The following is a 72089-nucleotide window of genomic DNA, read 5'->3' as shown; positions in this document are numbered from 1 at the left end:
TTTTTAAGAATGCCAGATGCAAGGGAATAGCACCAGGATGCAGGTCTCTTGTTGTCTTGGGTGCCCCCAGAGGCATCTAGTGGGCCACTGTGAGATACAGGAAGCTGGACTAGATGGGCCTTTGACCTGATTCAGCAGGGCCCTTCTTAAATACATTTTGGATTTCAAACTTTTTGAATTTGTGTATTCACTTATATCTTGTATATCTTGTATTTTATATCAATTTTATTGTGTATTGTAAGCCTTGAGCTTTTGGAAAGGAGGAGAACAAATAAATAAATAAAATAAGAATATAAAAAGGTTTCTGTTTTATCATTTTTTTTTACTGTGCAGTTCAGCTCAGGCCTATAGTGCTGTCAATAGCTCTGTCATCAAAATAAAATAGCTTTTATATGACAGACAAGATGATCTCTTCAGATGAGGAGGAAGACAAAGGATGCGGGATTTCAAATCTCTAAGACGGAGTACTGGTTTTTCAAAATTGCTGTGTGGCGCCATTATAAAAACAGGGGCTTGGTGTTTGGAAACAGGATGTTGGTTAATCTCAGCTCTGGGAAAGCACACAGCTGACTTTCTCAGTCTCAAGAAGCAGGTGTTGACTTTGCTGCAAGAATACACAGAACACTATGCAGTCAAAGAATTCAGGAGGATATCATCTGATGAGTTCAATATGCCTCAGGAACAATAACAGGAACAGCGGCAGGAGCGACATGCAAATGTGACAAAAATATGCTTTTGTGTATAACAGAGGGAAATAGCACAGCCCTCTCGCCCACCCCCATTTGCATTCCAAGAGCATGCAAATGTTTGTGAAGGCACACGTTTCGTTATGATCTCTGTTTTTAACCGTATATCTGCGGAAGGTCCTGAAAACTCACTACTAAGGCGATAAGGCGGAGGCTGGAGTGCCCCCCCTCATGTAGTGATGAATCAGGACTGGTTCACCAACCCAGGTAAGTTGGTGGCAGAGGCAGGATGGGGTGGCAGGAGGGTGGAACAGGGCAGCAATGGGGCTCCTGCACCCCAAATATTTCGCTACCCCCCTGATAAGCATTCCTCAAACTCAAGCCAAATTAACTTTATAACATAAGAACAGCCCCACTGGATCAGGCCATAGGCCCATCTAGTCCAGCTTCCTGTATCTCACAGCGGCCCACCAAATGCCCCAGGGAGCACACCAGATAACAAGAGACCTCATCCTAGTGCCCTCCCTTGCATCCGGCATTCTGACATAACCCATTTCTAAAATCAGGAGGTTGCGCATACACATCATGGCTTGTACCCCGTAATGGATTTTTCCTCCAGAAACTTGTCCAATCCCCTTTTAAAGGTGTCTAGGCTAGACGCCAGCACCACATCCTGTAGCAAGGAGTTCCACAGACCGACCACACGCTGAGTAAAGAAATATTTTCTTTTGTCTGTCCTAACCTGCCCAACACTCAATTTTAGTGGATGTCCCCTGGTTCTGGTATTATGTGAGAGTGTAAAGAGCATCTCCCTATCCACTCTGTCCATTCCCTGCATAATTTTGTATGTCTCAATCATATCCCCCCTCAAGCGTCTCTTTTCTAGGCTGAAGAGGCCCAAACACCGTAGCCTTTCCTCATAAGGAAGGTGCCCCAGCCCCGTAATCATCTTAGTCGCTCTCTTTTGCACCTTTTCCATTTCCACTATGTCTTTTTTGAGATGCGGCGACCAGAACTGGACACAATACTCCAGGTGTGGCCTTACCATAGATTTGTACAACGGCATTATAATATTAGCTGTTTTGTTCTCAATACCCTTCCTAATGATTCCAAGCATAGAATTGGCCTTCTTCACTGCCGCCGCACATTGGGTCGACACTTTCATCGACCTGTCCACCACGACCCCAACTTTAACAAGAGTGCCTTCAGATGATGGTCTCCCTGGGACCAACAGGGAGCTCCCTGCTCTGCAGTCATCTTTCTACAGTATATTGAATTTTTACAGTATTTAAATTTTTACAGTATATTGAATTTTTCTGTCCAGGACACCGCATTGTGGCTTCCACTGCTACAGTCAAACCCACCCCCTTCTTGGACCTGATCTGCTCCCCTCCTCACCCAACACAGCCCTGTTCTGCTCTTCCCCCCCCCCAGTCCTGCCTTCCCTGATGACCTACCTGGGTTGGTGGGCCAGTCCTCAACCATTGCCACATGTGGGGCCATTCTGCCAAATGGCATGCTGCCAAAGTCCCTTTTGTGACTGCTCTAAGGCAGTGGAATGTGCAAAAGTGCCCACTAGGATTGGGCTGTAATTGTGACGGTCCATACAGTCCCTGAGAAATGGTGGGGGGAGCACTTCAAATACTATTCACCGCAGATACTTGTCTATAAGTCGATCTCACAAATAAGTCAAGGGCAGGTTTTGAGGCAAGAATCATAGAATTTTCTATGACCCTCGGATAAGTCGGGGTCATAAACTTGGGGGGTGCCTGATTATAGTTTTGTCTGATTTTACCCTAGGCCAGATCCTGAAAAATAACCTACCACTAATTGTTACCTAAGAACTGACAATCTTTAATTTATTAAAAATATAGTAAAAAATCATAAGATTCATTTTTATTCATAAACTTTTAAATTCTGGTCTTCACCATCTTTTTGTAAACACTATCAAAGAGTAACTGCATTGTAAACAACATACGAATAGAACAGTGGTTCCCAACCTGGGGTTCATGTACCCCCAGGGGCATCAACAGGACCTTTAGGGGTACTTGAAAGAGAATGGAATAATGGCAGTGCTCCAGAATGCCTTGCAGGGCCAGCAAGGCTGGAAGGGAGGTAGTTAGTTGACTGTGAAAGCCCCACCAATAGCTAATTTTTGGTGATCAATTCATGTATGAACCAGTGATTGAAGACCAGCACAGGAAAAAACTAAAATATAAAAAAGTGATCAATCACTCAGAATTTCTCAGGACATTTCTGGTGCAAAACAGTGCAAAGGCAGAGTCTTCTGCTCTTAAGCCAGAAGCTCTACATATAACATACAACCTAGAACACAACTGGGAGTGTGCAATTCAATTCACAGCAGAGACAAGCAACAGCAAATGGCTGTGACCAAGTGCAGCTGCACATAGCTGAAACCCTATTTACTCAGAAGCAGACCCATTGCTTTCCCTGGGTGTTATTCCTAAGTAATGGTACCCTGAATTGTAGTTTGTGAGACATTTGATGGGAATATTTCCACTTTCAGGGAAGGTGCATCCTGCAGCTGCAACAAGCCCACCCTCAACTGGTCCGAGGGCTGTTTCGTCCTCTTGATTTACAGCAGGATCAAGGCTGTCAGGGGGGTTTCACTCTTAAAGAACTGGGGTGATTCTGGGGAGCTGGTTTAGCTCTGCTATCTGTCTTGGGGGATGTGCGACTGGAAACTGCTGTCTGCTGCTCTAATCAGTTTCCTGGTCAGTTTTCCTGATTGCATGGCTTGTAAATAGGGAGCAGAGAAAGGGGCAGTGGGGAAGGGAGAGGAGAAGAGGGGCACAGCGGGCGAGGGGAAGGGGGAGAAAACAGTACAACACAGTGAAGGCTGGTGGAGGGAAGACAGGGGCTGGGGTTGAAGGGCAGAGAGAAGCAGGCAGTGGAGGAGTGGGGCGGGTGGGAGGGAAGGAGGCTGTGCGTGGGGCTCCCCTCCTCCCTCTCGCTCAAAAGAAGCAGATGCAGAGCTGCAGACTCTGCATGAAGAAGCAGCCCTCCCGTCTCTCTCCCCATCTTCAAGCTATGATCTTTTCCTGGGAGTTAGCCCCATTGACAATAATGGAATGCACTGGCTTGGGCTCAAAGGCTGCCATCCTATGCGCACTTTCCTGGGAGTGAGCCCCATTGACGACATGTATGGGACGCGCTCCAGGCTCCTGCTCCCCTTTCCTGTCCTTTCAAAGACTAGCAGGGGCGGAGGAGGAGGAAGTCAGAGCCAAGGAGACCAGCAGGCTCCCTGCTCCAGGTTGGAAGCGCGCGGTGGGGGAGTGGGTGGCGTGTCACCCTTCCCAGCAGCACCACTGCTGCTCCGCAGTGTGCCTGAAACAGCCCTGACCCCTAGTGGCCCCGCAGATAAGGCTAAGGGTTGATTCAGGAGCGATCTGTTGGGACAAATTTATCGCCCTATAGGTGAGTATCTACGGTATTTGACCTTCTATTGTTTCCTCTTAGGATGTTGTCTGAGATGTTGTGGCTAGAATAAATTCATTACTGGGGACCACAGCAATGATCCTTGCTTGCATATGTCCTGTGGCAGCATAAAAGAATTTTCCAGAAAGTTGTCATGACACTTTCTTCTTAAAACACCGACGGAAGGAGCAGAGCTTTCACCGGAAGATTTATATTAATTGTATGTTCTCTAATTATTATGTAACATGGATATTCTTATTGTTGTATCATTTTGTTTTCAGAGTTGTCAGTGCAGAAGTGAGAGAACTGTTAAAGACTGGATATGAATCCTAATGTTGGTGAGGGAGAAGAAAAACAGTCCTTGATGGGAAAAAGGGGAGAAAATAACATGTGAAGTAAACAATATTTATGATCTCCCAATGCAACAAAAATCTCAGATCAAATTGCTTTGCCGAAAGGGGAATTGAAGTGCCAGGAACTTCCTTTCTAATGGGAAGACTTTGGGGAAGTTTATTCAATTGAAACAAAATTAGCAACGGGTTATATTACATCGTCTTTAACTATTGCCCATGCAGAAAATGCTTCTGGTGTAATGGATGTCATATATTTTTGATTTTTTTTGTCATATTAGCTGCAGCAATTCAATTTTTTTCTTCAGTAGCATCCTCCGTGTGCACACAGGACATGCATGCACACTCAGAAAATGGGGAAAAAATGCTATCATGTACTGCATCTTTCAGTTTTGGCTTGATGAACTGCTTTCAAAGCATAATTGTCATATTCGGGGCTTGGCAGGAAAATAGCTCTGGGCAGGTGTAAAGGAAGCTTGGAAAGGGTCAGGAGGAGGAAGGCCAGAAAGGAAATGAGTTCAGTCTGGGAAGGAGATTAGAAAAAAGGCAGCCAGAGCAGCAGGGACCAAAGGAGAGCTGACAGACCTAGAAAACAAACAACACTAGAAACGGACAAAGGATGCTGCAAAGGGCTTGTTAAGGACAGAGAGTGGGAGGAGGACGCCCAGACCTACAGATGGGGAAGCCATAGGAAATTAGATGAAGTACAGAAGAGGCGCTGAAACGGAGCTTGTGTAATATCACAGCCACTCTCTGTTGGGAGGTTTTCCTGTGCAAAGGCTACTGAGACCAAGCTGAGAGTTGCACAAGTGCTCCCGTTCATGTCAAGGGGACTGGAACTACATAGTGGGGATAGACACTGACATTCTCAGTAGGTGGTCCCATCTGTGTCATCTTCTTTGCAAGGAAAGACTTTGCCCCTCTTCTGGATTTCCTCCCTCTTGTGCAGTTGCGAAAACGACTGAGATTCTGTCCATTCAATGGTGGCAACTCCAGGTGTACCAAATCATTCTGACAGTCCAATCCTATTGAGGGCCTGCTCCAGTGGACGTGTGCTATGCCAGCGCATGCTGTTGCAAAGGCACCGTAAAGCCAGTGGCACGCCCTGAGCTTCTGGCAACCCACTTCCCAACAGGGAAGCAGTTGGAGAGCAAGCATGCGCCCGGCAGCTGGCAGGGTGATTTTGCCCAACCAGCTGCCAACAGGGCCATGGGCTCCACTTTCCTGATGGGGAAGCAGTTAGGGCACACGCTCTGGTGCCCGGCACGTACCATGTTTTGCCGCAGGGTGGTATGACCCTGAATAAAACACTTTGCAGCAGTGCAAGGCCCAGGTATGCTGGCAGGAAGGCTGGAGCCTTCTCATTGGTGCTGCAAAGCGATAGAGGCCTGCCAAAGCAGGTAAGTCCAGGTTTGAGTGAGGGCAGGGAAGTGGGAAGTGTAACAGGAAGGGGGAGGACAGAACAGAGATGTGGGTGGATCAGGCCTAGTGGGGGGGAGGGATCAGCGATGCCGACACACACCAAAACCCAAGGCCCTTACCAGGCCTGATCCGACTGCATGGATCAACAAGGACTTGAGCCAGCAAAATAGCTGGTGTGGGTCCAAACTGTTGCTTCTGGAGCTTACCCTGAGGAGGGCTCCAGCAGCCAAAAATCCTCACAGGATGCAGCAGAGCATGCACTAGCATCACTGCATCGCCACACAGGGTTTTATGTTGAATTGGACTGCCAGAAATGTTGTGGATGACTCTGACACTCTTTACTTTCTTTGGTTATTTTTTTTTCTGCAGAAATTTTACCGTGCCGGCGGCATTTCCTTGTTCAGTTGCTCACATACAGTCAGCCTGGGAACTGAGCCATATCTGTGCAGATAGGACTTGCTATGCAAATATTTTTATTCACATCATCATTTAAGCACAGTTACTCTGGAGCAGTAAAAAACATAATTCCCCCCCCCCCAAGTAGGCCTGTTGAAGATTACATCTCAAATGTAAGAGTGGTAGGCTTTGCCCAAACAAGGCTATGGTTGTTCTTATAGAGATCACATAGGAAGCATAAAGAGAGTATTATTTTGTACACCAAGTTATTATAATAGATTCTCAGATTAATTGGATATATCCACGCTATACTTTTAAAATCTCTGTTTGAAAGGTTGTATATATCGATGATAATTGAAGTCAGTGGCCCATCTTTCTGGACATTATGTTATCAACAGTCCTATCCATTCCCCCCCCCCCCCAGAAGTGTCAAAATGCATCCTATGGTGGGGGAGCATTTGTGATGGTTTCTTCTGGGTAAGGGAACAATTTATCCAGGGACAAGCAAACCCAAAATTATTTACCAGCCAACCAATTTCATATGACAGCTTTGGACACAGTGGAACTAGAAGGAAAATATCTAAAAGTCCTTCTGGTTTCTGTTCCCTGTTAAATTTTTGTCATTGCATTTTTCAAGCATGTGCACCTGCAGCCATGAGGCTGATAATTCTTTTAAAACTATAAATATTAACATTTATGCTTTGGAGTCTTGCAGGAATCTATAGTCCCACAGAAAGATAATGAGGAATGCACTTGGCCTATAAACGACTCTTGTTCTACTTGATTGCGACTGTTGTTTTGGGGGTTATTTTTGAATTGGTTTCTGCTATGATAACAGCCTGCTACTATGCATGACTATCTGACAGATATACATCATTAGAAATGTCTTCATCTAAATGTATCCAATTACGAACTATGAGAATTGGACAAATTACAGAGGATGGTAATAACCATATTCATGTACGTGCACATCTACCAATCACAACTAGTTATAATTTATGACTTCTCTGAGGAATGTCAAAGAGGTCCTCAAACAATGGAATCTACATCCATAGAACTAATAATAGTGATTTCTGTGGTCTTCAGTTGCTGAATACAATTGGCATTTGTGTGAGCAGTACCACAGTGTTATTTTAGGGATGAAATTATAGTATGATTTCTCCCTTTCTCAATTACAGGGGAAATGCAGATATTTGAAGTCAGAATGTGATTAGGCAGTTTGGAATTTGGCCAAGCCACAGGGGTTACCAACCCATTGCCGTAAAGAAAGCTGGTTCATTTGTTAATAGCACAACTTCTAGAACTTACATAATAAAAATTCATGAACATTTGTCTATTTATCTATCCCCTTAATAATTCTGAATGTCTCATTCATGTCCTCCCTCAGCTGCCTTTTTTCTCCTTGGGCACATTTTTCTATAGGTTTTCTATACATTGTCTCAAATCTCTTTAAGCTGAGAGCTGACCTAAATAAATAAATAAATAAATAAATAAATATGCCTCCTTAAAGACCACTACTTGGTGGAAGGTCTGGTGGTTGAACAAAAGGCTGCCTGAAGAATTGCCAAGCAGGATCAGTCCTGGTTGAATTTTGGATGGGAAACTGAATGCCGATAAAGCTGTCCTGAGACAACAAAGACAGGAGCTTGACTGACCTGAAACTGCTCCTGCTAGAAGCTCAAAAGGCATATCCAGATACTAGATGTGATGAGCACACCATGCAGGATTCCATCTGGAAGAGAAGGGTTCTATGAGCTGCCTGTAGAACAATTATTGTAAAAAAATGAAAATAAAAATAAAACACCAACTCATTTGTACTCTGCCATGGAGCTTTGTAAAGCACCTTGGGCATTTACAACAACAAGAAAACAAAATTAAAACATTCAGGGTAGCCACCAATCATTGATCAGGCAAAGAAATACAGAGGAATTTATACCTTGACAGTGCCTTAAATATATATTTTGCTACATTTGATGAGCAGCACTCATTTCTCTCGTCTAACAAGTACTGGACCAAGTCTGTATCTGAACCATGAAAGCTTTCCAGAAATGGATATAGAAATTGATGGCGCAAATCAATACAGTGGGTACAGTACAGAAGTACATGGGACAAGGACTCTTTTGAGGTCAGGTTGCAAGAACATGACTGGGGACTTTCCAATGGTCTATTAAATCTTACTCTTAGTACATTTGTAGGTAAGATATTAAACCTACCCAGTGTAAAGGCTCTACAAATCTGAGGTGAACACATGAACGATAGATAGCTTGAACCCAAATCAGAGGGCCATGAAAGACCAATATATAGAGGCGAACAAGACTTACGGTCTGCAGCTTGCAAATCCTGTTTCTCTATATCAAATAATCAGGTCCGAATAAGATTGTAAGCTGCAGACATGGGTAATCCTCCTATCAGATCAGTTGATAGACCTAGGAGCTGGAGTCTTTTGTGAAATAAGGTTAGACCAGGGGGAAAAGAAACATCAGCAAGAATATTGGAGAGCATGATGTTCTGATTTGCCTCGATCCTTACAAAATCTCAAGAATCTCAGCCAGGCCAGTGTTTCAATTTTATGCAGATCAGCTTCAAGGCACAATGCTGCGTAAGGGATGCAGTGAGGTACCGCAAAGATCTTATAGAGGAATCTGGATTGAACACATTCTACTAGAGTGGAAATGGCTGAAATCCAGATAGGGGTATGAAACAGCAGTCGTGCCAGAACCTTGGACTTAAAGATCTGCACTGCTGCTGGGATATAAGAATTGCCCTAGGTGTAAAAAAAACCGCAAAGTAGCTTGGGCATTTACTTTGGCATGGGAAAGGCAGGATATAAATTTCTCAAAATTAAAAAATACAATAAAGCAAGGGAATGTCACATCTGCATTGCAATCTGCATTGCATCGATGCTGGAAAGTTGTTTTGGATTGAGCCCTAAATGTGTTTTCTTCCAAAATAATGCAAGCTCACTTTAATATTGAGGAAGAGCTGGAAGTTTTTATTAATGGTTCATCTGTGAAAAGTCTAGTAATTGGACTGTGATATGAAAAACACATTAATCATTTAATTCATTAAGTGCAGATTTTAAAGGAATTTAAATTAGATCCATGCAGAAGAGTGTTCAAGGTTGATAGTATTCTTCAAAGCAGATCTGGGTATATCCCTTGAATCCAACAATGGTTTCATGAAGATTTTGTTTTTCTCAAGCAATCACTGATTTTCCTGTACAGTATTATTTACTCAGGAGATGCAATTATTTTCTGTAATAGTCTGACAGCGCAATCCTAACAAAATCCCAGTGTGGCAATGCAGTGGTGCTCAGGCCACACTACATCCTGCGTGGGATATTTGGCTGCTGGAACCACAATGGTTCAACTCAGGCCTGCGCAAGACTGAGTTGATCCATGCAAGCCCTGGAAGGGGATTAGGATACGGCATGCACTGGCACTGCTGATCCTGCCCCTTCCTGGGCCTGATCCACACACTTAGCCCCATCTCTTCCCTGTTCCAAACTCCTCTGGCTTTGCACTGAACTTACCTGGTTCAGCAAGTGTCCTTCACTCTGCTGGCACATGCAGGAAGGCTCTGGCCTTCCCACCAGCACACCTGCTTTTACAACAGCTTTTACAACACCATGCACCAGCGGAATGTCAATGTGCTGACACAGCACAACCATAAGATTGGGCTGTTAAAAGCTCTTGTCAGCCATCGACACTGTTGTATTTATTAGTTAATGACTTTGTTTCAAAAGGAAGAGAATAAAACAACAAAAAAGTTCTTTGGGGAGCCACTGCCAACATGGCAAGGTTGATGAAATGTTCTTGCAATGAAGGAATCTGATGGTCTGTCAGAAATGTGACACTCCAGCATAACATTATGGAAGGGAGTTCCTTACACCTTCTGTACAAAGAAAGGTAGGCTCCCTGCCAGGATTAAGCAGCTGGGTACGAGGAGGAGGAAATCGAATGTCATGCAAATTAGGTGCCTGGGAAAGCCTGCTGTGGTGTTGCAGAGGTAACAGCTGCTGCTTCGGCCCTGAGAGGCTGAAAGAACAAACACAAAATGGCTTTACGGAGCCTTGTATCCTCCCTCAGTGGTTTTGTAGTCCTCATACACGGCGCCACTATTGGCTCAATTACTCTGGAGAATGTGCAGTGCAGTTTGAAAATAACAGAAAGCTTGTTGCAGTCCTCTTCTTGTGTGGGCTATAATAACAGCAAGAGCAACACTGGAGTAAGATTGGTGGAGGAATGACAAGGGGACAGAGGCGATTATTTTATATTTCCCATTTTTATATCACCCTTCTTTCAAGGAGCTGAGGTCGTGCACATAGTTCCTTCCCTCCTTTTGTCTTCACAACAATCCTGTGAGGTAGGTGAAGATGAGTGATAGCGATTGGCCAAAGCTGACCCAGGAAGGTTCATGGCTGAGTATGAGATCTTGCAAGTTTAAGTCCAACTCCAGAACCACTACATTGGGTATCAAAGTTTAATTTGAGCTGAATGAAGATTTAGCTTGGCAATTCCCAAATCGTATACTGGGCCGCATCAGCATTCCTCAGAAAGATCAACAGCCCAATCCTATCCACGCTTTCGTGGAAGTAAGCCCCATTGACTCTAATGGGACTTACTTCTGAGTAGACATGCAGAGGATTGGGCTGTGAGCCATCATGTTGGCTGCATCCACTACACTTTGCAGGCTGGGGAGCTACAGCATATATCCTTGCTTCCCAATATTTCTACTAACTTATAGGTAGTAACATAATCACAAGGACGGGTGTAAGACAGATCAGGACTCCGCATCTGACAGATGCAAGAGAATCCTAGAAGCATCACTGTTGTCCATAAACTGTCATTCCATCTCTTTGTTTAACTGGACAAAAAGGAGGATGGTAATCCAGGACACAGTATTCAATGAATGAGCCATTCCAAAGATGCAATGCCCCTTATTCAGGTGCCTGACTGAGAAACTATATGTGCGTTTTTAATAATACGCATGAAGTGTGGCACAAGTAATAACTAGAAGAAACAGGTATGAAATGTTTGGGAAACACACTCTTAACCCAAATACCTGGTTTTTGGTTTTGGTTTATTGCAGTGACAGGACTTAGTGCTATAGAGTAATTATCTAGAGCATGGTCTAGTGCAGTGATTTTCAAACTTTTTCATCTCATGGCACACTGACAAGGCACTAAAATGGTCAAGGCACACCACCAGGTTTTTGACAATTGACGAGGCACACCATGCTGCCAGTGGGGGCTCACATCTCCCATTGGCCCTATTAATAAATGACCTTTCCCCAAATTCCTGTGGCACACCTGTGGACCATTCACGGCACATTACTGTACCACAGCACAGTGGCTGAAAATGGCTGGTCTAGTGGTTTGTGTGTTGGATTAGGACTGGGAAAATTCAGGTTTAAATTCTCACATTGAGCGCACTCCTATACCCCACGCCACTGGTGCAGTGTAGTGGAATAGCAGAAGATCTGGTGAGGAGGTAGAATGTGGTGTCTGCAGTGGCCCCTTTCAGCAAAGGGTGTACTGCACAGCTGTAGCCACTAAAGGCAATAAGGCTCTCAGGCATAAAAGCACCTGCTGAAGGGAGAGTTTGGTGTGGGTAGTAGAAGGAAGAAAGCTTGAGGAAGGGGAGACTGGATTGATGGACTTTGGAGACTGCTGGAACAGACTGCTGGAGACACTGGAGTCTGGTGTGTGGCTGCTGTGACCAAGACCTGCTCAGGACCAAGGGGCTGCTGTAGTGGCGGGAGGCTGCTGGCAGGAGAGAGGACCTCTGCAGGTCGAACAGGCGAGCTACCCTGGAGGTGGGGTCAGCAGTACTGCAGGGCAGAACCAGGGTCATTCTTGGGTAAAAAATGGGTGCTAATTAGCTAAATGTGGGCATAATTCTCCAGGCAGAGCTTGGATTGGGATTTGGCAGAACATGCAGCAGTACCAAAAAAGGGCATGCTGTATCCAGTGGGGGGAGAAGGGTGATAGAGCAGGAGGCTCAAATCTCTGTGGGCTCCCAACTCATTATGAGTCTCTTTGGTCCTACACTAGCAATGTAGGACTAGTGTAGGACTAGAATTTTACTAGTGCAAGTCCAAGGAGAGAAAGGGGGCAGGGAGGTTGCAGGAAAGGGGGAGAGAATTTGGTGCATGCCATTGCTGTTGGATCCACCCCTTCTGCAGCCTCCCCATAACCATTATGGCCCCTCCCCAGCCTGTTTTGCCCCATTCCCCAGAATGGACACTCCCATTCTATCCACCACTCCCACCTCTGCCACTTACGTACCTGCTCCAGTGGGCGGTGGCAGAGCCAATTATTTGAGAGCCTGCCTACCAGCTTCATTGGCAGCGTACTTCTGAGCATGCTGCCAGTGCACCTTTTACCACAGAGCTGACGGCTTTACAAGAGTCAGTGCCAGCAGAAGAGGTGCTAAGACACTAGCCTGTAAAAATAGGACTGGCGGTCAGCTGAAATCTCACTAGATAAACTTGAGTCCCTCTCTGTCTCTCAAATTAGCTACTTAATAAGGTTCTTCATAAGAATCTATTCTAGAATCTATTGCTAGATTCTATTGCTAGAATCCTCTAGCAATTTCTAGAGGATTCTAGTTCTATTGCTAGAATCCTTAGCAATACGGAAAAGTGCTAAGATATAAATGCGATACAAAAGAATCTATTTCATTTTTATTCCTCCTTGCCTTCCAAATGCTCAGGGTAGTCATAGTCCCTTCTCTTTATCTTCACAGCAGCCCTGAGAAGCGGTTAGGTTGAGAGGCTAGCCTAAGATCCCTCAATGAGCACGGGAGATGAGTAATTGAACTAAGCTTTTCCCAGTGTAAGTCAAAACTCAAACCAAAATATCACACTGAGTGAAGAATGAGCTTTTGAGGAAGTACTGTACTTAGACTTATTCCTTACCCAGCACCTTCTAGGACTGAGCAGATGGTTTCCAGATCCCTTCTGGAATGGAATTTCAAGGCAGAAATGTAATCGTGGCATGGCGCGATGGTCGGTCTGTTCCTGAATCTCAATGCTATACTAACATCTGCAGCACCATCACCCACAAGTTTATGCAGCTTCAAAGTGAATATTACTTATTTCTTTTGTTTACAGTCATGAAACTGCACAGCACCATCTTTTGTTTTTGCAAGTGATATTTTCTCTCCCTTCTTTCTCCAGCACTGAGGATTCTAGCACAGAGAAAACAGAGCTGAATTTCAATTTGAATACAGAGTACTTTTGCTTTATAGTACGCAGGCGTTCCATCATGAGTTTTTGTTGCAATTTTATTGCTCAAGATGGGAATTGGTTGTTTCAGCCACTATTGAAAATCATTAGTGGAAATATCAAAGGAACAGGCCCATTTTTCTTGTAATTGAAATGGACTGGTTATTAACATTTGAAAAACAGCAACTGAATATGGGGAGCCATTCTCAGCGTCCTTTAAAAATACTTTCAGTTGTATCGCGTTCTCCCTGGGGAGGCACACTATAAGTCAAACGACTGTGATTCCCTGGTGTCCACTGAAAACAAACAGTGACTTATTAAAGTGCCTCATTTTTCAAGCATTCATCAATGATTTTTCTACTTTAAAAAAAATTTTTTTTAAATGTGAATGATGAATAAGGATGGTTTTAAAGAGATTTCACAGTGCCAATATTAAGTCATGTAATTCTTAACCTCAAGCTTCAGCACATTTAGGATAAGTCCAGCTGTTTCTGCTAACTAGCAAATTGTGGATGGGGAAGGGGAACAAAGAGCAGGCCCATATCGCAGAGGCCTCTCTGAGATGGCTGCCACTCAGGGCGGTGGTGTTTACCTTGAAATGATGATGTAATGATTACCAGGGATAGCATAATGATGTATTCACATCTCCCCTGAGCTTCTGGGCTCTCACTGATTTAAATGGGAAAGCCCACCTCCCTTTGGCCATCTTCAGACCACTTGGGGCCTGGACAATACACTCTCTCTCTCTCTAGCAAGTGGAGAAAACACAATTGGCAATGAGACTGTGTGGTGGCTGGGCCGGAATCATCTCAAAGATCACTGAAGGGTGGTGTTGTGACGTACCTCGTTGGGGGGCATCACCAAGGGCAGCCTGCACCATTGCCCCCCCTTTTGACACCACTGTCATATAGTACAGGAACTCCTGGAACAACATTGATTTTTTTGCAGGTTTGTCCTTCTTCAAAACCTGCACTGCATGCTAAATGATGTGGCAAAATTGAAGTATGTTGAGTGCACTGCCTGTGCATCCAGAATCTATAAGGGGAACACCAAAAGTAACACAATCACTTACATAAGCTGTAATGTACAGTTTCCTCTGCCAGTAATTTCTGAACTTTGGAAGACCAAAGTTCAAAAAGACTTCATCACATTTGTATTATGCTAGGTTTTACTGGCATGTCCACTTAATATTATAATGAATTTAATTAGACAATTCTCTGTATGCACAAGTCAGAAAGGTTTTGTGCATTCAACACTTTTTTCCCCTTGCTGTTCACTTTGGTAGGCAGCCAACTGTTGATGAATGAGAGTAATTCACCTGCTCTAGATTCCATTTCAATATGTCAGGAATTAAGGAGAGATTTTTCAACCCTAATGGTATGATCACATGAGAATTAATGGATTTAGCCTGCCTCCACCCCCTGCACAAAAAATTAAACTGCCATATCATATTTCTCAAAGTTGTAATTCAAAAGAGACTTAGGACTAATCCCCATTACCTGACTCATTGAGATGATTTAAATTTTGGTTTTGCTAGGTAGGTGTAGCATATTATAGCCCCCTTTTCAGCAATATTGGATTCCCCCCTTTTTTTTCTAGAGCGATACTGAAAACTAAACCTGTCTATTGCTTTTCAGTATGTTAGTTAATCATACCACCTCTTTCACATGCAATAAAATTGCAGACTGACGGGTGCAAGGAGTCCTATTTAATCTATGAAAGACTGCTCTCTGATAATAAGGACTTCCACATAGAAAATCAATTATAGTGCAGCGCTTTTCATCACCGCAAAAGCTGCATTTTAAATCCACTTAATAATGAGGTGCAAAATGTCATCTTTCATCCTTTGAACTGTAGAGTCTTATGGTCAGTTTTGGTTTTCATCCAGAATGAAAGCATTCAAAGAGAAACACACATTGCTGGAAGTGAAGGCATAAGAACATAAGAACATAAGAACATAAGAACATAAGAACATAAGAACAGCCCCACTGGATCAGGCCATAGGCCCATCTAGTCCAGCTTCCTGTATCTCACAGCGGCCCACCAAATGCCCCAGGGAGCACACCAGATAACAAGAGACCTCATCCTGGTGCTCTCCCCTACATCTGGCATTCTGACTTAACCCATTCCTAAAATCAGGAGGTTGCGCATACACATCATGGCTTGTACCCCATAATGGATTTTTCCTCCAGAAACTCATCCAATCCACTTTTAAAGGCGTCTAGGCTAGACGCCAGCACCACATCCTGTGGCAAGGAGTTCCACAGACTGACCACGCGCTGAGTAAAGAAATATTTTCTTTTGTCTGTCCTAACCCGCCCAACACTCAATTTTAGTGGATGTCCCCTGGTTCTGGTATTATGTGAGAGTGTAAAGAGCATCTCCCTATCCACTCTGTCCATCCCCTGCATAATTTTGTATGTCTCAATCATGTCCCCCCTCAAGCGTCTCTTTTCTAGGCTGAAGAGGCCCAAACGCCGTAGCCTTTCCTCATAAGGAAGGTGCCCCAGCCCCGTAATCAGCTTAGTCGCTCTCTTTTGCACCTTCTCCATTTCCACTATGTCTTTTTTGAGATGCGGCGACCAGAACTGGACACAATACTCCAGGTGTGGCCTTACCATCGATTTGTACAACGGCATTATAATATTAGCCGTTTTGTTCTCAATACCCTTCCTAATGATCCCAAGCATAGAATTGGCCTTCTTCACTGCCGCCGCACATTGGGTCGACACTTTCATCGACCTGTCCACCACCACCCCAAGATCTCTCTCCTGATCTGTCACAGACAGCTCAGAACCCATCAGCCTATATCTAAAGTTTTGATTTTTTGCCCCAATGTGCATGACTTTACACTTACTGACATTGAAGCGCATCTGCCATTTTGCTGCCCATTCTGCCAGTCTGGAGAGATCCTTCTGGAGCTCCTCACAATCACTTCTGGTCTTTACCACTCGGAAAAGTTTGGTGTCGTCTGCAAACTTAGCCACTTCACTGCTCAACCCTGTCTCCAGGTCATTTATGAAGAGGTTGAAAAGCACCGGTCCCAGGACAGATCCTTGGGGCACACCGCTTTTCACCTCTCTCCATTGTGAAAATTGCCCATTGACACCCACTCTCTGCTTCCTGGCCTCCAACCAGTTCTCAATCCACGAGAGGACCTGTCCTCTAATTCCCTGACTGTGGAGTTTTTTCAGTAGCCTTTGGTGAGGGACCGTGTCAAACGCCTTCTGAAAGTCCAGATATATAATGTCCACGGGTTCTCCCGCATCCACATGCCTGTTGACCTTTTCAAAGAATTCTATAAGGTTCGTGAGGCAAGACTTACCCTTACAGAAGCCATGCTGACTCTCCCTCAGCAAGGCCTGTTCGTCTATGTGTTTTGAGATCCTATCTTTGATGAGGCATTCCACCATCTTACTCGGTATGGATGTTAAGCTGGAAGACCTTAACCCACAGCCCAATCCTAACTAACTTACCATGCTGTGATGCAGCAGTGCTGAAAGGGCCTCCACTATGTCCCACAGGGGAAGAGAGACTGCAGGAGGTCTCCCTGAGGTAAGCCCCTCACTGGAATAAGTCTGAACATCCCCATGTTGGGAAATCAAGGGGATACGATATGACAATAGCAACCACTGTTGTTCCTGCCCCTCTCCCAGGTTGATCTGCCCCTTCTCCACCCTCCGCTGCCCCATTAGACCCCCTCCCTAGCTCCGTTCCACCTCTCCCCCACCCTTCCACCACCCATTGGGAGCTGACCTGCTCTTTTGGGAGGTCCACTGGGATCCGGCTCTGGCAGGTCAGCACAACTCTTAGAGCCTGTTCCAGGAGCGTCTGCGCTGTTGTAGCATGTTATTCAAAACATTTGCGACAGTGTGTGCGATCATTCCACTGGTGCTAGGCTCGTTAGGATTGTGCTGGAAGGCTCTCTAGTATGCTGTCTCAAGCTACAGGTGCCAGCCAGATTCAGGAATGAGAACTAAACAAAACACACTTGAGGTATCATACCCAGGTAGATGGGTCACCCAAGTACATAGGTACATTCCCAACTCTGAATGGTCCCCGTGGTATAAACACCATGGGCAAGAAGTAAGCAGTTTCCTGTTTAAGCAGAATGTTCCTCTACTAGATGCTTCTGAAGACCTTATTCCTGAAGCTGCTGTTCATTTACAATCTGCTATCGCCTCCTGCCTCTCTCTGTTTTTTAGAATGACTTCCTAGCTGACTCAGTGCAGAGATGCATTGCCACTACATTCTGGTCTTTCCCCTTTTACTACAAGGCATCTGATCTCCCATGTAGGCACTGTTTTTCTTGTACATGCATACTATCAATCTCTGTGCAAATATCCTCTATGAACTGCACATGTCCAAGTGAAACATTATAATTATAATTATGATTATGATTTCCAACACTTGAAACATCAGAATGATAGTCAGTTATCATAATGAGGTCAGAAACAAAACCTGAGAGGTCAGGTTTGGTACCAAGAAGCAGAGCATAGCAGTCAAGACAGATTCTAGTGGTAAACAAGTGGAGGCCATGTCTTAGAGCAGAGCCTAACAGGATCAGCACGTGTGATAAAAATCACATCAAGCTAAAGGCTTTTTTGGTCATTGATCTGACATTTCAATCTACTGCTCTGAATTATCATGAACATTCTAAAGCAGTGGTTCCCAAACTGTGGGTTGGGACCCATTTTTAGGTGGGCTGTGAAACTGACAAGCTGATAAAGGAAATTTATTGAGCCCCATGGAAAATGAAATGGAGCAGCGCATGTGGGCTTACTCATGAATAGGAGAACACATCTTTGTCCCCTTTAAAGGGCAGGCCAAAGGGAATGCAACACTACCAGAATTGTCCCAAATTCAACGCAGTCTCCAACAAACTCTTAAGAAGGAAATCCCACCCACCCCAAAACTGACAAGGAAATTGTTTTGAACCCTATGGAAAGCAAAACTGAGCCACATGTGCATGTTTACTCATGAGTAGGTGACCATGCCTCAGCTCTTATAAAAGACCAGGTGAAGGCAAACACAAGGCCACCAGAATGGTCCCAATCCAATGCTCAACAAATGCTCTGGAAGCCATTCTCCCCCAAACACAGCCATTGTAAAAAGGATAAAAACAGAGTGGCTAATAAAGTGAAACTTTTTTTTAAGTCTTGTAAAGCTAGGTGGGTCCTGATAAGAGTATCAAATTAAAAGTGGGTCCCACTGGTAAAATGTTTGGGAACCACTGCTCTAAAGTTAAGGATTTTCTATAGCAGATGAAATATTTGTGAACGTTCCATAACATCACATCAGCTCACTCACATGCTTCATCACTACCAAATTCTAATACTGATACTAGAATTAAACTGAAGGAACCTTATTCCTAAAAAAAAAAGAGAGAGAGACATTTAACAGCTTTTCAGATAAGAGCCTTTGCAAGGAAGTCTTATAGATTTTAGTGATATTTACTTCTCACTGTGGTGTTAAATAGTAACCTCAGGCTTAAACATGACCTAAAAGAAGTACATCAAAGAAATGACTGCATCTTTAGTGAGTTCCATTAACAGCAAAATTCCAGGATGTAGTCTTCTTCTTCTTCTTCATGTATTTCTTGATGTCTTGGTGTATGTAAGCAGGTGCAACAATTTGGAGTGACAAAAAATGGTATGCAATTACTTCTAATACAATCTAATGTTCTGGAAGGAGAGTAGTTTTTTCAGGTATGGATTAAGAGGATTTATGCATGCAGAGGCCTCCCATCCTTCAGAATAAATGTCCAAGGATTTGAACAGGTGGTTGTTCACCAACCCCTTTTCCATTTCTCAGTGTAAGATTAAGTTCCATGGCCAAGGGGGTAATGAAGGAGGCAAGCTTCTGACTTGAATATAATTCAGGAGCTTGTAGGAGATTTTCAGTCAATTTTCTTTGTTTAGATCTCCTAGAAATAGTTCCACACTAATTCAATCATTTGAGAACTAGGCTCTGGCAGCTGGCGTGGATGGAAGGGGTAGCTTCAAGAGGCAGAGCTGCTCAAATTTGAACCAAAAGATGAAAACCATGGGATAACTCTTTTTTCAAATGAAATCTGAAAGTTTTTTGTTTTGTAACAGCCCTAGTTCTCATCAACAGTCTTGAAGGAACTCTTGCTGGGTGCCATTTCTTCCAACAAAGCCACACAACACATAGCCACGCAACACAACAAAGCCATTTTGGGGAGTTTGTTGGGAAGATGCCATAGGCCACTTGGCACAATGCATAATTATTTCCATCTGAATCATATGATAACTGGGTGTAGGCATATCAAGCATTTTTTTTTTAAAGGCAAATGCATACATACAAATGCATTAAAGGCAAATGCATACACATGATTGAGACATACAAAATTATGCAGGGAATGGACAGAGTGGATAGGGAGATGCTCTTTACACTCTCACATAATACCAGAACCAGGGGACATCCACTAAAATTGAGTGTTGGGCGGGTTAGGACAGACAAAAGAAAATATCTCTTTACTCAGCGTGTGGTTGGTCTGTGGAATTCCTTGCCACAGGATGTGGTGCTGGCATCTAGCCTAGACGCCTTTAAAAGGGGATTGGACAAGTTTCTGGAGGAAAAATCCATTACGGGGTACAAGCCATGATGTGTATGCGCAACCTCCTGATTTTGGAAATGGGTTAAGTCAGAATGCCAGATGTAGGGGAGGGCACCAGGATGAGGTCTCTTGTTATCTGGTGTGCTCCCTGGGGCATTTGGTGGGCCGCTGTGAGATACAGGAAGCTGGACTAGATGGGCCTATGGCCTGATCCAGTGGGGCTGTTCTTATGTTCTTATGTTCTTATCCTATTTTTCAGGTTAATGAACAAGGAACCAGCATGCTGGGAAATCTATGTGTTTCATACTGATAACTGATTCTCCTTCCATCCCCCACCCCAATGGTGGACAAAGCAAGTGGTTGGGGAGTCCAGGCGGCAGGGTATAGGGAGCTTTCTGGGGCAGTGGTGCATGGGTTGTAGGGGGTGGCATGCTTTCCCTTCCTTTGGGTGTTTCTCAGGGTCTCCCCGGGGGGGGGGAGGAGCAGCACATATTGTTTAATGAGGTGAGCCCTGCCATATTGGGCCCACAGGCCCTCCCACGTCTATGTTTGGCTCCAAAATGGAGCCGTTCCAGAAGAAGGGGGTGTACTTTGTGATGTAGCAACATAATGGCATGGGGGGGTTACAGTTCCGCATCATTGTCTCACCCAGCCCTGGATGCCTGGAGGCTCTGGAATGCCACTGTTCCACCCTACCACTCTCTGTGATTCATAATAAAGGAATTTGTACATTGGTAAGTGAACTGGTGAGGACTAGCTTAGGTGATACTTTAAAAAAAAATATATATACAGTTAAAAGCCTTAGTACTTCTAGACTTTTACTAAGAAAACCTTAGTAGTTACAAAAAAGAAATCATTTCGCTAGTGCCCACTTTGATATATATTCCCAATTTAAACTGTGCTAAAAGGTAATGCCAAGACTTAGAATTTCAACAGAGCAGACATAACATTACTAGGCCCACCATCAAGCAGCATTTAACAATGCAGCTAGGCTTGGTGAATTATTTTTTGCAAGTATTTCTGAAATGTGCTATTCTTAAACCACCTACTGGAGTATTCTTATGCTTGAAATGGTTTATAATCTGATTAACATTTTTTTTTTTTAGTCAGTCCAATTTTAGTCAGTTTCGCTTTACTAAAGTTGGACGGACTATAAATATTAATAGCAGCCCATCATCACAAGTCGTATTTCTGCCTCATTATATAACATGCTAAGACCGTGATCCAGCAATATTTAAAGCTTAAACATCTTAAGCCAATGGAACGGCCAAATCATGCATTACTGCTCCTTAATGTCTTTTTTTTCTGGGCTGTTTAAATACATACTTTCCCTATAATGGCCCTCTTTATAGATTGGCCTTATTTCAATTTCGGCTTCTCTCTCAGCACCACCAACTTTATGCCTCCCCCATGCTTTTCTGGAATGAGCTTTAAATCTCACAGTTCCTGAGACTGAAAACCATCCTCTGTGCAAATTGCAATTGGATCAAGTGGTAGCAGGAGGCTACAGCATGATGTTGCTAAGCAACCTGGTGACTCCCACCCCCCCCATCCAGCCCCCCATGATGTAGGATTAGGCTCTTCCTCACATAAGCAACTAAGCAAAGGCTGAGGCACGGAATGATGTGACAACACGGCAAAAATATACAAATGGTTGAGAGTGGACTTTCCCGTTCAAAGCCTTGAAACCTCTTCCAATGAATCATGGTTGAGTGCCTCCCAATATGTTCAGGCTAAGTTTGCTTGGGAATGATTATGAACATTTTAACCTCGCTTTATTGTTATCATTACTATAGTATGGTTTTTAATTCCTTGCACAGAAAAGAATCAAGAGGTGTTATTGCCCACCCCAGGAAGCAGAAGGCAGGCAGATTAAATTCACCTACTACAAGCATTGGCTTCTTTCTAATATTATACTGTGTGCCTTTCCCTTGTGTACATCTTTAATAGGCAAGGGAAGCTGAGTGAGGGACCCATGATAAAGTGGGCTTGTTAAAGAGCCTCTGTATGGCAATATTGCAAATGACTCTCCATCGAAATATTTGTCTAAAATATTGATGAGTCACCCTGCAGTTTGAAAACAACCAGGACAACGCACATAATTGACAAATCAATACATACAAGGAATAAAAACGGCCAAAAAAACCCCTTAAAAACAATATATACATTTATTTTTTTAAAAATCTGGAAATAAATCACCAACCATGTTAAAAATAGCTAGGAGATGCTAAAAAACCTGATCATTTTTTTCTTTTAAAGGCTTTGCCTGGTGCAAAAATAACATCACATTTGAATTACATTCTGGGGCAAGTCTGGGGGAAAAAAAGAACCTCCATGCGATCTGGAAGTGGGTCTTTCAGTACTAAAAACAGCGTTATAATCTTGGAAACTGTGCAGTTTGAGCACAAAAAAGTCGGAACCCTGATTTTGACACTTTTTTTGTTTTAAAGGGCTTTAAATGTGGATTCTGATACCTGCAGGTTCCAGTATTTGCAAGGGGTTCTGTTCTGGAACAGAACCAACTGTACTGCACTTTAAACTGTACCGTAAACACCATTGAGAAGACTCAATGAAGACTCACTCCCTGGTCAAGAAAACCTGAAGGCAGGGAGACCCATAGGGGAAAGTCTGATGCAGATTGAAACATTCAGTGGTTCACGGGAGAGAAGCAGTTCTTTAGATATACAATATAGCAAGTTTTCACCATGTCCTGGAAACTTAACCAGAGTAGTATGTGTCACCTGTTAGCATTGTTACACAGCTGCCAGGGCTTTCAGAAAGAGCCACTGCTGATCCCTGACACAAACTCTTTGTGATGGTGTTAGATGGACAGGAAGGGCCCACCTGGCTAGGAGGAGACTGATGGAAGTCACTTTACCAAGGGACCTCTGAAATTTGGGGCTGGTTCTGATCTTAACCTGAGGTCCTAACTGACGGTTACTCCTTCATAAGGCAACTTTATCACTGGACTCTTGAAAGGAAAATAGATTGATTATAAAGATGTTAAAAGTGGGTGGTCAGGTCTGGTATTGCATTGCTCTCGCTTCCAAATCCTGGTCTTAAAATTTTGGAAGCCATTCTGAAATTGGCAGTGTTTTCAGTGAATCTGTTTTCATATCATGCTTATAAGGACAACCATAACATATTCTCATGCTATTTGCTGTCACTGTTCCTACTATAGGGTTCCCGAACCCTATTCTTGAGAATTTCTAGCCAACGTTTGTTCATTTGTTTTTCACATTTTTATACCGCCCTTTGTAGTTCCTCCAAAGAGCTCAGGGCGTGTACGCAGATGCTCCCCTCCTTTTGTTCTCGCAACAACCCTGTGAGGTAGGTGAGGCTGAGAGAAAGTGACTGGCCCAAGGTCACCCACAAAGCTTCATGGCTGAGGGGGGATTTGAACCTGGATCTTCCAGGTATAAGTTCACTACACCACCCTGACCAACACCACTTTAAAGACAGAAAAAAACAAAAGAGATTTTAAGTTTTCTTTATTCTTTGGCAAGCTTCTTTTCTTCTTTGTCTCCTGTTCATGTAACGGGATGGGATTTCTTATAACTGACTTGTTTTTATTGCTTTTTGTCTTGGATGGTAACATTCCAGGCAGCATGTATTGGGTGAAGAGTATTTTCAATTTTTCTTTGTGATTTTTTTTTTTTCAATTGTAGCCATGATGGAACTGTAGTTCTGAGAAATCAGACAAGGCCAGGGGGCGTGTTCTCCTAATACATTGCGAGGAAGAGATTGAAAACAAAAACAGCTTTCGGAAAAATTCATTTTCCTGCCTCTTACAAACCCCGCCATCAATATTCCCACTGAAATACTGCATTTACATGATAGTGCAGATGGTTCACATATTTTAAATCACTGCGTTCATGATAGGGTTCTTCAACCAGGACTTCAATGAGTTCTTGTCATGTTTATGATTATGCTAATATTTTATTGTACCAATATGGCTTTCGTACAGGGGCCCTCCGCTCATATTTAAGCCTGTAAAATTCTGCACATAGTTCAGGGTCATAAAAGAATTTGCCTTTTATGTATGGACAGAGATTTCTTTTGTGCAATGGAGCTTTGTTTCCCTGATCAGCATTGAGCTAAAACAGGAGCCACTGCATCGCTCAAGAGTCGAAGGGCATTTTCTCAAGTGATGCGAAGAATGAGTCTGGAATGTGCCATTTGCGGATGTGGTTAATGCGATATATTCGTATAATGGATGTTGTTAATGTGACGTAGGGGAAGGAAAGGGCCATTTTACAAAGGGAATGTCCTTGCTCGTCAGCATAATTCTTGCTTTCAGTATATGCAAAACTCAAGTGAGCCATCACTTATCCAGCCTCAAGCACAAAGATCTTTGAAAGGAGGTCTCGTGAAAGCTATAGCTCTTTGTGTTCCTGCCTAACTTGAACATGGCTATCCATCTTCTTTTTCTTCTCAAAGTTACATTTTGTAAATCACTTAATAGCCTCTTGGAATAAAATCGTGCTGGAGTCATAAAGAAGCATGGTTGTGTTGCATTAGCCATAGATGTGTTGCATTTAGTCATAGATGTGTTCCTTTTTCTATGGCCCAAACCTGACCAGGGCTTGTCTAAGAGATGCAGAGTCCAATTATGAGCTCAGCGCACTGGCTTACCACTGGTGTGCACTGTCACAAATGTGCTGCTCAAGCAATGGATGACTCTCGTCTCCCCAAGATCTGCTTTAGAGATCAACTTAATAACCCTGCTCAGCTATCCTGGGCAACTTTAGTAAAACAGACCTTGGAGAAATATGAAATAGTCACGGATACACTGCCTTCTTATATATCTAAAAGCATTAAGATTATGGTAAAAGATAAAATTCGACTTTATCATATGAGACGTGATTTGTGTGATATTTCCAGCTCACCTTATTCATCCTGGCTTCCATTGTATAAGTTTTCATTTGTATCAGAAAATTATTTAACCTATCTTACAGCTCCAGCATTGCACAAAGCCTTTACTGCTCTGCGTTTTCAGTGCATGCAGACTACGGTCCTTGAAGGCAGATATAAAAACATTCCTTACCATCTTAGGACTTGTATTTGTAAGTCAGGTGAAATACAGGACATTTCCCACTATCTATTAAAATGTCCTCTATATGAGCTTCCTAGAGCAAAATACTTATTAAATATTATTGCTTTGTTTCAAGTGAGATCCACTTTAGCCTTGATTTGCTGGCTACTTGCTGACTCGGATCCTGAGGTCACCTATAAAGTGGCTATCTTTGCCCTGTTGGCAAAGAAAATACGAGCCAAATTTTTGCTGTCTCGAACTTAACTTTCATTGTCCTCTTTATTAGCTTGCAAGATTCTGATAATTGGCTAAGGTTTGTTTATTATTGAACCTTTTTAAAAATATCTTTATTTTATGGTTCTGATCCATGTTAAGTATTAAAATCCCTTGCCTTATTCTTTTCGTTACGTAGGCTGAAATGTTATTTTGTGCTTTTATATGTACATATTGGGATATGTGCTCTGATCTATTGTAATGACCTTTGGTTATATAATGAAACTTCATTTCAGTTTCAAATGTGCTGCTCAAATGTGCGGCAATATGATTAAGGATGTGTCAGACCTGGGACTGGGGCTCTGGATCTCATGAATGCTGCTGCCACTGAGATGTGTCCCATCCCACACCAATCTGCCTTTCCAGCCTGACACCCAGCCTGATATGTCCCCAAACCTACCTTTCTGCTGGCTCGGGTTCATTGATAGCCAACCTGCAGGCTACTGTTGGCAGTGGTGTCACTAGGATTCATGTCACCTGGTGTGGGAGGCCTGCACGTCACCCCATGCAGTGGGCGTGGCAACACCCAGTGATGTACCATCGCCCCGCCCCCACTGGTCTTTTTGGCTGTACCTTTTGATAGAACACAGATATTTCAGTGTGGTTTGTTTCATTGTATTTCTGCATGAAATTACACATTGATTGATATATAACATGATGGTATTATTCCTCCAAACTCTGATTTTAGTGATTCTGAAAACTCATGCACACACACACACACACACACACTTCTGTCAACTTACTAACTTTTCTGACCTTGTGTCAACTTACTAACACCTTATTGCTGCAATTCTCAAACTTTCAGCACCGGGACCCACTTTTTAGAATGACAATCTGTCCAGGACCCATTGGAAGTGGCCAGAAGCAACATCATCAAGCACATTAAAATAAATAATTATAAATGATTAAATTAAAATAAAAGAAATAATTAAATAAGGGGGAGCCAGTCCTGTTCCACCAAGTGAATTTTCTCTGTAGCCTGCCTGTAATAACACCCCCCCATAAAGAATCAGTGAGATTTTCAGCCCTTCCCAGTGCCCAGTTTAAAGTTCTTCTACTTTAAGCATATCAAGATAAAGACCCACCTGGCTTTGCAAGTGCAAAATAGAAAACTTTCCCCTTACCAGTTGAAGCCTCTTTATTTAGTCTGTTTTAGTGGGGGGGGGGGGAGAAGGCTGCCTTCTGGAGCATTTGTTGTGCTCCAGTCGCATCGGATCGTCCCATTCTGGTGTCATCACGTTCCCCTTTGCCTGACCTGATCACAAGCCAAGGCACGTCTGCCTATGTGCGAGTAAACGTGACCATGTGGCTGAGCTTGCTTTCCATAGGGCTCAATGCACTCGTTAGCTGGGAGGGACGGGTCTCCTTCTTGGGTGTTTTTGGGGGCTGCATTCATTGGATCAGGACCATTCTGACGTTCTAGGATTCCTCTCAGCCTTCACTTTCCGACGGACTAAGGCATGTTTGCCTACTTGCGAGTAAATGCGGGCACGTGGCTTAGTTTCGCTTTCCATAGGGCTCGCTGCACAGGGTAGGATATGGCATCTTGAAGATTAACACATTTATTCTGGAATCCGTTTTTGTGGACTACAATCCACTTCAACTGATGAAATGTACTCTAATCCATGTAAAGCTTTTGTTTTAATAAATATGTTACTATTTCAAGTGCCATAAGATACTTTGTCTTTTCGGTTAACCTGTGGGTCTTTCTTTCATTGGGTCGTGAACAGCTGCAGTTGAGAACCAGTTGTTCACTAGTGAAGGAAGCTGTTTTCATCTGAAAAGTACAGAGACCGCTCTCTGAAATAAGAAAGTTTTCATAACCATCAGGGTTTGCTCTCAAAAAGAAATCAGATTCAGTGTCAACAGAATCAAATGGCAATATGATACAGAAGCATATTTTGATGGATTTAAAGGAGACAAGCATTCTTTATTCAGGACATGTTTTCTTAACTCTTTGAGAGCGTATTTTCACACATAAAGTCCATATTTATGTTTCCTTTCTCCTGAAAAATATACATTGCAAAGTGGATGTGGGGATCAACTTCCTGGCATATGATCTATCAGAAATAAAAATAGACTTTCCCATGGGTACAAACTTTATGTAGTAGGCCAATCGTATTGGGATGCCCTGCTGGTAGAACACATGCGCTGCCAGCACTGACTGCTGTGAAGTACACTCTGGCATTGCGTAGAGTTGTGCACTAACGCTTTGGCTGCAACCTCCCTGCCTCTTTCTCTCCCCAGACTAATCACAGGTACAAGGAGACTCAGTGCAGAGCAGGATGCTTTTATGCTTAGGTAAGGAAATTTAAATCTCCTTTCTCTTCTGAAGCTTCCCAATTTCCCCCCTCCCCACTGGATACACCATGTGTCTTTCTGGCATGGCTGAATCAATGGGAGGTGGAAGGATAGGACAGGGCTTTTAGTTAAGTATGGGCCTTAATATGAAAATAAGTCAGGCTTGTTCCAAATCTGGGGTGCTGTCTAACACAAGATGGAATTCTTAAAGAAATGCATCCTGTAAGGATCTAAAAAAAAGTATATATCTCTGACTCAAAATCTCAGGACTGTTTGAAAAAATTAGTTTTGTGGTCTCATAGTCACTTAAAAGCTCTAATAACTTGAACATAGGTCCATGTGCATGAACTACATATTAAAGTGAACATTTCCCCATCGTCAGTCAGTCACAACCTTTAATGGCATATATAAAATAAACAATTTCAGATACAAATACAAATCATAATAATATATAGTTAACTATCCCCCTGTTCTCCATATCCTAATCCAGGGGTCTCCAGACTTTTGGCCAGAGGGCTACATCAAATGTCAGGCATGGTGTTGAGAGTCGGGGGGGAAAATTTAATATAAAATTTATATAAATGAATTAGAGATGGAACTTAGAGGAATGAATAAATGAATTAATGGGCTCATTCATTCAACCTCTCTGGCCCTTAGAACACCCTCCAGATGCAACCGGAGCATAGTTCCAGTCATATTCAGCAAAGTGGGCCAGGGGCTTTCAGGGGACAAGAGGCTGGCTGCGAGCCAGATAGAGGCTGGCTGTGGGCCGTATCTGGCCCCTGGGCCAGGGTTTGGAGACCCCTGTCCTAATCTGCTGCTCTTCTGCACAAGCTTCAGGAAGGCAGCTACCTTTTCTACTGAGCCTGAGAGGATATATCTCACTGAAACTAACTGAGAGGATATATCTTAGAATTTCACTCTCTTGGCGATCATTGTTCTTCTTTAGGAGCAGCAATGGGTCAAGAAACTTCAGACTGGCATCAGTATAAAGTGGGCGGTACAGGATCTTGTGGGCAAGCAAATCAACTTCTCCCAGCTCACATATATACACAACAACTGTCCTTGTAAGGAATTCCCTTGTATCTGCCGTCCATCACAGCCAAGGGCATAGCATTACATCTTGCTAACGAAAAAGTCCTTCGACTCAGTGGCAAGTCTAACAGATACAGATACCTTGTGGGTTGGTCGACCCGGAATAAAATCTGAATAGTCAATGGCAAACAGGTCTTGCTTGATGCACTTAACAATCCCTGCCAATAGATATCTATGAGACTTCTTTTGATGACCCGATAGGCTTCCATTTGGGGCAGGGAGCCCAGGGAGTCAATTCCAATGCTCATCATTTTGATTTTCTTTTCAACATTGGAAGATCCCACTAAGGGGTGGTTGGCAACCTTCAGTCTCGAAAGACTATGGTATAAGCCTACAGCACCCGGTATTCCCAGGAGGTCTCCCATCCAATTACTAACCAGGCCTGACCCTGCTTAGCTTCCAAGATCAGACAAGATCAGGGATCTGCAAAAGTCTACTGTCTTGTGGAAGAGGGCACCCCTTAGTGGGATCTTCCAATGTTGAAAAGAAACTGTTCTAGTCCCCATTATAATGGACTGTAAGCCAGAACTTGAAGGCCCTCAGTCATGCCCATGTCTTGATCCAGAATTGGCCCATCTCCAGGTATAGGGCACACACCTCGGCAGGCCTAGAATGAACATTTCCATATATCTGACATTCCTAATCTTCTAAGTTGTTATAGATTGGAACAGAACTGGCCAAGATCAACTGATGCCCGATGCTCCACCTTATCCAATGATGCCCCACCTCTGCTCCTCCCACTCTGCAATGTTCTAGCTAAGCACTCTGATCCCCTCCACATTTCTTCTCCGTCTTTGTCCTCCTCTTCCAATTCAGGGAGGAGAAGGAGCAGCAGTGAAGGCAAGTAGGTGGACACAGGTTGGTGTCCCCACCAATCTCCTGCCTGAGGCTACTGCTTCAGGTAGCCTCATGGATAGGCCAGTCCTGGTTGGGAGCCAGTAGTTCCATAGGCCTGTTTTCTGGGAAACTAGAGCTGTCTTAATCAGTGGTATAGCTAGAGGGGAGGCAAAACAGTAAGTACTGCAGGTGCCACAATGTGCCATGTAAGCAGACCCTCCCACTCACCATCAGAGCCATTCTGGGCAGCAACAGCAATAGGAGACGCCATTTGGTTTAGCTGCACATTGCTGTCACTGTCCAGGCGGCGGATGGGAGGGGCTGCTTACACAGAGTGCGCCTACAGCACTTTCTGTTTTGCGCAACCTCTAGCTAAGATTGTGGTCTCAGTGATGAAATTCAAAATGATTGCAACTATGCAATGGGGTTGCTTGAAACAAGTCTATTGGACAGTCATCCAGCAGTGATACCTGCAGAACGATGGACATGCTTTTGTGGCCATGCAGCCTCAAAATATGCAGCAGCTGAGACCTAGAAGGACAGCATGCGTGCAAAGTGATTGCAAGGAAGAAATTAGCTGACCGTGTATCTCAGAGAATGATAATAATGATATATCTGTTGTAGGGATATTACCGTAGAGCCTTTTATACACAACAAATATATCAGTCCTGGGACCAATAGGCAGGAAATAGGAAAGAGAGGGCTAAAGGTTAATGAGGATAGAGTAAAGGGACTGTTTTGAATCATGAATGCATTTGCTGTCTGGAATTAGGCTGGAACTCAAATCAAACCATTTGGGATTTTTCAAGAGCAAAAAAAAAAAAAAGAAGCTTTATAATAGCATAAGAGTATTCATTGACAATGTTCAAAGAAAAAGTAATTTTAGATAATTACTTACTAAATATAAAGGGACCACAGTTCGAAGTGTGTGTGTGTGTGTGTGTGTGTGTGTGTGTGTGTGTGTGTGTGTTCTTTTTGGAGAAAAGAGGGTTTCCAAGATCTGCATTCCATATAATTTAGTCTAAATATAAATACAGGCAAAAATGATATTGTCAAACTAGGACAATGAAAACAATATGCACATGAACATCTGTAGACATCTTGAATGCCGAAGACATTCAGTCTTCTATTTTCAATGTTTTTCAGATGTAGTCTCCTAACTTATACAATTTCAAAAGATTCATACAGATTGTAGCTGGATCTGGAAAGGAAATTGCATATTGAACTAGTTCTTCATCTTTCTTACTATGCATGTAGCCACATTGGTATTTTTCTCTAAACCATTCCCATAACCCAGTGGTACCCAAACTGTGAGCCATGGCTCCCCAGGGAGCTGGGGAAACCAGCCAGGGGAGCTGTAGAATCCTTGTGATAATGTGTAAGATTGTAGCCCTAATGGGGAGCCATGGCCAAGGTCCCAGTAGGTAAAGGCCAGTCAAAAAAGTTTGAGAACCACTGCAGTCAATATCATAATACCAATCTCCAGTTTGTTGTTGTTGTTACTTTTGTAGCTTGTTGTGCTTTTTTGTAGTTACAGTGTGGCCGAAGCATAGAACTCTCATGATGTGTAAACTCACGGCCCAATCCTATCCAAATGTCCAGTGCTGGTGCAGCTTGCAACCCCAAGGCAAGGGATGTTCCCTTGCCTTTTGGAGACCTCCATAACTACTCTCTCACCCCAGGATGCAGCACACACCCCATTGGCACAGCTACACCAGGGCTGGAAACCTGGATAGGATTTATCTCCCAGTTATTCAATCATTACTTAGCAGCATAGGGTTCTTGTACATATGAAGCTGTGTGATATGGAGCCAGACTCTTGGGACTGAAAGACGGCAGGGAGTTTCAGAACCATAGCTTTCAGGTTTCTTCTTCTTATAGAGAATTTTGGGAATGATAAGGTGAAGTAACAAAAAGATTACATTAGACAGGCCACCATCTCTCAGGCACCTCCCAACCCCTCTCTAATAACGTATTTAGGGTTATTGTAAGGATTACAGAGATCATGTATGTGAATCATTTGAACAGTAATGTGAAAAATAAATAAATATCTAGAGACGCCTGGGGTCGAGTACCTGCCCTGAACTTCTTGCAGGAAAAGCAGAATATAAATGTGAGTACTAGTTCAGTAACCTGTTCAGGACCATCCCAAACAAGCTTAAAGCGAGTCACATTCAAATACAGGGCATTGTGGCAATGCTGATGTGTAAAAATGCCTGGAGCATTTTAAGTGTTCTCAGTTTGTCACTTTGAACCACGCCATAAACCAAATAATGAATAAATAGTGCACGAGAACTCTGGATGAACTAAACATGTACAAAAAGCAGATGTTGTTAGCTTCCCGAGTCCCCAGATGTTGCACTTCTAATGAACATGCTTGTAATGTTCCTCCTGTGGAACTGGCGAGGCTGAGTATTTTGGAGTGGTGCCAGATCAACTTATTATATACCAGAACTCTGTACTGAATCAGTAACCTGTTTTCTTTTCTCTGTTTACTTTAAACAAAGACTTTCCGTCATGTCTGACAGTTCGTTTCAAGAAAAAAATATATAATTTGCACCTGGTTTGGGCTGCGTTTCACACTGGATCTCGACACACATGGTTGGGTCTCTTATACAACAGTAATATAAGACAGATACAGGCAAAATAAGGTAAGAGTTCAGTTTTCACAGAAATCCCAGAATTCTGCTGCTCAATGATGGAGCACATGCTTTGCTTACAGAAGGCATTAAGTCCAATTCCTGGCATTTCTGAATATTACAGGCAGGCCCTGGTATCTGTGGGGATGAGTTCCTGCTCCCCCTCTGGATACCGGAAACTGGATGCCCCCCCCCCGCCTCCACAAACCCATTACAAGTACCTTTTATTTTCGTAGTTGCGCTCTCAGCTCAAGTGTTTCTTCCTTTACAATCTTGCTAAATGGAAGAATTGAACATGCAGGCAACTAGCATGCATGCTACAGAAAGGAAACTAATTGAATGTTGACATTCAAGAGTTCCTGCTTCCTGTTAACGTTCAGTTAGTTGCCCTTTAGTGTGCAGGCTGATTACTTGCACATTCAGTTCTTCAGTTTAGCAAGAAACACTCATGCTGCAAACCAACCATGAAAATAAAAGGTACTTGTAATGGTTACACTAGTGGCGGGGGGGGGGGGGCTCATTTAATCTGTAGATACTGGATCCACTGATATGAGGGCCCACCTGAACTAGGAGAAACTTCTGCATGCAACTGCAAGCCACTGCTAGTGTTGACAATACTAAGCTAAATAGACCAGAGATCTGACTCATTATGAGGCATGGGCAGATGCAGGGCAGATCCAACTGTCACACCAGCAGAGAGCAAAGTCAGGCACCAGGGGAACACCTACTGGGCGGAGCTGAGTTGGAATGGGAGCCCAGGTCTACCCGCCCAGGAAAACCTTGGCCATGGAGACCATAAGCTCAATCAGGAGCCCAGGTCTACTTGCCCAGCAAATGACCATGGAGGTGATAAACTCAAGCAGGAGCCCAGGTCTACCCTGCAGGTAGATCTGGGTTCCAAGTCTGGGTAGGAGCCACCTGGCTGACCTGGGCTCTGGAGTTAAGGTAATGTTCATGGCCCCTCCCCAAAACAAACAAACACTGGATCTGCTCCTGTTTGAGGCAGATTCCTATATTCCTAAATTATCCTCATACTCTGAAGTCAACACAGCACCAACCATCACAGTCATAGTGACAAAATCCTTTTTTAAAAAGGTTGGACCATGTCCCTCACTGCTCTAGGCACTTCTTAAGATGAGAAAGCAGATGACATGCACAGCTCCGTAAAACTATGTTTGACTTTGGAAATTTGTCTGCTGGCATATGTTCATTTTTATACAGGAGAAGAGACAGATGTGACACAAAGATTAAAATTCCAACAACTACTGATTTTCAACAGAGTTGCCAAATCATTGTTATGCTCTGACCTGTACTTAGAAGAGTAAGATTAGAGGGCTTGCTTATTCTTGACTAATAGATGCCCTGAACTTCTCTCTTTTATTCCTCTACATCATTATCAGTATATCATCAACTGTGGTCATTGACTGATGGGCCAAGCCTATCCAGGGTTTACATCAATTAAAAGTAAACACTTTTCAGGAGCACCAATTCAATGGCAGGTGATTCCTATAGCCATGGTGTGCAGCACACCTGCAGATGGCCTATGCAGCTGCTCACTGGTAATGGTCTTGGGACTTTCTTAGATATGTCTAATAACAGCCATTAATTAGTATAAGAGGGAAACTATCAGACAAACTCCCACCCCTAGGTTGCAGGTGTTGAACCTTGAAACAATGCCCAGTGCTTTCCAAGATGAGATAAGCAGGGGCAGGAAGAAGTTTTAACAAACGAGGTGGTCATGAAATGTATAGCCTGTGTTTCTACCCATTTACTTTTACAACAATTTGCATGCTGTATGCAGCATTGCAGTAAGGGGCCAGGCCTGCTAAGAGAGAGAGAGAGAAGTAAAATCTCTCCCACTGCTGCCTACTCCCCTATGGGCATACTCAGATCTTTTACTGGCATGCACCTCTTTTGCTGGTGTAGGTCTGTTCCATGGCTGGAGGCATAAGGCCCAGGACAGGGGTTCCAGATTTGATGGACACCACTGCCATCAAGGTCCATCAAACTGTGTTTGCCTGCACTATCTTGATGGTTTTCTTGGGCTTAAAAGGAAACCACAGCTCTTTGCCTTTAAAACATTTTTTTTTAATTTCCTGAGGCCTCCCTGTGGGGGGGGAGGGCCCACCCAGCCTTTCTGAGGGGGACCCCCTTGTGGAGGCCTCAGACTCATTCCCCACAAGAAGGGGGGGTTGCGTCACCCGGTTCCCCCTCTTTGGTTTGGCAGCATTTGCCAGTCAGGAGCAGGGGCAGCTAGCAGCAGATCCTCCTGCCTGCTCTTCTAACTCCCAACTGCCCTGTCATCCCTGGCCTCCAGGTTTATGTAGGGCAGACCCCTCCCCTTTGGCCCCTCCCCTTCCTCTCTCTGTTTCCCTCCCACCTCCTCTCACCTGGAGCTGCCAGGGTTCTTCCTGAGAGGGCTGGGAAGGCTGCTACCTCTGCTCTGGTCTCTGCCTTTGGGGGGGGTGGGCTGGGCCTGCCCACCTGGGTCCTGTAGCTCTGCAGACAACGTCAGAAGGTCCAGTCTTGGGCCCCCGATGTCATAGCCAGGTGCCCTGCCCGACAAGGCAGGTCCCGGCTGGCTGGGCGAGGGAGTGCTCCGCTTTTCCCCCGAGGTGGGGAAGGGGCGGCTGCCCAGCTGCCGAATGGCCTGCGTCCTGTCTCCTCCCTCCCTCCTCCAAGGCAGAGGGAGAAGCGGGGAGTTCGGCACACCATGTTCTGCTGCGCTTTGCCGCCTACAGGAGTGCCCAGGCAGCATATGGGGAGGTGGCCCCATGTTCCACCAGCTTCCTCCCTGATCCTCTGGCCCAGAAGCCTTCTCCCTGGGTAAGTTGGGGACTTGTGGGAGGAGGGGAACCCTGACATTTTCCAATTATTCATTACAACATTTTTTGTAATAATAATAATAGTAAATAATAAACTTTATTTATATCCCGCCCTTCTCCCCAAAAGGGACCCAGGGCGGTAACCATTTTCTAATATCATTGCTGCAGAATTTGGGGAGACATGCATTGCCTCTTCATGAATGCTATTATTAACCTGTAAGCATTCTTCAGATGTTCCCTGTTTGTGGAGTGGGAGTACAGTGCCAGTGTGCCAGATGACCATGCGCTGGGCGCCAATGTATTCTAATCCCATCCTCCACTGTCATGGCATTTGCAGAGATGCCTGTGAAGGGGGAGGGAAGGTCTGATGCTCAGTGTTGGATGGGGCTCTCAAGCATGCTTCATATCCACAGAGAAAAAATATCTGAAGAGGGCTGATGCCTTCAATGAATGATTTTCTAAACTATCTGCAACGTCAGTTGCATATTTCTGCCCATTCATTGCCCATGAATGGGCAATACCCAACATTCATGATATAATTGTGCAGTACCTGTGGTCAATATTTGCACTGTGACCCTGAATGGGATTTGTCCCATTTACTTCACTGAATGGAATTCGTCTAAGAAAGGTTCATCATGGACTGGGACCCTATTTCTGTTACTCTATTAACAGTGCAATTCTAAGCATGTTTACTCAGAGGTACGGTAAGATATTCACTATGTTCATGGGGTCTTAGTACTCCTTAGTAACAGTGCAGCCTAATGACACAATCCTATTGTGCCTCTGGGCTGGTGGTGTGAGCGCTCCACCAGTGCAGACTGTCATAAATGTGCCATAAAGCACATTGTGACAGCATAGAAGTTAGCAGCACCAGTGGGAAGGTGACAATATAGGCCTCCATGTGTGCTGGTGTAGGTAAGCTCCACACTGAGCAACAGAGAGTCAGTGGGAGGGTAGGAAGGGAGTGGAACTGGTTGAAGGAAGTTGAAGAGTGTGGTATGGGTGGATTGGGTTGGGAGCAGGATCTATGATGCTGGCATGCTCCATATCCTATCCCCCTCCCTGGGTCAGATCCTCTGACATGGATCCACTGATTTGGATATGTGCCAGTGATATGTGCCAGTGGCCCACTGATATGTGCCAGTGATTTAACAGGTGCAGATCCATTGTTGTGGCTGGGGCTTTCCCCAGGACAAAGGGATGAGTGTCATCTCACCTTGAGGAAACCTCCAGATTGCAAAATTCCTCCATGGGATACAGCGCAAGCCATGTTGACCCTGCTGCATTGGTACAGGGGAATTTCAATTAGGATTGGGCTGTCCAAGATTTAAGGCTGCAATTTGATACATACATACCTGGAAGTAAATCCCATTGAAATCAATGGGGCTCAATTTTTGAGTAGACATGAATAGGTTTGTGCCATATATGTAAAACACTTGGTACCATAACTGGAATATTAAATGTCATGAACACAAAAGAGATATTTCATTATTTGCATGCTTGGTGCTTAGTTCAGATGCTGCAATTCAAAAGTTAGTCCTCAGAGACTTGCATGTTGCGGCGAGGGTCCCTGAAAAACGTAGTGCTTTGCACCCCGACTAGCTACGCCACTGCTTTCACCCTCACTAGCTATACCATTTGCTGAAAGCAAATAAAAACTATATGAACAAACCTTAATGACTTTGAAAGAAGAAGAAGAAGAAAAAACCTAATCTTTTTATTATATTGAACTCCTGTTTGAAGATGGATCCTAATGGCTTGAATTAATTTTTTAAAAGGAGTGCTCACTCTAGTGTAGCTACAAATAAGTATTTTGGCTTTCAAGTCCCCTGCTCATGCAATCCTAATGATGTGAATCTAGCAAAAAATGATTTTATGCCCTTCTGTCCCTGTGCGAAAGTCCTGGGAACAGTCGTTTTGAATGACTAAAGGGTAGTAGCAGGTTGTGAGAAGGATAAGTGGGAGGTCTGGTGTTAGGGTCCCTGCAGGAGAGAAAAAAAAATTGACAAATGTTTCCACTGATGTGTTTTATTAGTAATTGTTGTTGTTGCTGCTGATGAAGAAGGTTCTAGGTTCACTCACTAGCATTTTCAGTTAGGGTTGGACAGTATCTCTATGAAGCCCTGGAGAACTGTGGGCAATCAGTGAAAACAATACTAAACTAGCAATGCAAAACCAAGGCGTATCTACTAAGAAGTAAGTTCTATTGGGGTCAATAGAACTACCTCTCAGGTAGTGTGTATACTGTATAGGACTGTGACCTAGAAGACCAATGTTCAGATTTGATCTTAGGAAGTTTTCGACGTAAGATCTCAAGCACAGAGCCCATTTCTGCCTGCAGCTTTCCTTCCAACTTGGAATACGCAGAAAAGTTTGCAACATTTGTGTGTCGCTAGATTGTGCAGGATCTAGTACATTATCTGCCTTGGAATAAAAAGCAGGCCATAAATATTAGGGACATTTATAAATTCTGACTGGGGCAAATATATTGGCCCTCCTCTCTGTATCTATGCCTATAGGGAAAGCTGTATTTGTTCAGTTACTTGATTCAGCAGTGAAAGCTCAGAGAAATGTTTTCTAGTCTAAAAAAGCACAGCTGATGAAGTAGCAAGTCATAATTCTAAAAGAATGTCATATGATACATAAAAATATATTCATGGGATGTACTATATCAGGTTAAAATGATTTAGGATTCATAACTCTACTTTTCTTCATTGCCTAGATCAGGAGTCTCCAAACTTTTTTGACCAGAGGGCCGCATGAAATATCTGGCTCAGTGCTGAGGGCCGGAAAAAAATTGAAATATAAAATTTAAATAAATAAGTTAGAGATGGAATTTAGATGAATGAATAAATGAATGAGTGGGCTCATTCACTCAGCCTCTCCGGCCCTCAGAACACCCTCCAGATGCAATCAGAGCACAGCTCTGGTCATGTTCAGTTGAGTGGGCCAGAGGCTTTCGGGGGACAAGAGGCTGGCCACGGGCCAGATAGAGGCTTGCTGCGGGCCGCATCTAGCCCCTGGGACGGAGTTTGGAGACCTCTGGTCTAGATCAGCAGTTCTCAACCATTGGTACATGTACCATCGGTGGTATGCTGGGTGGTGTTGGGTGGTATGTGCAGCGCCCATTATCCAACAGTGAGACTGCAACAGGAGCTTCCAATGGCAATAGGGAGCTCAAGTCGATGGGCAGAGCTCTAGTGTGTGGTTTCTGAGCACAAGAAAAAGCTCGCCTGCCTGCCCTGAGCCTCTAAGGGGGCAATCCCAACATGCTCTTGGGCTGGTGCAAGTCCCTTGTGCTGGCATGAGACTGTTGCAAACATAAGGCACGTTTGTACTGACTTGGGAGTTGGGGAGGCCGGTGCAAGGACACACACCGGCCTCCCTGCACCAATGCAAGCTTCAGGCCCAGTAAGTTTGCGCTGGCCTTTCCAGGCTAGCATAGGGGTCTGGGGGAGGGGCATGGGGAGGGCAGGCAGAAGGCAGGGAGGAGATGTTTCAGAGCACGGGGAGGGCAGCTAGCGGGCAGTTCCATGAGCAGGCAGGTGGGGAGCGGGAGGCAGAGTCAGGATCCAGCACTTATGCCGGATCCTTGCCTCGTTCCCAGGCAGCCTGGAGCAGCTCCGGGCTGCTCAGATTTGCATCACCTCTTTAGTTAGTGCAGATCTGAGTAGCCCCATTGGGGCTGCCTCAGCACAACATGAGCTTTCCTCTGAGAAAGTATTTCCTCTTTCCTCGGGCCAAGCCACAGACAGTCCCAAACTTGTGCTGGAAATAGCACAGGGCCGCTGGCCTGCCTGTTCCAGCACAAGTTAGGATTACGTTGTTGATGAGAAGCACCCGTCATGGCCTCCAAATCTGGTGATGACATCACTGCCAGTTACTTCTGGTGGTATCTCCGAGGACAGCATAGGGGAGCAGCATTTGGAAACGCCGGTCTAGATGCCTCTCCACAAATTCTCTGGTCTTCCAAAATACCTTCCCTCTTTCGTGAGCTCTTGCAGTTGAAATCCCAAATTCTTAAAACTGTGACAAAGTTGGCATGGGATTTCTCAGTTTCATTCATTCATTTTGCATGATATGGATAATGGCGGTACATTCCAGTTACAGGGAGGGAAGGTGCAATGTTTTTCCACTATAGCTATATCTTCTGAAGAAGCCAATCCATTTCATAGCAGCTGCGGTGCAAGGAGTACTGAATCTAGTTATCATTTATACCTCCCTAGAAAAGTCTTTGTTTTTTTGTTTCCACGTCTAGAAGTACCCTTCTGCACCTGATGGAGTTTCATGTGGACTTGATGACAGCTTCTGCTGCAACAAATATGTTGGTATTCAAGGTGCTACAGAACCACTGGTTATTTTTGATTATGATTTGTGGTTGGGGGTGGGGGTGCTACAGCAGGCTAAATGCCTGCGTCTTTGGCACTCATGAAGCATGCTAATGTTGTCCAAATAGAATCAAATAAAAAGCAGAACTCAAGAGAGTACCAGGATGTAATCCAATGCCATGCTGAAAAGGCACTATGAAGAGACACTGCTTACAACCTCCAAATGCGGAATCCGCAGGGATAGAAAACTGATCCATACCAAGGACAGTTCCAGCTGCCAGAAGGCTCAGCCATGACAACCTCAGCTCTTTGAACTATGCAATGCATCTTTCCTTTAAGAATTCGTTTCTTTATTAATATATAATGTGACTGTTATTGGACATTCGGCACCAACATTGCAGCTGAGGCTGCATTCTCAAAACACAGTGAAGGGAATGGGGTGGTTGATGCCGGATCAGTGGGTTACTGAACAATGCCCAAGCAATGGGTGGCACCGAACAGTGAACATGAGGTTGAGTGTGACCAGTGGTATCACTGGGTGCAGGGGATGCTGACTGCACCGGGTGACATGCGCTGGGGGGGGTGATACCACTACTGGCCAAAATTGTGAAAATCTTGGTATTTTCAAATAATACCATCAGGTTATTTATCATTCTATGTGTAATTTCATGTACTGTGTTGAAATATCCCTATTCTATCCAAAGTTATAGTGGAGAAAACAGAGCGGGTGGAGCAATGATGCATCACCACACCCACTGCCTGGAGCACTGCCCTGGCGACAGCATGGCAGGAGGTTCATTATAGGGGTTATGCGCTGGTCTCCCTCAGCAAGTGACACCACTGTGTGTGACCCAGCTTTTCATAACTCAAATTTTGCGCTGGCAGCATATAAGGTATTGTGGGGTGAACTCCTTTTCATTTCTTTTGTTTCTTGATGGCACAAGATGGTTTTGTTCTTTTGTTTCTTGATCACACTTGTTGGACAAGATGGATGTCTCTGTTGTTCTGCACCCTTCTTCCTAAAGCCTGCGGGACCTGATATTTCCTTGCCATCAGCCAAAGCAAAATGTCATGAGACTGATCCGCATCATGCTTGTCTGGAATGCACCGGACACCACATTCACACGTATATAAAAATGTATCAGGCCACACATGTGCTATAGCACTTACTCTCTAGTAAGTCTTATGGTTGCGACTTAAGGCTACATGCTTACTTACCCTTACTTGGGGATAAACCCTTTGAACTGAATTGGACTTACTCTTGAGTAAACACACATAGAGTTGAGCTGAAAGAGACCTCCGTTTTAATAAAAGCACTAAATATGTAAATCATATGACTCCTTTATACAGATCAGGCGAATAGATATTTTGTGCAGTGGTGTACGAAGGTCATTTGGCACCCGGGATCCAGAAATGTTTGGCACCCTCCCCATGACAAAATTATTTTCAGTAATAGTCATGATATGAAATGAAAAAATGATAATGGCCAGAGAAGAAGCACAGACAGTGGCTATTTTCTTTTATTGAATTTATATAGGTTTCACATAGGTAGTGAACATTAGAGATCATAACCCAAAACAAAACAGGGAAAGAATGCCCATCAAGATATTATACAGTGGGCTTGTGGTCTATCATACATACAAAAGCAATTTTGTAATTTAGAAGAAAGACAAAACATATTTATTAACAATAATAATTATAGTTAATAGTTAATAATAATAATAATATTTATATTTATGAAGAATACAACAAGCTATTTATTCCCAATGGTAATCCCAGTGTAATCCACTTTTTTTTTCTTTTCTTTTTTTTTACAGTTTACACCTTTTGTGACAGGATTCCCAGTGTAGTCCACTTTTTGCTATACAAGGCATTTGTGTTTTCCTTTTCTGTTTTTTTGGTGATAACATTTGATAGAATAGAGATATTTCAATGTGGTTTATTTCATTGCATTCTCCACAAAATTACACATCAAATCATATATAACATGATGGTGTTATTCAAAAATACCAAGATTTTAAAAATTGAGAGGTGGCCTCTGTCACCCCCCTGTAGCTTGGCACGCAAAGCCCATGTCCCCCCAGCCCCCCATTTATACGCCATCAATTTCATGAAATACAGAATTATCTATAAAACCCTTCTAAAGCAAGAATTAGGAGGAAAGCATCAAGAACAGAATAGAAGAAGGGCATACTTCACGATTAATAGGTAAAAGTGTCTAGTGCCCTACTAGATGTTTCAAGTGGGGGTATCTAAATCCTCTCTGAATCCTAATGTTGCAAAAATGAGTGGAACATGAAGTTACGTAATTGCAGTTGATATTCCACAGACATGACAGATTTCGTGCATGAATCTCGTATGTCTTCTTCCATTAGATGAGGATAAAGGCTGCTGAAATAAAGTGCTTTTCACTACTTTGTCCGATCACATATGCTTGGTTAAAATCCTCTCTGAGTAACGGATGGCGCTTCTAGGCGGCAACAAATTCACCACACACAGGGGCAGCCTTTGAGCCTATAGTTGGGCACCAGTGCATTTCAATGCTGGAGATTTATTTTTCTTAATGTGCCTCTGAAGCTTTTACTGCAGTGGTTGCCTAGGACAAAAACAGCGCACTTCAGAGCCCCAGAAGGACACATTAACCTCCTGTGCTTGTCATAAGAAGGTTCTTTTTATGTTTTACTAATAGGCGCATTTGAGTGCAATGTGGAGAGAAGAGAAATGGGCAGAATGGGCACTTTTCACAGTTTCCCTGAAAAGTTTAAGAATTGTGGCTTTCATGCACTTGCCAGTCACTCACTGTACGGACACAACGGAACCAGGGTGAAGTCAAGCACCACGAAAGTTACCGTTTCAAATGAGTTTGTGCTTTTATAAACACTGAATAGTACTTACTAGGAGACATTTCTTACCACTCCCACCCCTCATCTGTGGCAAGGGGAAAAACTAAAAGATGATTATCCAACACTGGCTCAACAGCATAGGCAAACTAATTAAGGGGCAACTGCCTGGCTAGACCTTCCAGAAGCCTGCCTTTCCTGTAGGAGAAACTGCTATTCCTTTTAAGGAACAATATCAGAGGGACAAGAACAAAACTTTGTGCTTGCAGCCCAACTTAGGCAACCACCTGAAGAGATGGGGTGGGGAGTGATTTACAGTGACATGACCACAGTGGCATCACTAGGGGGTGCGGGCCGCAGGGGGTGACACCACTACTGGCCAAAATTGTGAAAATCTTGGTATTTTTGAATAATACTATCACATTACATATTGTTTGATGCATAATTTCATGCAGAATGCAACGAAGCAAACCACGTTGAAATATCTCAATTCTATCAAAGGCTATAGCCAAAAAAATCAGTGGGGACAGGTCAATGGTGCTGCACCATGCCCACTGCCTGGGGTGTTGCCCCGCACACTGCATGGGAGGAGATTCATCATGGGGGTGACACGCTGGCCTCACACCAGGTGATGTAACCTTAGTGACGCCACTGCACGACCACGACTGAGTGCTTCAAATTGAACCCCACCCCCCCAAACCATTTTTCTGACCTTGTCCCAAAGCAAAGAACTCCAGTAGCATCAATTGGCTTGAGCAATGAGAAGATTATGAAATTAGGCAGCAGCAAAATAAAAATAAAAAATTAATAACAATTTTTAAAAACCATCTGTTTGTGATTTGTCTTAAATCCTAATTTGCACTGAATTCCGTAACATCTCCCATGGAATATATTGCAATGCCTTGCTGGTTGGACAACAGAGTGGCCACACTCAGGCTTAATACAGAACCATGGTTTGGCATGTGCCCCAGCGGAGTTTCAGGCTTAAATCTTCTTGCATACTGGGGCTTTTTCTAAACTGACTTCTTTTTCCTTGGCAAACCATTGTTCGCTGTTGTGTCAGAAACAGGTAAGTGATGTTTTGTTCCAACCATAGTTTGCCCTTAGACGGTCTACTGGGGATCAGGGAAGCTGCATGCGACCTCTCTAGCCCTAAGAGGGCCTCAAAAACATTGCTTCTGGTTTTCTCCAGGTGGCACAAGGGCTGCCATGATTGCAATCAAGGGTGCAATATCATGCAAACATCCACAGCCCCATTTCACCCAGTCTGATTTACTTCTAAATAAGCATGTATACAATCAATCTGATAGTCAATTTACTTTAAAAATTTGGGATTGCTTCCTTTTTTTGATTACAGGTTGACATACATTTGTTTTTGGCATATGTTTCGGATATTTTCTGTGTGAATACAATGGATAAACAAGCTAGTCTTTCTACATGGTTTCTCTTTATAATCCTTCCCATATGTCATCATTTACTTTTTCTAAGGATCAAATGCAGCTCTGAATGCATCAGATTTGCCAATTCTACCAAAACCGCACTACTTTTGCACTGTACAATGTTTGCTTGCCATTCTCTTCTTGGACTGCAAATGTTGTAATGTGCAACCTCACAGGGACCTCAGTCTTGGCGATGATGACAACTTCCAGAGGTATGTTCTGGTAAACCCTGGTTTATGTTTGACCCTGATGGTGGCCTGCTTGAGATGAGAATCCAAAGACGGATCTGTAAAGATTCTTAAGGGATGCATACAAAGCTAAGTGGCTGTTGGCAAGAAAAGTGCCAGACCAAAGTGGTGTCCTGGCCCAAAGCAATTTGTGACAGATGGGAGTGGCAGGGGATACATACATGACACTCAATGGGGGGAAAAAAAAAAATCAAACTGAAGGGCAATATTTAAACAGGCATGACAAGTGAGCCACTGGGGAACGAAGATTAGAATTAAATCATGGTCTGGAGATTTATTTGCAAAGGCCAAAAGTCTCATGCATCAGGGAAATGCAAGTGCCTGTGATTTAATTAGGCAAGCATCATTGGGTGTTGAAAGAGAAGCAAAGCTGTTTATTCAGGATAGATTTTTGATGTGGCTGAGCGAGCGTTTCAAGCAGCCCTTCTTTCATTCTGCACAACCTCCCCCCTCAAAGTTGGGAGTCTCTAGATAACAGCATTAAAAAGGCCAGCCACATCATGGCTACAGATTCTGCAGCTGCACTAATAGCATTTTACAACTGTGTGAAAATGCCCCTATCTGCCGAATTCTGCACAGTAGGAAACTCTTTTAAGTGGTCCCCTTTTTTTGGTTCCTTAATTATAGGGCAGTGTTAAGAGCATTACCATCCCATTAACTGAGCATATGCATTTGCATGCAAAGGCAGGGACCATACTTGTAAGTACACATTCTGCTAAGAAACGAGTCGGTTTGTGCAGAGAGGCAATATGGTTTGATCATTAGCAAGATGCGGTTTGAGAATTACCCTCCGTTTGTGAGCCAGTCTGGGCCATTGATTTTTAAAGATATTGACTGACTGATTGATGGAGAAGATTATCTTTTTTCTTAATGGTAAATAGCTGATGACCTCCCAAAATATATGGTTTTGTAGAATGCTTAGGACCTGACTCTTCTTTCTGTGGCATCGATGCCAGGAAAATATCAGCTAAAATCAATGACCTGGAGAGGGGAAATGAACAGCTGAGAACTGGAACTTAAGAAATATGCTTGAAGACATATTGGGGGATTGCTGGAGAAGAGAAAGCTGCCTTTATGGTGGTCATATTCTGCCCCCTCCCCCTTTAAAAGGAACAGTGAGCATTTGTACACTGGACTAGAATCGAGGAGAATATTCATGGCTCAGTCCTATTTCACACAAGTTTACACTATACAGCCATGCTCTTGGAGTACATGGTACATGCTATGGTGGTGGGAGGGTGATCAGACAGCCCAGGAGAGGTAAGTAAAAAAAAAAAATTTACTGACCTTTTTGTATGCCGCCTGGCTGTCAATGGGTCTCCTCAGATCTATACCAGCTATTTAGCTGGTGTAAGTCTGACAAGCCTCAGTGGGCAGGAAAGGAAAATGGGGATAGGATCTTGGTGTGCATTAGTGCCACCAAGATTTACTCCTCCTCATCCCCAAGTCTTCCCTGTGTGTTCCTTTCCCTGTCCCAATTCTCCATATTCTCCATGAACCACCCACAAATTGCCTCCGCTGCAGCCATTTCTGCTCCAGTGCAACATCTGAGACCTGCTGGGTAGCATGTGGAGCCTCTGGCCATTTGCACCAGTGGCTCTGGAGCACACATCGGTGGTGTGCTTTTTGCACCACTGTAACAGGATTTGTAGCAGAGGATTTGTAGTGAGATCTGCTGCCATGGGTCCTGCATAGGATTGGGCTGCCTGGCTTTGAAGAAGGCGGAAAAGCACTCAAATCAATTTTTTTATATTCAAATGTCAAACATAGAAGGTGTCACTCATCAATATGACGCCATAGGCATTATCCAATAGATGTTTATGACACTTCGATAGCCACATTCCAGCATCGACTCCAAACTGCAATAACTTGATGGAAAACTAATAGCATTTTCCCAGCAGCAACATATTAATATCTGCACACTGTGAAAATGATAGTTGCCCACAGCAGATGAGCTGGCTTGAGAAATGTATTTGAATTCCTTGCGACAATGGACTAATAACCACACATTTGCTGTGCAATCACATGTTCATTGTAAAGATCCTTACCAGTTCTTTTTATCATTTAAGACTTGGCAAATGTATCAGGATTTAATTTTAATTTCATTGAAAGAAAAGAGTAAACCTTTGGTTTGATAATGATCTGGTCATACAATAGGTGATATATCAAAACTAGGACTTTCAATATACACGTACTTATATTGTCCAAATGATGAAGTCACCATCCTTTTCTTCTGCGAAAATTGCATGTGGAAAATATTGCAAAGACCAAGCAAGTCAGGAGATGATGAAAACTTGCTGTAACATGATGTTCAACCTGTGCAGTCATTAACTGTTAGTTTGATGAGTAAATGGTGTGATACCAGGGGCTGAGCCGTGCCATACCCTTTTGAATTTCTAGTGGCAGGGATGAAAACTTCCTTCTCTGTGGGAAAACAGAAAGCCTTGATGCATTCCACTCCATGGGGATGATCCCTTGCATCTTGGTGCAGTACCTATACCTTTCTCTCTCTCATCCTTATTCAATGCCAACCCAAAGTTGTGTGTCACAAGCCTTTGCAACTAGGTCCCTGCACATGCATTCTAGTCCCCTGTGTGCACATGTTACATGACTTTCTGAGCATGCCTGGTATCATAAGTTTTCAGAAAAGATGGAGTAGACGTTCCTTTCTTTGTCCCCAGAGAACCAGACCCAGGAAAAGAACATCCCAGCACTTTCCTTGAAGGCTAAGTTCAGGACAACAAGAGCCCTAATCAGGACAGAATGGCATTGCATTTTGTTTTTAGAACCAAGAGGAAAGAGCAAGAAAAGCAATGACTCAGAGCACTTTTCCCCCTCCACTCTCTAAGCCACAAATTGCATGCTGCTGTAAGACGAGACAGTGCATCCACCTTGACCTGTATAAGCAGGAGTGTGCAATCCATTCTATTAAGATATTCCTTGAGAACTTCCAAGGTCTAGCTAGCCTGGACTTTTAAAAATATTTTATAAAGGCTGTAAGGAAGTATCACTTAGTAGGAAGACTAGGCCCAGTCATCCGTTCAGTCAGAAAATGATCATCTTGTCAATAGATCAGCAATATACAGTCCTGCACATTCACTGAAGTGAAATAATCAATGATTTCCTTTAAGTGATTTCTTGGTGCTAAGCATTTGTGTTTGTTGTCTCTCTCTCTCTCTCTCTCTCTCTCTCTCTCTCTCTCTCTCTCTTTCCTGCCAGTCATCACCCAGTACCGGGATTTACTGAAAAATATTGGTGGATGTCTTTGCTGAGACGGGAGACAAGCCAAATACACAGATAATAGGAAATGAACTTCTTCAAGCAAAGACAGGCTCAATATTGTGATTCATAGCCATTCCTAAAGCCTCAGAAAAGTCATCCCGTGATTGAATGCCAGGCAGAAAAAAGGGTGCAGGAAATTGATTGAAGTTGTGTTGCATTAAACCCATTATCTGGTTCCAGAGGCAAATTGGCGGACGAAGAAAGAGTGGTGCACGTTGGGAGCAGAGATGAAGGGTTTTTTAAAAGCACCTTAAAACAACTGAGTGTACACCTTGTGCAAAAAAATAAAAGCATAGCACAGACTCAGGATGAAATAAACCTACCATAGAAATTCACTCAAATGATTGGTGGGGGAGAACAGGGTACCATTAAGAAGGGCCTTAAGTCACAGTGCCATCGCTTAAGGAAAATGTGGCTATTTTGCATTCATAAGGTCCTGAGATCATTCCCTGGTACCACTAGTTTGAGGATGTTAGAAAGCAGTGCTGGAAAAACTTCCGTCGGACACCTTGGCAATCAATGACCAGTTTGACAATACTGGAGTCAGTAAAGAAATAATCAGGCTCAGTGGAAAGGACCTTTGTGTGTTCACAGCAGTAGTTCTTGCAGTTATTTACACTTATGCTCTACAATATTTCATATCTTTTCATGCTGCAGAAGAAATTCATGTACAGTCATTTTTTTTTTTTTTGCACTCTCACTTTGTGAGCTGTTATTACACTCCCTTGATTATTTAGCTTCGTTTGATTATGTGTTTGGATTTGTTGCAGTGATTGTATTGATTTACTGTATTTTTTTAACACACTGAGAGCCATTTTGAAGGTCTCTTTAGGGGTAGAAAGGTGGGCTATAAATCCTCTGATACACAAATTAACAGAACAATTTAGGAAAATCTCCTCCTTGCATAATATTATTTCTCTGTGTTCAGTACTACTGACTACTTTCATGATTTTTTTTCGTGATGGAATTTTTTCACACAGATAAATGACCCCTGCAAATAACTAGGCTGCTATGTAGTCAAGACTGAGTAATAAAACTCATGTAAGTGTTTGCAGGATCTGGCCTGTAGACAGAGTGTCACATTAACAACAATGGTACTGAATCTTAGGACAGAGCAGTTGGTGGTAACAAATCAGTGTCATTTTGGTTTTCCTTGGCTATAAAATGGGAACTGTGGGGCTCTGTGGTATTCCAAGGTTTACGGGTGCATTATTCAAAGTAGTGCAATTTTCCTAGGATGTTCATGTTAATGAGCCTCTCATAAACCATCCAGTCAACTTAAAAAGGTTAACAATGAGATGCAGTTTTCAGCATTCATTTGTCAAATAGCCCATCAAATTCTAGCGAGGGTGGTAAGAGATACTTCAAATGTGCACTCCCATACTTCTGTGTCATAAAAACCAGTCAAGCTGTGTGCGATTCATCCCTTGTAATGATCCGCCATGTGCACACACTTTTATTTCCATGTGTATCTATGGAAGAAAACATGTTTGTGTAGTCCTAGGTTGGACTGAGGGAAGCAGGATACGAAACTGCCTTTGTATGGCAGACCATTGGTGTCCATCCTGTTTAGTGCTGCTTAAATTGTCTAACAAGTCAGTGACTCTCCAGACCAGGGTCTTTCCTTACCCTGCCTGGTTGTGCTTGGGATTGAATCTGAGACTGTGTGCATCAGTACCCTTGAGGCACCCCAGGGTAAAGATCTGCGATGGTGCCCCCCCACAAAGCTGCCCCCCCCAGTCACCTGCAGCGCAATGGAGCCTCGCGCGGGTATAGGGCTGACTGGGAAAGCCATCTGAGGCTTCCCCAAGGCCTTAAACTGTACTTCCTGGAAGCTTTCAGAAAGCCTCAGAAAGTTTTCCTTGCAGTCCTAGAGGTGCATGCATTTACCCCATTTGCTAACGGTAGGGTCTGATGCTGGCATGCATGCAACCATGTGCTCTACCATTGTGCAACAGCCCTTGCCTTGGCAGGTGTGTTGCCATCACCACTTGCAGTCTGGGAATCACACCCAAGGTTCACTGGAATCAGCATCAGTTTCCCCTACGTATTTGGAAAATAGTAGACTTAACCTTTGGCTCATTTGTGGCTTCTGTTTAATTGGCCCAATGGCCATCTGTGATTTTTGGCTTGGGCTTTTACAGGACTAACATTCTGGTTCGCATTTGGTGTATGTGAACAAGGAGCTCAAAGGATCAAGAGATTGTACTCTCTCTAGTGCCAACATAGCCACTGAGCAAAACAGCAGAGGAGAGTTCAAAGGGTAATAAACCTGGTTCCAATCTCTGTAGAAGAGGACTGGTAGCAAAAGAACAACTGCTCTGCTCCCCTGAAGGAATTCCAAAAGAGATGGTTGAGAACACCAATTGGATAGGTACAGGCTTAGTATCAGGAAGCTAGAGAAAATGATGACATTTCTTCCAGTTTGACTGAAGTTCTATTTTGGCTTTCTATGGAAAACTCAGATCACTCAGAGTCAATAATGAGGGCAAAAGAATTTAGGCAGCAGAGTGTTTGCTTTAATAAGTTAACAAGAGCAAGACCCTATTTTGGCGTGAGCTAGAGCTGGGCAGGCTTGTCATACCCTTTGATTTTTACATCCAAAATGTTCCTTTTACGTAGTTTCTGTCAAGAACATAGGCAGGCACCTCAACAATCAATGTGATATAAGAGGCTGGCTTGGACCCTTGAGCTTGGTGCTGGCTGACCTCAGTTCTCTAGGGCTTTGTGAGGGGATCTTTCCCATTCCTATCTGGGAATACCTGCAATTGAACATGGTCCCTTCTGAATGTAAAGCTGGTGCTCTACCACTGCTAGCCGTCAAGGCCATTTTGCAGTTGAGAGTCAGGTTTCCAGTCCAGGTTTTGAAGGAGAGCTGCACCAGCCCAAAGGGACCTGCTTGGGAATGCTAATAGCCTGAATGATGCATGCTGTATCCAGCAGGGGGACAGATCAGGAGGCTTTGAAAGGGAAAGGGAATTTTCCACTCCATAAGCCTCCTGTTCTGCAATGGGTCTCCTCAGACCTGCACCAACTCCTTAGCTCTTTAGCTAGTACAAGTCCAAAGAGAGAAAGAGGGTGGGAGGCTGCAAAAAAGGAGGATAGGATCTGGCCATAACACCAGATCCACCCCTCCCACAGCTACCCTATTCCACGCCTTCTCCTTCCCTTCCCATTTTGCCCCATAATCCCCACCCCCAACTGCTGCCTTACTCGCTTTGGCAGGTCCGTGAAGGTCCAGCCACAAACTGGGAGCACTGCTGCCTCTTGTGGCACCAATCCCAAAATGGCCACCAATGGAGTATAATTCTTATTGCAAGCCCATTGGATAGTGGACAAGCCCAGCTGGTCATCCCCATGCAGCAAGGAAAACGGCATCATTTTAAGGTGGTACATTTGAGGAAGTGACAGAATTGCCCCAGGTGCCACGCTTGGAGTGTGTCGGGGTGACTTTCTGAGGCCCTCTGAGACCTGGGGAGGCCATTTGTGATCTACACAAGCCTTGGAAGGCTTTAGAAGGCCTGCTAGAGACCTTAGAAAGGCAATTGTTTTTTTTTGCTAAAACTAGAAAGCTTCTGGCATGCTTTCTGGAGCCCGAGGAGGCCTCCCCACACCTCAAACCACCTCCCGGACGCCCCAGGGGTGATCTGGGCCTCTGGTTACTGGGGGTGTTAAAAATTTTTTTGCCCTCAGGTGCCGGATCCCATTAGCCTCACCACTTACAAGTCCTGTCAAAGGGCCTGCTGATTAAGGCCCCAAAGAGGGAGTGTTATTTATTTATTTTTTTCTTTTCAGAAAAGGACAAAAAAATAGAAACTGGGTGAGTGGTTTCAACTTAGCCCCAGTTGGAGACATGAAAAGGTTTCAATTTTGTGTACAGAAAGAACATATACTTAAAATAAATATGTCCCCAACACACATGCACGCGCGCGCGCGCGCACGCACACACACACACACACACACACACACACACACACACATAGTTTTCTCCCAACCACTGCAAATAATATGCTGATGCTTTGTAAAAGAAATTGTCTCAACTGAACAGTTTCTATAAAAACCACAAAACCACTTCAGAATGCAAGAGAAAAGAAAGCTCCTCTATTTGCGTTGCCTGCATTTCTCTAATGAAACCCATGTATCCTGTAAATCCAGACTGAGGATGGTGACTCAGAAGGGCCTGCTGCTACACATCTAATGCTATGGTTTTAAGAGAGAGGCTTCATCAGCACCTGTCCTGTAAAAGACTTCTGAAAATGTCATCATATTTCACTAAGCCAACATTTATTCAACAAAGGAGGATTTGCTGAGCTAAAGAGGGTTTTCAGGCACCCACAAGAATGGACCTTTCAGCCGATCCAGCGGGGTATGCATTGCAGACACGTTTGGATGTATTCACATTGAAATATAGCCACGCCACAAATATGGACACTTGAAATTCTATACTTCTCACTCCCCCAATAACAGAACATTTAGACTTCCTACCACATTTAAAAGAATAACAAAAAAAGTCAGTTCCCAACCCAGATTAGTTTTCAGAAGTCTGCCGACTCCATTCTGGGCAGGAAACTTTTGTGCAGTAGGAATTATTGATCGTACTTTAAAATATTGACCATGGTCATACTGTAAATAATCAATAATAAATAGGGATTTTAAAAAATCTTCCATAGTATGCCTTTCCACTACATATTGGCATTTAAAGGTTTTACAATAGTGCAATAAACACTAATAGAGTAATTCAAAATCAACTATAAGGGAAATCAACATTGGATAATAATAATAATAATAATAATAATAATAATAATAATAATAATAATAATAATAATAATGGCACAGCTTTCTATTCTTCACATCATACTAGGAATGGGACATTTGGTCTGACTTCTCAGCAGAGGCCTGACTGGTTTGGGTAGCCCTGTCCAACTTAGGGTGCAATCCTAACCCCTTATGTCAGTGCTTTCCAGCACTGACCTAAGGGCAATGCAGCTCTGAGGTAAGGGAACAAACATTCCCTTACTTTGAGGAGGCCTCCATGAGTGACACCCAACTGCAGGATGCAGCACATATCCCATTGGCACCACTATGCCAGTGCTGGAAAGCACTAACATAAGGGGTTAGGATTGTGCCCTTAGCCCTCTGCCTCACTGATGCATGCAAGTCCCACCACCACTACAAGGTAGTGTTCCATGGGAGGGGGGGGACTATTATTATTATTATTATTATTATTATTAGTAGTAGTAGTAGTAGTAGTAGTAGTAGTAGTAGTAGTAGTAGTAGTATTTATATACTGCTTTTCAATAAAAAAAGTTCAGAAAGCGGTTTAAAAATACATACTTTTAACACACCTCTGGCATTTCCACTCTGAAGGAAACCTGCTACCTGCTGAACTTTAAAACAGAATGTCACAATTTCCGATAATATCCACCTGCAGACAACTGCCAAGGTGAGGTCTCCAATATAGCTAATTCTAGAGCACAAACTGCTGTACAATTTCTATACTGATGGTATGATGGGACAAATCATTCGCAATAACTGATGCTTCATTAATCCAAATATATGGAGATCATTGACTTTTTGAATTCTGTCTTCAGCGCTGGAAGAAAAACTTTCCTTCTAAAACTGGTTCATGATAAACAGGCAGCCCAATCCTATCTAGGCTGCTGGCTGCTGCTGTAAACTGCAGGGCCCAGAAGGCATCTAGAGATCTCCTTTTGGTAAGGGAACATCAGTTCCCTTACCCCTTGTTGAGACCAGGCAGCCTCTCTGGGTCTACTTGGACAGTCGCGGACCTCCGCAGCCCCGTGCCTGGGGCAAAGCTCTGCGATAGTGCCCCCCGTGGGCTGTCGCCGCCACCCTCGCACAGAAATCCGCCCCCCCCCACTCACCAGAGGATCACAGAGCCTCGCGCAACCTTCTCCCATGTCGGGGAAACCTCTGTAAGGTCCCCTGATGCTATAAATTGTGCTTCTGGCAAACCGGAAGCACAGTTTCCACCCCTGTTGGGAGCTTCAGAGAGGCTTCCACGGGGTCCTAGCGGCCAGCGCCTGGGGCTTTTGCCCCATCTCACTCCATGGCAGGCATGCAACTGTACTTGGATCTGCACCAGCTCCATAGCTGGTGCAGGTTTGAGTAGCCTGTGTAGGGCTTTCAGGCATGGGAATGGGACCTAAGAACAGCCTGTATGACTGGATCAGGCCATAGGCCCATCTAGTCCAGCTTCCTGAATCTCACAGCGGCCCACCAAATGCCCCAGGGAGCACACCTGATAACAAGAGACCTCATCCTGGTGCCCTCCCCTGCATCTGACATAGCCCACTTCTAAAATCAGGAGGTTGCAGATACATATCATGGCTTGTAACCCGTAATGGATTTTTCCTCCAGAAACTTGTCCACTCCCCTTTGTGGTAGCAGCCTCTGCTGGTGTCCCTGCCCCCCTCCTGGGCCTGAACTGCCCATTCTACACTCCCCCTGCCACCCCTGCTGGGCAATGCACTTACCCTTTCTAGCAGCCAATCCCTCTCCAGCTGACACGATAGGCCAGTGCTTGCCCCTGCCAGCCTCAGCACTGACAGCAACTAATACTGGGCTGTGGCTAAGTACTTTATGGCAAGAGCAGTGCTGCCCAGACATAGGATTGGACTGTAGGGCTGCAATCCTATACACACTTACCTGACAGCAAATCCCATTCAACTGTGGTAACTTGGGTGGTAAGAGTCATTGAGACTGATGGGTCCAAGAGTGAAAGGACCAGTGCATCCTGGAGAACTGTGTCCTGGTCAAATACATCCTAGTAGTGGACATTTGCATCCATTCTTTTGTGTTCCAATATATGATGATTTATTTTAGATGTACTTTGTTATTTTTAAAACACAAAGGTAGGGTTAGAATTAGGACCGGGATAAGAGGCTTGGGATATATTATTATTATTATTATTATTATTATTATTATTATTATTATTATTATTAACAGTATTTATATACCGCTTTTCAACTAAAAGTTCACAAAGCGGTTTACAGAGAAAAATCAAATCACTAAATGGCTCCCTGTCCCAAAAGGGCTCACAATCTAAATACCAGCAGACAGCCACCAGTACAGACACTGCTGGGGTGAGGTGGGCCAGTTACTCTCCCCCTGCTCAAAAAAGGAGCACCCACTTGAAAAAGTGCCTCTTACCCAATTAGCAGGGGTTAATTGGGATTGGTTGCCCAGGGGTTAACCCAATTAGCTAACCCAATTAATTAATTAGTTAACCCAAATAGCAGGGGTTAAACATGGGATTGGTTGCCCAGTTATAGTTTTTTTGTTGCCCAGTTATGGTGGGATACAAATGACTGGGACACAAAAAACCAGACGCTAATGTCCAGGGATGCCAATGACTGGGACGCATTTGACCAGGACACAATAATCTTGCAGACATCCTAGTAGCGGATTCAAGGTTCTTTACCAAGCCCAGGGCAAAGAAGGGGTAAGGTCTTTAATGAGGCAGGTACTAAGCTATCTCCTGAGCTAGGCCATGTGCCAGAGTTAGGGTGGAGATTAAGGATGGCTTCAGAGCTGACTTCTTCCCCCTGATCACCACAACTTGCAACAGAACCATTCAAGAAGTACCTTCGTTTTGCACATCTAATCTCCACCACTAGCAGGGCCCTCAAGTTCCATATACTGTATAAGGCAGCCATTTTCAACCACTGTGCAGTGGTCTGCAGGTGTGCTGCGGGAGTTTGGGGGAGGATCATTTGTTAGTAGGACCACTGGGAGATGCGAGCTTCTGGTGTCAGTATGGTGTGCTTTGTCAATTGTAAAAAAACGGCTATGTGCTTTGACAATTTTAGTGCCTTGTCAGTGTGCCATGAGATAAAAAAAGATTGAAAATCATTGGTATAAGGAAATGCAGTTAATACTACTGATTGAAGTTTTCCAATAGTAAATTATTACAAAATGTCCTGTTAGAAACCACATCCCGCTCACTTCTCATGAGAGAGTAATTCATTTGTGATTCAAGGTTACTGGAAAAACATTGGCGTCTTTAAAAGCATATTTGGAAAACGAGTAATTTCTGCTTCCTTTTGCTTAGAGTTCCTCTTATTAAGTGGCCTTTCTTTCTGTTCTCTGTTTTGGATTTTAGGAGATGTTTCTACCTATGAGTTCTCTGTGGTGTTTCACAAGCTGTCAACGATATCGGAGCTACATGCTGAGTTTCTGCAGTACCGCTGTGGAACTAAAGCAAAAAAAAAAAAGTGTATGTGTGTGCAAGTTTATGACTTGATAGGTCTTTCTATTAAGCAATATGTATGACCGTTCAGAGTGGTATAGTCCCTTGGAAAAAGTTACCATATCTATGCCCCAATCCTACTAGGGCAGTGTTTCTCAAATGGTGAGTCGCGACCCACTTGGTGGGTTGCGATCCGATGTCCAGTGGGTCGCAAAGAGCAGTGCGCCGCCATCTTGGAAGCTGGCAACTGTGTGGGTGCCGCCATCTTGGAAGCTGGCAGAAGCTTTCCGCAATGGCGCTGCTGCTGCCTGTAAAAGGGTCCTGAGCGGCTTGCAGGCGGAGGTAGTGAGAGTGGCAGAGGTGGGGTGATTGCTGCCTCAAGGCGCCAGGAGCCCTAAGAGGAAAGGCTCTGGAGTGGCTCGTGGGGAGGGGAGGAGAGCGGCAGGCAGGGGTAGAGAGAGGGACAGAGGGAGGGAGGAGGAGGTAAGGGGCTGCCCCCCCAAGCGACAGCAGCCGTCGCCACCTAGAAGGGAGACTCCAGAGCGGCTTGTGAGGAGGGGGGAGTGGCAGGCGGGCAGGGAGAGAGAGAGAGGGAGGAGGAGGAGGAGGAGGAGGTAGGGGTCCGCCTCCCCAAGCACCAGCAGCCGCCGCCTGGAAGGGAGGCTCCAGAGTGGCTTGCGGGCAGGCAAGCAAGAGGACGGGAGAGTGGCAGAGGCAGGGAGCTGCTGACCCAGTGCTGGGGGCCTTCTGAGAGAAGAAGGCTCTGAAGCAGTTTGAGGGGAAAAGGGAGGGGGGAGGGAGAAGCAGGAGAGCCACCACCGCCACCCCAAGCGCTTGGAGCTGCCTGGCTGGGGGTTTGAATGAATTTGGGGTTTCCCTCGCTCATTGCTTCCCACCCCGCTCAGTAGCTGCTCTTGTGGGGGGAGGGTGAGAATTTAGAAAGGGATGAGTTGGGCTACAGTCCTATCCACACTTTCCTGAGAGTAAGCCCCATGGACTAGAATAGATGTACTCCTGAGTAGACATGCCTAGGACTGGGTTCAATGAGAGACTGCCACTCTCGAAGGCTACAATCCTATCCACACTTTCCTAGGAGTAAGCTCCATTGACTATAAGGGGACTTACTTCTGAGTAGAAATGCTTAGGCTCTTGCTTTTGATCCATTATGGCAGCCACTTCCTGCTTGATGACATCACCTCTGGCGCTGGCATCACAAAGATGTCACTTTCTGCTTGATGATGTCACTTCTGGTCATGACATAACTTCCGGTGGATCCCGGACAGATTGCCATTTTAAAAAGTAGGTTCCATGCTGAAAAGCTTGAGAACCACTGTACTAGGGACTTAATTGCAGCGGGTTAATAGAGGTGTTTTTTTTTTCCAGTACTGAGTAAGAGAGGACTACAGCCTAAGTCTTACTGAATTCAATGGGATTACTTCTGAATAAAATAACAGCCCATTGCTATGCCCGGAAAGGCTGCCGCTTGCAGTGGAGCCAAAATGGTGATCACCATTGGCATCACTAGGGGGATGCGGGGGGTGCGGGCCGCACCAGGTAACGTGTACGGGGGGGCGACACGCACTGGGGGCAGACATACGAAAATCACGGTGATTGGGAATAATGCCATCATGTTATATACCGTTGGATGCAGAATTTCCAGTGGAATGCAATGCAAAAACCAGAGTGAAATATCTCCTTTCTATCAAAAGTTATGGCCAAAAGAACCGGAAAACAAAAAAATGCATGGAGCCCGATGGGAAATGAAAGCCATATCGTGCAATTACTCGTGAGTAGGTGAACTTGCCTTAGTTCGTTGGATAGGTGAATCCAATGACACCAGAATGGTTCTGATTCAGTGAATGCAGCCCCCAAAAACACCTGAGAAGGAAGTCCCTCCCTCCAAGCGGACGAATGTATTGAGTCCTATGGAAAGCGAAACTAAGCCTCACAGTCGCGTTTACTCACGAGTAAGCAAATGTGCCTTGGCTGGTGATTAGGCCAGGCAAAGGGGAATGTGAAGCCACTAGAATGGTCCTGATCTGATGGAACCGGAGCTCAACAAATGCTCCAGAAAGCAGCCTCTCCTCTCCCCTCCGCTTCCGCTTATTTAATTATTTGTTTTACTCTAATTATTTATACTTATTTATTTTAACTTGCCTGATGATGTCACTTCCACCATGACATCACTTCTGGTGGGTCTTGGACAAATTGTCATTCTAAAAAGTGGGTCCCAGTGCTAAAAGTTTGAGAACTGCTGCAATAAGGTGTTAGTAAGTTGACACCCTGGGGGGGGGGTGTGACACCACTAGTGACCAAAATCACTAAAATCACAGTTTGGATGAATAATACCACCATGTTATATATCAATCAATGCATAATTTCATGCAGAATGTGATCTATCTTTGTTCTACCTAAAGGTACAACCAAAAAACCAGTGGGGGTGGGGCGATGGTACATCACCATGCCCACCACCTGGGGTGCTGCCCCGCCCACTTCATGGGGGGGTGATGTGCTGGCATCCCGCACCGGCTGACATGAACCCTAGTGATGTCACTGGGGATTGCTGCATCCTGTCACCCCACAAAGGCGACCAAAGCTTTCCTCAGGGGAAGGGCACTTTTGTCCTCTTCCCCCAAGAAAAACCCAGGCCCCACAGCGTGAGTTTTCATGTTTGTGTGAGTTTTCACCCTTGCTCTGAGTGGAGTCCTTCTGGCACTGGTCCCAGAGCTGACTGGCACTGAGCTGGTGCCAGTGCTCATCCCTCCCACTGAGCTTTATATAAGTTTTATGGTACACTTATGACACCTAGCATCAGCGCTGGAGCTCAGCACCGATGCTGAAGGCCCATAGGATTGGGCCCAAAGTAACATTGTTTTCAAACACCTCAGTGGATTACAGATTCTCTGCTGTAAGTCCTTGTGTGGCACCGCAAAAGGTGCACCTGACCTGGCCGATCCCTGAATCCATCGCTGATGCAGAGCCCTGCACGTGCTTCTGCTCACTTCTTTGTGCAAGGCAACACTCCACACATGCAATGGAGCTCTGTGTGCATCAAGATTTCCTTTGCCATCAAAGAACAAGCAGCTCTGGGACTCATGCAAACATGTGGAATGCACAGCTTGTCTATTAGTCACAAGTACACCAGTTCAAATTGATGGGCTGCAAGTTGTTTAATAAGACTGTCTCACAAATTCTCACAAACTCCCTTTTCACAACTCTCCAAACAGAATAATTACTTGCATGAGCAACCTCCGAGTCGAAAATGAAGCATACAAATTGGCCTGCTGTGTTAAACTGATGATCAATTTGCTTTAAATGAATCCCATTGAAATCCACAGAGCAAGATTTGAGGACTGCACTGTACGTCAGAGTCAGATCTGGTACCAAATTGGCAAGTCTATTCATTTCCTAAAGACAGGTGCAACAGAAACATGCTGGGCACCAGACAGGTGCCATGCACCAAATGTGTTGTGCCAGAGACCAACTGTAGACAGGATGATGAGTGAATTAATTATAACAACTGAGCACTGCATTTTTTTATTTTTATTTTTTTGTCTGGGTGCTGAATAATCTGTAGCTGATGACTGCAAAAGCAGCACTGATCAGATATTATCAGGGTGTCCTTGGAAAAGGAATCTGCTTGTTATTAGTCCAGATGCAGCTCACAACACAATTAACAGAGCCTAATGAAGGCTGAGTCTGATCATAATGTGAATTTAGTTTCTCATCCAGGAGGCACAATTCTGTTTAGAAATTATGATATATGCCCACCTGCAGGGGCAGGGGAAAACATAAAATTGGCTCCCTTCCAGAGCCAAAGCAGTTATTTTCCATATTTCCCCACTTCACCTTTCCTCTTACAGGCTATGTGAGATCAGACGTGATTCTATAGGGCTGCGTTTTTCCAAAGCCAGTTAATGAGGTGGGGTGGGACTAGATCAAAACGCTGGTCGAATCAGGGTCACGGAGAGGTTAGATCATGCATTTATTCATTGGGATTCGGCTGGCGTACTCCTGAAATGAGCTGTCATCATTAACAGTGTGGATACCGCTATTGTACAAGGAATGTTCCTGGGAAGACATCAGAGTAACTAAAAAAGAGGGGGAACATGAAAATGGTTGTCATTGTGATGTCTGTGGATTGCTAATGCTGAAGCCATAACCATGGTGAAGAAATCAGGACCATGGAAGTGCTCAGTGCTTGAATGCATATTCTGCCCTTTAAAAACAATCTCACCTGTATATATTCCCAATATATTCATAAGCAGCTGTATACATACAGGGAGGGTTACTGCAGCATATAGTCTAAAACTGTGTCAGTGGAGATGTTGAGCATATTACATCAGAAATGTTGAGCGGACACATTTTCTTCTTCCTTTTTCTCAGAAGTGACTCTGTTCTCCAGTACAAGTTAAGCAGAAAAAGACCAGAAGTATAACAAATCGAGAATGGTAAGACAAAGATATGGAATCCCCAGTTCACTTGTGCTGCATGAGGTTTAAGGAAATTTAAAGTGAAATCCCATGCATACCTACTCAGAAGGAAGTTCCATTGTATTCAACGGGCCTTACTTCCAGGAAAGTGTGCATAAGATTGCAGCCTTCTAGTCCAATCCTATCTGGACCTTGAATTTCTAGAATCTTCCTACTTCCTGTTAATGTTCTGTTTCCCTCTAGCATGCAGACTGCCTGCCTTCTTGTTGTGTTCTAGCCTCTGTAAAAGCAAGAAACATGCCTGCTTTGATCATGAAAAAAATAGAAGATAATGAGTGTAGGGGGTCATGGAGAACTGTGGATAACTGAATTCATGGATACTGGATCTGCAGATATGGTGGACACCTGTGTAGTGATTTGCAGTTTGATGGTATGTTTGAACAACCAGAGTAAGTTTGAGCTTAGGTGAACTTTACTGTTTCCACTGAATTCGCCTTTTATGAGTTCTGTTTCTGTATGCATGGGCCAAGGAGCCACTTTTAAGATAGTACATTCCACAGAATCCAATTCAGCTCAGGACCTTTATGTTCATCATCATGGCTGTGATCAAAATCAAGAAGCATCTTGTTAAAGGAGAACCAACAGATTATCACATTGACTACAGGTAAGGAAAAGGTCAGTAGATCATTAACATGTACCCTAAGGCATGCCTCAAAGCACAGTGTAGATAGAGGAATGTGTCAAGTAATCCTGAAAAAAATGTGCCAATAGATATTGAACATTTTACAGTGTGACTAATATTTTTATAATGCTAGAACCCAAGTCTTGCATGTCCAGATTCAATGGTAGATGTACAATTCTTGAGGTAGGGATAGGGGTGGGTAAGAAACAGCCTAGGTTTTCTTTTCCCTTAGTTTTTTCTTTTAGAATTGTCTTAATGCTAGTCTTGGGAAAAATGAAATGTACGAAAAGAGATTATAGGCGAAATGGATTTTGATGGAAGGACATGCACTTGTGCTGCAGATTAAAGTAGCTCATAAATTCAAGTTAATGGCACTGGGCTTTCTCTGTGAAATCCTTAACTTTTAACAACCGAGGTTACAAAACCCATTTTGCATTCTTCAGTTCTCAGTTTTCACAACTAGGCTGGTTTGGGATGGATTAACCTTCCAGATCATCCTGCTTCCTTGTGCCACTAAATATTTGTAAGGTTATACTGACAGTGAAACTGCTGTATGCCTACTTCTGGAATTAATTTAAAACCTGTTTTGCCTTTCAGGCTTCTGGGATTAGCCTTTTTTAAAAAAGATGACAGCTTGTATGTGCTGCTGTGTTACTAGAATACAATGCAATGAAGAATTAAGTACAGTGAACCCTCAATATCCATGGGGGATTTGTGCCAGGTCTCCTGCGGATACCGATTTCCGCAGATAATGAAATCCAAGAAAGGACTTCACAGGACTTCCCAGACATGACCAGAAGCACCTTCCAGTTGTATCCGGGAAGCTCTTTGAGATCCAAGAAGACCACTTGCAACCTGCTCTGAGCCTCAGAAGGCCTCTTGGAGGCATCCGGCACTTCTGGGTTTCACCCCAAACCAGAATTGCCTTCCGGATGCATCTGCGAGGTCTTTGAGGTCTTCCAGACATGGACTTGGCACCAGCATTGAGTCATATGTGTGGGTGCCAAACCATCAAATAAGGAGAGCTGACTGTATTTATTTTTAACATGACAACGAGTTTTGTAGCACCTTCAAGATAAAGCACAGTTGCATGGAATGAAGTGGATTTGGACTAAAATCCTGTACATATTTTCCTGGGAGTAAATCGTATTGAACACAATTGGACTTACTTCTGAGTAGACAAGGGTAGGCTTGGGCTCTTGGTCAGTTTCACACAGACTAAGGAACAAATTCTAAACCTGACCAGCACTAGCACTGAACCCTAGCATTGGCACTGGGTGCCGTAAATGTGCCGTAAGCCATGTTTACGTCAACCTCAGAGTAGGGAGCACCGGCGCTGGACCCAAGCCAGTCAGGCACCAGACCCAGAGCTGGCAGAAGGAGGATGTGCTGCTGTTGGGGTAAGTGTGACCATTGGGTGGCAGTGCAGCCTCTGGGGGATGAAAGGAAAGCAAAATGAGGGTGGGTGGGGGGAAGAACCAAGGGGGGAGGGGGTGGCATCTGCAGAGTTCTGCTCTGCATATTGTAAACTCTGTGTTGGACCAAAAGGCCAGACACGGAGTCTTTCAAGTCTGCCCTGGCAAAATAGCCAGCACAGACTTGAGAAGCCCCCACCACCCGCTGTGGGGTATGGGGCTTTCCATGGGGGAAGGAGGAAAGAGACCTCCAGCTGCTTCCCAGCACCTGATGGATATAGTGGTGGCCACTTTGGCACCATTGCTCCAGTGGGCGCTGGGAAGCTCAGGATTGGGCTACAACTCAGTGATCTCTCTGGAAGTTATTTTAATATAATGAAATACATTCTAAATTACAGTGCAAATTATTATATCTTTAATGAGCTTAGTTTAAAAAAAATCCTCCCCCTTGATGATTTTAGAAAGTTATATTAGCAGATTGTCTACAGGTTATCTTAAGAACCCACTAGTAGATAGCTGCACTCACTATTGCACTTGATACTTAAGAAGATCAGCTCAAGGTCCATGTGATACCGTGTATACCGCAAAGAAAGAAGGGTTCCACTAAATCCAGGAGGGTGCCCGCATGGCTAACCAGCCAAGTTAGAGAGGCTGTGAAGGGCAAGGAAGCTTCCTTCCGTAAATGGAAGTCTTGCCCTAATGAGGAGAATAAAAAGGAACATAAACTGTGGCAAAAGAAATGTAAGAAGGTGATACGGGAGGCCAAGAGAGACTATGAGGAACGCATGGCCAGCAACATTAAGGGGAATAATAGAAGCTTCTTCAAATATGTTAGAAGCAGGAAACCCGCCAGAGAAGCGGTTGGCCCTCTGGATGGTGAGGGAGGGAAAGGGGAGATAAAAGGAGACTTAGAGATGGCAGAGAAACTAAATGAGTTCTTTGCATCTGTCTTCATGGCAGAAGACCTCGGGCAGATACCGCTGCCCGAACGGCCCCTCCTGACCGAGGAGTTAAGTCAGATAGAGGTTAAAAGAGAAGATGTTTCAGACCTCATTGATAAATTAAAGATCAATAAGTCACCGGGCCCTGATGGCATCCACCCAAGAGTTATTAAGGAATTGAAGAATGAAGTTGCTGATCTCTTGACAAAGGTATGCAACTTGTCCCTCAAAACGGCCACGGTGCCAGAAGATTGGAGGATAGCAAATGTCACGCCTATCTTTAAAAAGGGAAAGAGGGGGGACCTGGGAAACTATAGGCTGGTCAGCCTAACATCCATACCGGGTAAGATGGTGGAATGCCTCATCAAAGATAGGATCTCAAAACACTTAGACGAACAGGTCTTGCTGAGGGAGAGTCAGCATGGCTTCTGTAAGGGTAAGTCTTGCCTCACGAACCTTATAGAATTCTTTGAAAAGGTCAACAGGCATGGGGATGTGGGAGAACCCATGGACATTATATATCTGGACTTTCAGAAGGCGTTCGACATGGTCCCTCACAAAGGCTACTGAAAAAAACTCCACAGTCAGGGAATTAGAGGACAGGTCCTCTCATGGATTGGTTGGAGGCCAGGAAGCAGAGAGTGGGTGTCAATGGGCAATTTTCACAATGGAGAGAGGTGAAAAGTGGTGTGCCCCAAGGATCTGTCCTGGGACCGGTGCTTTTCAACCTCTTCATAAATGACCTGGAGACAGGGTTGAGCAGTGAGGTGGCTAAGTTTGCAGACGACACCAAACTTTTCCGAGTGGTGAAGACCAGAAGTGATTGTGAGGAGCTCCAGAGAGATCTCTCCAGACTGGCAGAATGGGCAGCAAAATGGCAGATGCGCTTCAATGTCAGTAAGTGTAAAGTCATGCACATTGGGGCAAAAAATCAAAACTTTAGATATAGGCTGATGGGTTCTGAGCCGTCTGTGACAGATCAGGAGAGAGATCTTGGGGTGGTGGTGGACAGGTCGATGAAAGTGTCGACCCAATGTGCGGCGGCAGTGAAGAAGGCCAATTCTATGCTTGGGATCATTAGGAAGAGTATTGAGAACAAAACGGCTAATATTATAATGCCGTTGTACAAATCTATGGTAAGGCCACACCTGGAGTATTGTGTCCAGTTCTGGTCGCCGCATCTCAAAAAAGACATAGTGAAAATGGAAAAAGTGCAAAAGAGAGCGACTAAGATGATTACGGGGCTGGGGCACTTTCCTTATGAGGAAAGGCTACGGCGTTTGGGCCTCTTCAGCCTAGAAAAGAGACGCCTGAGGGGGGACATGATTGAGACATACAAAATTATGCAGGGGATGGACAGAGTGGATAGGGAGATGCTCTTTACACTCTCACATAATACCAGAACCAGGGGACATCCACTAAAATTGAGTGTTGGGCGGGTTAGGACAGACAAAAGAAAATATTTCTTTACTCAGCGTGTGGTCGGTCTGTGGAACTCCTTGCCACAGGATGTGGTGCTGGTGTCTAGCCTAGACGCCTTTAAAAGGGGATTGGACAAGTTTCTGGAGGAAAAATCCATTATGGGGTACAAGCCATGATGTGTATGCGCAACCTCCTGATTTTAGAAATGGGTTATGTCAGAATGCCAGATGCAAGGGAGGGCACCAGGATGAGGTCTCTTGTTATCTGGTGTGCTTCCTGGGGCATTTGGTGGGCTGCTGTGAGATACAGGAAGCTGGACTAGATGGGCCTATGGCCTGATCCAGTGGGGCTGTTCTTATGTTCTTATGTGATTAGCATTGATGTTAAAGGATATTACCTCCCCACTGTAAGTGGATGGAGGCTAAAACTTTACTTGGATAGTCCCTCCCATTGCTTTTAGTAAATCTTCTGTTTAGTATCATATTATCTTGTTTTACGCACTTCATTTAGACACCTATAAAACAAAGTACATCTTTGTTTTCATCCCTCTTTGGCTGAAACAAGAGCTGAGTTATTGATTAGAATGGATTTATAACTGAAACGTTTTAACTGGTAATGGATCGGACCCAGTAACACACACAAAATGCCAAAAAAGAGTCAAGGGTATTTTGCCAGTATCACTGAGACAGAAAGTACACACAAAAGAAACATAGGACAATGCAGTGTTTGTTGACAGTGATGGAATTCGGAGTGAATTATCATGGACTAAAATCTGCTCACTTGGAACAGACCCACTGTTTATGGAGTGGCTCTGGCGGAGGCATGTCATGCTGGTTCCCAGTCACTGGGAATTATTTTATTTATTACACATATCCAGCTGTTCCTTCGAGAAGCAGACTGTGGCCCAATGAAAAGTGACAGCTCTGTTTTTTACATTTAAGTTGTAAAAAAGGAGCTGAAATAGGAAAAGCAGATGAGGGAGAGGGAAAGAGAGAGAGAGAGAGAGAGAGAGAGAGAGAGAGAGAGAGAGAGAGAGAGAGAGAGAGGAAGTAAAAAGAAAGTGGAATGCGAATGACAGAAGGAAACAGGTTTGGAGAGAGGGACAACTCAATTGAACCAGTAAGAAGACATTGCCAGTATAGAACCCAGTACCTATGCCAAAAATCTCTTAAATAAACCCACCAGATTATGAAATGAAATTATACCATGCAACATTGAAAATATGCATAACCAAAATATTCAGTCATGATTTTTGCTGGAGGTCATCAGTAATGGACTATGATGGGGAAAAAAATATCCTTATAATCTTCATTGTACTCTATTCCAGACTATTAATTTAGGGTAATGAATAGAGACACCACACTGTAAAAAAAAAAAAAAAATGTCATCAAGGCATTTTTTTTATGAGAAATCTCTGCTATTGTTTAGCACAGGGGTGTCAAACATAAGGCTGGATGCAGCCCGTGGAAGCTTTTTATCTGGCCCTCAGGCTCTCAGCTGCTGAGCAGTGCTGAGGTGGTACTGCTACAAGGACAGACCACATGAAAATTGGGTTCTCCTATAACTTGAAATATGGTCAAGATTTGTGCATTTTCTCTTCTGTCATTTGCAGCTAATGTGTTCCCAAGTGAGAAAATATTTTTCGTTATGACCTGTTTAATGACATCATTTCCTGCCTAATGACATCACTTTTGGCCCTCAGCAGGCATCATGAATGCTGTTCGGCCCTTGGTATGAAATAGGTTTGACACCCCTGGTTTAGCATATACTATTTTAATGTTTCATTCAATCTTTGGTTTATGATTTCTGCTCTGTGCCTCTCCCTTTTAGGCTGCTATTATTATGGTTTTTTAAAAAATGTTACAGTTGTTTTGTGTTTTTAGCTGTTTTGATCAGTGTTTTTGTAAGCCACGTTGAGTGCTTCCCTTGAGGGAGGGGAAGTTGCGAGACCAACATCTTTATATAAACAGACAGAATACAGAATATGCCTAAAAGCAAGAAGCATTGCTTGAATGGAAATCCATGGGGCTTCCCCACCAAACTGATATGAACTGAGAATCCAGGGTAGCACCATGGGTACGTTAGATGGAGCACTGGTCAAAAGTCCATGCTTATCAGAAGAGCCACCTGGCCAGCCTGACCCCCAAACCTTCAATCCTGAGTCAACGGTAGGACCCAGTATACCAACAGGGGATGGGTGGTACTTTGGGGGCACAGTGCATGGTTTTGCTCCAGTGCGTGACCTTGAGCTGACCCACTTGAGGAGCAATAGGTTTTATAATAAAGGTCAAAATGCTTCAGTATGTCCAGCTCTGTTATATTAAGATGCAGTACCATTCAGCATGGACACTGGCTGAAAATTCAGCACATGGCTTGAAGGTAGTAGTGCAGGCATAAGACTACTAACTGGGCCAGAAGTACAATGTAACATATTACTCCAATACTTTACCATCCACAGTGGTTCCAAATCTGTTTCCAGGCACAATTCAAGGTGCTGGTTGTCAGAGGTGTAACAAGCACAGAGACTGGAGGGCACCTCCTTTGAAACCTAGTTTCAGAGCTGGTGTTGGTGGCTTTGCACCTTATTTCTTCTCCTCTGGAGACTTCCCTTCAAGGCAGTCTCTTCCAGGTTCTCCCCCATTCATGGCAGCAAGCACTCCCTCCTCCAGGGAGAACTTGGAAGTGATTCCGGGACATCAGTGCCCTGGGTGCTGGGGCAGTGCATTATGTCTCTGCTAGCTGTAACCTTTAAAGCTTCCTAAAGGACCTGGGACTTGGATCTCTTAAGGACCATATCCACCCATGGATGGGGCTGGCCCATCTATAAGGCCAACTGATGTGGTCACCCAGTCAGCAGAATAGCAGGGGGTGCCCACTGACCCATTTGCTTTCACTAATTTGCCTCCCCTTGGATTGAAAATGGAAGAGGGGTTCCATGGAAATCACAAACAGAAGAAATGGAAATCACAAAGCAGAAGTGTGAGGGAAAGGAGAGTATGGGGCGAGTGTGTTGGAGGAGCAGAAGTTGGCACATGAACCAGGTAAGGGAGGCAGCACTTTACACACTCGTCAGGTGCTAGGAGGTCTTGAGCTTCTTGGAAGGGAGAGGGAAAAGCAGAATGATCAGCAAAAGCACCCTTCATCCTATGGTAAGATAGGTAAGATATGGTAAAAAGCACCATCTGGGTTAGTTGCTAGCCATAGAACATACAGGAGTGGAGGCTCAGATAAGGTTTCATTAGAAATACTGTACTCACAGTTCATAGTTGTACACATGCATCTTGTACACATACTCATGAAGTGATTGCAGGAACAGGAACAGAGACCTTAGAGCTGTTCCCTTTGTGTGGCAGGCTGGTAAGGATGAGCCTGGCGGGCATGGAGCACATCCTTCTCCATTGGTGATCTGTTGGAAGTGTAAGAAAGAATGAGATGAAGAAAGGGCAGGAAGGAAATTGTGTTAAGGATCACATCTCCTGCTTGAACCACTGAGGGACATGTAGATGGGATCCGGTGACTGGACAGTACACTGCCCTCCAGCGTTCTGCAGGTGGTGTTGCATCCAAATTCCAACAGAACCAGCCCTGTATATATACCTACCTAAACACATCAACATCAGAGGCCCTCCTCCATTCATTCATTACCCCATCCACCATCTGGAAGTCATGAAGGAAAGAACTTTCCCATCATAGCACCACAGTGATATAATGCTCTCTCGGAAGGCTGCCCAGCTCCATCTTTTTTTAGTTTTTCACTGATTGGTTAAAACATGGTTCTTCTGGAGAATAGCTGGAGAATTATCCAGTGAATGTGGTTCAGTTTGTATCCTGCCAATGTGATTCTGTTCTATTTCTGTTGACTTTTGTATTTGTGATGTATTTTTAGAATTGTAACCTAACTTGAATATCTTCCTTAAGAACGAAAGGCAGAATACAAATGAGAGAGAGAGAGAGAGAGAGAGAGAGAGAGAGAGAGAGAGAGAGAGAGAGAGAGGCACTGGAGCATTGAAAATGTTTGTACATGGTAGATGTCAAATGTACAAGCTATTAACCTTGCTCCAACTTTGCATCATCTAAGCATCACCCCTCGATCCTTGCCCTTCTTCAACATGAATGCACTACTGATCACTTCATTGCCAGCAGACAATGCTCTGAAAATGACCTTTCACAGAAAAACAACCCAAGCATCCAAGTTGATCTGTGATATTTGATTTGTATTTATTTCCAAATAAAAAAAACCGGAGGCTGTATTTATTGTTCCTTTCGAGCTTGTACCAGCATTACCAGCCCTGTGAATTATTAAATTATCTTTTGTGATGTGCTGTTAACCTGTTTACATGTCATTTTCATATAATTTACTTACAACCCCATCCTATTCAGGGCCTTTGGTAGCAAATCTCACATAGCCCAATCCTACCTAAATTCACCTGCATTGATGCATAGGTGCTGGTGTGGGCTATGCTATTCTCCGTGGGGGAATTTTAGCTGCTGGAGATATGCATGAGGACATTTGTCCTCTTGCAACAGGGTAAGCCCTGGAAGCCACAATGCATCAGTTTGAGCCTGTGCCAGCAATATCACTGGTAGAAGTCCACATTAACCCATGTTGGTGAATCAGGCCCAGGAAAGGGAAAAGGATATGGAGTGTGCTGGCACTGCCAATCCCATCGCCTCCCAGGCCTGATCTGCCCACCTCTGCCTTTCCCTGGCTTTTACACCAGTCTTAGCTGCTCTGGTGGGTGTACACCAGTGCCAGCAAGAAGATTTCAGTCTTTCTGCCAGCACTGCTAAAAGGCACGCTGTCACAAAGTATTTGTCAGTGCTTTTGCATCAGTACGAAGGCCTGGCACACCAGAAGAGGCATGTTCTGCCAGTGTATCACTTGTATAGGATTGGGCCAACAGTCTGCTGAAGTCATGCCACTGTCACGCTACCAGCGCAAACAGCTTGTGACCCTGCACACATGCCACTAGCTCACCCTGCCCACACTGGAGCTGGTAAGGTGGCAGCAGGGGAGGTACGAAGGTGGTTCGTTGGAGGGAATGGGCCAAACTGCGGGGGGTTCAGGGGCGAGAGGGAGGATTTTGGCAGCAGTGGCGCACACCGTAATTCTATCCCCCTTCCATCCCGACACTCCCCCTGAGTCTCTTCAGTCTATAGGAGACCCACTGACAGCCAAGTGGTTATGGGGTTTAAGGGGAGGTAAACAAACATGAGTTTTACTTACCTCTCCCAGGCCACCTGGTTGCCCCTTCCCAACCATAGCATGTGCTCTGTCAGAGCCCTGCATCACATAAGCTGGTGCAGGATAAGTTTGGGTTGAAAGTGTATTTTATTGGCAGGCTTTGAAATCAACCCATCTGTTTGCATCTCTTCTACCAAAATAAAAGGTGATCTCATTCAAGCACAAAGTAAGTAAGTAATCTTTGAAATGTGTCACTGAATTCACTGTAAACTGCTGTCAGCTGCAAATATCTTCCCCTGATTGACAAACACAGTCACTAGTATTCTGTGGCCAGATGCCCAGAAAAAAAAGTGTCACTGTCTATGTAACTACAGCAATAAACTACAGATTGGAAATACCATGAATTGAAATATCACAGACATGGGGCCCTCAATACCCAACTCACCTCCAGGATACTGCTTCCTGCCTTGTAGATGTGAGTGTTACTCAAGCAAGGAATACCACCCCTGAGGTGTTTAGGGGTGCACATTTTTGTTTCCGGCAGAACTCATGTGCCTTTGACATCTGCATGGAAGGAAAATGTTCAAGAAGTGAAGCTTTGCCCTATCACTGCCTCTCCATGACTAGAAGTGCTGCGTTTATTTAAAGTCTACCTGCCACTCCTTCAAAACGCCGAAGACTTGCTCACAAATGTAATAAGACTGGAAGCATTTTTAGGACCAAGAACTGGTTTAATAAGCAGTAAATGAACTGAGTCTTCAGGTTACAGGATACAAATTAACACCAGAGCTGCTCCTCAATTCCACAACCATATCAGACCCACATTGCTGCTGTGTTTCACTGAGACCGGAAGGAAAGCCGGTTGACAGGCCAATCTTAAAAAAGCCATCAAAGCCGAAAAACCTTTCGTGAGCTGATCCCCCATTTCAACTGTATCATGTGAGCTTTTCAATTTGTTACTAGATGTGTGCCTCAAACATGCATTTAATGTGCTGGGACCCAGGGCCTTAGGAACTGCAGGGCCCAATGGAAAACATTTTTACAAGGGGCCCCACCTCTACTCACTAAGATGAGCTGCTGCGGCGATGCACCCAGCAGCGGTGTCACCACCAACTTCTTCAGGGGGGTGGATTTCAAGCCAATCGGACCTGGGGCAGTGGGAGAGAGACATCCAGAGGGGATGCTCCACTTACCACACCCTCCTCAATGACGCCTTGGTATGAAAGATTCCATGCGGGAGCTTCAGCTGCAGAGGTGCTCTGCTCACCACCCCAGTGATGGAAGCCTCCAGGTACAGGGCCCGATTTGGCCAAATTGTTCAAATTGCCCTAAGGCCAGCCCTTTTTGGACCCTGTACCACAGCCAATGGCAGTTCCATGGTTCAGCAGGGGAGAAAGAGGAAGAAAAGGGTCAAAGTTCCCTCGCTGTATGCTGGTAGCCTGTCCCTGTGCTAGGCACTAGTCCTGTAAACTGTCTGATCCAAGGCTCCACAGTGCCAAGGCACAGTTTCTGGCTTGTCATGGGCCAATGGTGCCATCTCCCAAAATGCTCGAATTGAGGCAAGTTATCTACTGTGGTTGCTTATCACATCAAAAAGGCACTGTCATATTCTCAGATTCTAAAATGTACTGCTAGTACTATTAGGAAAAGTTTTACTCAATCATGAGGCTACCTTTTGGCATACAACCTACCCTGTTGCGTCAGAACGTATCTGAAGTCCTGCCTCCAACAGTCAGTCCTTCTGTCGAAAGGAAGCCCCATTAAAATTCCCCAGGAATTCCAACCAGGCATGAAGGTGGGCCATTCTGCTCATCTAGTTCTGAGGGTACCATACCCCTGCTATGCATCACACAGACACCACCGAAGCACCTGTTCCAAAGTACCACCTTGTTGGCAGAATGTGTCTTGCTACGTCTTGCCTGAGGGAAACTGATACAGTGGGCACATATGGCCAATGACTTGGGCAGGACAGTGCTAAACAGCATTTAAGGGTGATTTGACAAACCTTAGGCATGGGCTTCTCAGTCAGCATCCCCTAGCTGAGCAGCCTCTGCAGATTGGTTCTGGACCTCCCATGCCCGCCCCTCTCTTCCACAGAAGGCACACCACGTTTTGACTTCTTCATCCCTACCCTGCACTATAATATACACTCTAAACTATACAGCACGGTTGTGACCAACGTGGATACCAACAGCCAATTAGGTGAGGAGCAAAATACTCCCACTTGGCCCCTATAAGCAACTAGCTAACCCCAGGCTGCTTTCTTGAATGGGTGGGTAGGCTTCACTTCAAAGACCAGCACACACTGAAAGGGAAGAACCAGGGTAGCTGAAATGACCACAAGCTCCATCTCTGTTACTTTGGCAGCACCGATGGGTTTCATGCATGGCGGAAACAGCAACATGCCCATCTCAGCAGTACCTTGGGGAATAGACCACATTTGTTATCTGCATAACTATAAATTAATGCATGTCATAACTAGAGGACTCACATGGTTCAGTGATAGCACACTAGTTTTCATGCAGAAAGTCTTAAATCCAGTTCCTGGCAGGTTCT

The sequence above is a fragment of the Tiliqua scincoides genome, chromosome 6 (assembly GCF_035046505.1).
Source record: "Tiliqua scincoides isolate rTilSci1 chromosome 6, rTilSci1.hap2, whole genome shotgun sequence".
In the NCBI taxonomy this organism is placed as follows: domain Eukaryota; kingdom Metazoa; phylum Chordata; class Lepidosauria; order Squamata; family Scincidae; genus Tiliqua; species Tiliqua scincoides.
Note: the sequence above shows the minus strand (reverse complement) of the source record.